At 39.9% G+C, this 72,089-nt stretch overlaps 1 protein-coding gene across 2 annotated transcripts; it reads right to left on the bottom strand.

The window, feature by feature from the left end:
• Nucleotides 1-14,988: 14,988 nt before the first annotated feature.
• SMAP2 (small ArfGAP2) lies at nt 14,989-71,297 on the bottom strand. 2 transcript variants are annotated; one of them, XM_064281788.1, is made up of 11 exons: nt 70,785-70,885; nt 45,874-45,975; nt 34,739-34,872; nt 33,107-33,192; nt 32,031-32,109; nt 25,201-25,287; nt 24,044-24,125; nt 22,864-22,973; nt 21,898-22,063; nt 21,139-21,458; nt 14,989-16,779 (listed from the first exon to the last, which is right to left on the bottom strand). In XM_064281788.1, the coding sequence occupies exons 4-11, from the start codon at nt 33,187-33,189 to the stop codon at nt 16,654-16,656; spliced, it is 1,053 nt and encodes a 350-aa protein (XP_064137858.1). In that variant the 5' UTR covers nt 33,190-33,192; nt 34,739-34,872; nt 45,874-45,975; nt 70,785-70,885; the 3' UTR covers nt 14,989-16,653. The 2 variants fall into 2 exon arrangements, with proteins under 2 accessions (XP_064137858.1, XP_003415575.1); XM_003415527.4 differs by lacking the exon at nt 45,874-45,975 and having other exon boundaries at nt 70,785-71,297.
• Nucleotides 71,298-72,089: the final 792 nt, after the last annotated feature.

Genomic DNA, 72,089 nt, shown 5'->3' with positions numbered 1-72,089 from the left:
CTTTTTTTTGCTGACCATCTATGGGGAAAATATTAAATGACACAGGAAGCATCAAAAGAAGATGGAAGGAATACACAGAGTCATTATACCAAAAAGAATTAGTCAATGTTCAACCATTTCAAGAGATGGCATATGATCAGGAACCAATGGTACCAAAGGAAGAAGTCCAAGCTGCTCTGAAGGCATTGAAGAAAAACAAGGCTCCAGGAATTGATGGAATATCAACTGAGATGTTTCAACAAACAGATGCAGCGCTGGTGGTGCTCACTTATCTATGCCAAGAAATATGGAATATAGCTTCCTGGCCAACTGACTGGAAGAGATCCATATTTATGCCTATTCCCAATAAAAATGATCCAACTGGATGTAGAAATTATAGAACAATATCATTAATATCGCACACAAGCAAAATTTTGCTGAAGATCTTTCAAAAACGGCTGCAGCAATATATCGACCGGGAACTGGCAGAAATTCAGGCTGGTTTCAGAAGAGGACGTGGAACCAGGGCTATCGTTGCTGATGTCAGATGGATCCTGGCTGAAAGCAGAAAATACCAGAAGGATGTTTACCTGTGTTTTATTGACTATTCAAAGGCATTCGACTGTGTGGATCATAACAAATTATGGATAACATTGCGAAGAATGGGAATTTCGGGACACTTAATTGTGCTCATGAGGAACCTTTACATAGATCAAGAGGCAGTTGTTTGTACAGAACAAGGGGATACTGATTGGTTTAAAGTCAGGAAAGGTGTGCGTCACGGTTGTATTCTTTCACCATACCTATTCAATCTGTATGCCGAGCAAATAATCCGAGAAGCTGGACTATATGAAGAAGAACGGGGCATCAGGATTGGAGGAAGACTCATTTACAACCTGCGTTATGCGGATGACACAATCTTGCTTGCTGAAAGTGAAAAGGACTTGAAATCCTCTTTAAAGTGTTGAAGAGCAAAGATGTCACCCTGAAGACTAAAGTGCACCTGACCCAAGCCATGGTATTTTCAATCGCATCATATGCATGTGAAAGCTGGACAATGAATGAGGAAGACCGAAGAAGAATTGATGCCTTTGAATTGTGATGTTGGCGAAGACTATTGAGTATACCATGGACTGCCAAAAGAACGAACAAATATGTCTTGGAAGAAGTACAATCAGAATGCTCCTTAGAAGCAAGGATGGCGAGACTGTGTCTTACATACTTTGGGCATGTTGTCAGGAGGGATCAGTCCCTGGAGAAAGACATCAAGCTTGGCAGAGTACAGGTTCAGCAGAAAAGAGGAAGACCCTCAATGAGGTGGATTGACACAGTGGCTCCAACAATGGGCTCAAGCATAACAACGATTGTAAGGATGGCTCAGGACCGGGCAGTGTTTCGTTCTGTTGCGCTAGGGTTGCTATGAGTCGGAACTGACTTGACGGCACCTAACAACAACAACATCTACTTTTATCAAGCACGATGTGAGACAAAGCCTTACCATCCTTGCTTTAAGGAGCATTGTGGCTGCACTTCTTCCGAGACAGATGTGCTCATTTTTCTGGCAGTCCGTGGTATATTTAATATTCTTTGCCAACACAACAATTCAGAGACATCAGTTCTTTTTCGGTCTTCCTTATTCATTGATATTTGCTATAGGCTACAGTTATTTGCAAATACTAGTAAACTTTATATTTCTTATTCATTAAACAATTTTTAGATCCTCATAGTAATGACTAAAGAGTATGAAAAATGTTGAAAGTATTTTAAGAATAACTTATGATCTCAGGAATTCCCAAGAATTGTATTTTAGTACATTGAATTTTCATCAAGCTTAATTGGATTGTTCAAATATCTTATTTACAAACAGAATTATACAATATGTATTCTTTTGTGTTGGGCTTCCTGCATTCAGCATTAAATTGGTGAGGTTTCTCTATGTGGTGATATATAATTGTAGTTTGATTATTTCCATTGCTGTGTAATATTCCATTATATAGATATACCACAATTTATCCATTTTTTTACTGTGAACATTTAGAGCGACTATGAATAATGCTTCCATGAACACTTTTGTGCATGTTTTTTAGTGTTCATGTGTATGCATTTCTATTTGGTGTATTCTTAAGAGTGGAACTGCTGGGTCCTAAGTATGTCTATCAGCAACCTTAATAGATAATACCAAACCATTCACCAAAGCAGTTGCATCAATTTACACTCCCACCAGCTGTGTATGGGAGTTTCAATAACTCCACATTCTTGGTAACACTTGGACTGTCTTTTTCCATTTTAGCTATTCTGGTAGATGTTTAGTGACATAACATTGTAGTTTAAATTTTTATTTCTAAATACAATTATTAAATTATGTAATTACTAGTGAGATTGGGCATCTCTTCATATATTTGTGAGTCATTTGTGTATCCTCTTGAAGAGCCTATTCAGGTCTCTGTTGCCTGTTTTTCTATTAGGTCATCTGAGCTTTTCTTATTGTTTTTCAGGAGTTCTTCATATAATGGGGATAACAAGTCCTTTTTTATATGTGTTTTGAATGCTTCTGTTACTTTGTGATAAGCCTTTCCACATTCTTAATGGACTGTTTTGATGAACCCCCCCCCAAAAAAAACCTTGCCATTGAGTTGATTTCAACTTATAGCTATCCTGTTGATGGACAGAAGTTCTTAATTTTAATCTAATCAACTTTATCAGTCTTTCTGTTTATGACTAGTGCTTTTTAACTCCTGTTGAAACCTTCCTCTATACCATGGTCATGAAGATACTCTCACTTTCTCTTTTAGGAGCTTTATCATTTTGTATTTCACATTTAGATCTGCAATCCACCTAGAATTTATTTTTGTTATGATGTGAGACAGGGGCCACCTTTCACATTTTTCTATATGTATATCTAATATTCCAGAATCATTTATTGAAAAGACTTTCCATAACCCACAGCTCTGCATTGCTACTATCATAAATCAGTATGTGCACGGGGCTCTTTCTGGGCTCTGTAGTCTATTCCTTTGGTCTATATATCTATTCTGCACCACTTCCACACTACCTTAATCATGGTTGTTTCATAATAAATCTTAAAATCTGCTAGTGCAGTCCCCCCCCCGCCCCCGCCGACTTTGTTCTTTTTCAAGACTGTCTTGGCTATTCTAGGTCCTTAGCATTTCTGTAATAATTTAAGGATTACCTTCTCAATTTCAACAGAAAAACCTGATGGTAGTTTTTTATGCACTGGTTTAGAATCTCCAGAGTAATGTTGAATGGAAATGGCAATTGCAGGAATCACTGGATGCTTTGTGAGCCCCCCCCAAAAAAAACTCTTAATATTATACCATTGAGTTTGATGCTTATACAATTTTTGCAGATACTCTTGATCAGATTAAAGAAATTGCCTTCTATAACTAGTTTACCAAGGCTTTTAATCATGTTTCTTCTCTTACAGTGGAATTCATGCTACTTAAATTATCAGTTAAAATTAATCAATATATTTGTGATTCTGTCAAACAGTACAAAGATTTAGAACACTTTAATTCCAATCATCCCTTCCCAAATTCTGTGCTTTTTTTTTTTTTTACTACATTTTAACTTTATCTCCCTCTCCCCAGTTTATTATTATTATGCTTTAAATAATTAAGTTTCATTTGCTTGATTTACCCACATTTGCCATTGTTGTATACTGGACCTTTCATCTGGATTCATGTTTCTTCCATCAGAAATATATCCTTTAGAATTTTTTATTTAGGTTTTTCTGGTAACAAATTTTCTCTACTTTTGGCCTGTCTAAAAGTACTTTTATTCCCACTTACTCATGAAAGATATGTTTTCAGTGAGCATAAAACTCTAGTTTGGCAGCACGCTGGCTTAGAAGCTGAGTCGTATAGTTTATGGTTAAGAAGTCACCTGTCAGACTAACTGCCACTCGTTTGAAGGTAATCTTTTTCTCTCCTGCCTTTTAGATTTCCTCTTTATCTATGGTGTTCCATGTCTAGGTGAGAATTTATTTTTATTCATCCTACTTGGAATTTGTAGGGTAAATATTTATTTACTATAAATATTTGTAGGATAAATGAAATTTCATCCTATTTTTGGATCTGATATTTGACAAATTCTCAGCTGTTATCTCTTCAAATATTGCCTTTTCCTCAACTCTTTTCCTTTCCTTCCGGACCTCCAATTAGATTATTACATCGCCTCACTCTTTCGTGCATGTCCTTAATCTCTTTTTCATATTTCCCATCTGTTTGTCTCTTTCAGCTACATCCAGGGAAAAATGGAGCTATAATCTAGTTCACAAGTTCTCTCTTCAACTGTGTCTAACATACTGTTAAACCTAACCAATGAGTTTTAATTTCAATTATTATCCTTTTCATTTTTAAGAGATGTTTCTTTTTTTTTAATCTTCCTGCTTTATGTTTATTTCTTGAAGCATGTTAAACTCATACTTATTTATGTTCTACATTTCATAATTCCAATATCTAATTTTTTTTTCAGATTCTGCTGTCTTTTATATTAGTTCACATGCATGACAACTTGCTTCTTGGATTAGTAACTTTTCAGTTATTTTTTAAATTTGATCATTTTCCTGGTGATTTTATCTGTGAAAATTCTTTGTAGCCTGGAATGAAGAAGAATTAAGATTTGCATTTGCTTCTATCAGGCACCTGGGAATACTCCTAGTTCAGGATTACTTAAAGCTAAATTCTTATCCGGAATTTTTTCAGATCTCATTCTGAAAAATATTTACATTTCTTTAGGACGTGTGATTTCAGGCTGCTAACCTACGTAAGGGCTATCTTAGATTTACGATTTTTTTTAGATTTACAGTATTGTTTTGTTTTGTTACCTCTCTATGATTCATTTGAACAGATTTAAAATTTTTAATCCAGAATTATTAGTTGTTGTGAGAGAGTTTTTCCAGGTATTTGACAGAAACAACACTCTTTCTTGATTAGTCTTTGTAGAGATTTGTCTATTTTATTAGATGAACATTTTAAAAACCAAATTTTGGATTTGTTGATCATATATATATATAATTTTGTATTTTATTATTTATGTTTTTTATTTATTTGATGCATACTTCTTTTTATAACTTCTTTCTTTTACTTTGGGTTAATTCTTTGGTGTTTGACAATTTACTCATTAATTTTCAGCCTTTCTTTTTTTCCAATACAAGCATTATACCTCTACACTTACACTGCATCCCACAAGTTTTGGTATGTAGCTTGTTATTATTATTTAGTCCTTTTTCCCACCAGTATGATTTCTTCTTGGACCTGGCATTACTTATCAGCAAGTTTTCAAATGCGTGGGGATTTTCTATTTTTTTTTTTATATGTATAATTGGTTTCTAACTTAATTGTATGTGGGCATGGAATTTGGCCTTTTGATAACAAATCTTAAATTTTGTTGATACTTATTTTGTAGCACAGGGAACAATTTTTATTAATGTCCCATGTGTACTTGAGGAGAATATGTACTCTCTAATTGTTGAGTGAGAATTCTATTCATAGCCAATAAAACAAGCTTGTTATTGTGTTGTTTTAAGTCTTCCATATCTCTGTTAACCCTTTTTGTTTTCTTGGTCTATCAATATTTGAAGGCAGTGTGTTGAAACCTCCTACTATCATGATAGATTGTCTCTTTGTCCCTGAAATTCTATCATTTTTTTCTTTACTTATTTGGGGCTTTAAAAAAAGTGCATACTAGTTTAGAATTGTTATATTTTCCTAGTGAATTAAACATTTTATTATTACATAGAGATCTTATTTCTAACAATGCTTTCTGTCTTAAAGTCTATTTTGTTAATATTTCTAATGTCTTTTTGTTAATATTTATCTGATCTTTCTTTTTCCATTCTTTTGTTTTAAACGTTTTTGTGGCCTTACACTTCAGGCAAGGCTGCAAGAGATCTTCACTAAAGGAACTTCCAAAGGATATACTTCAGGGTGAATGAATGTGATCCTAAAGGAAAGTTCTGAGATGCAAGAAGGAATGGGTTTTAAAAAGCCAACCTGAAAATCTCAATATTTTAACTGTGTATTTTTTATTTATATTTATTGTATTTTTAGACTTGTTTCACACATCTTTCTTTTAAATTCTGTATGCTCCACTTCTTTTAAGGTTGCACTGTACGCACCTGCCCCATACTTTATTTTTTAACTGCTGTTGTGAACGAATTCTCTTTTATTATGGCTAATTGATTTTTTAATTATTATACTTTAGATGAAGATTTACTGAGCAAACTAGCTTCTCATTAAACAACTAGTACACATATTCTTTTGCGACATTGGTTACCAACCCCATGATATGTCAACATTCTCCCTTCTTGACCTTGGGTTGCCTATTACCAGTTTTCCTGTCGCCTCCTGCCTTCTAGTCCTTGCCCTTGGGCTAATGTGCCCCTTTAGTCTTTATAAACTATGTTATCCCAATTAAGCTAGCTATTCCTTGAGACCATGGTCCCAACAGCCCTCAGCCCAGTGATTCAATCTCTCAGGGAGTTTGGGTGTGTCTATGGAGCTTCCATGACCTTGCCTTGGTTTGTGTTCTGTCTTATTGCTTCACTGAAGTTACCATTTATCTATTGCCTATTTAGTGTTTTTTCTATCCCCATCCCTGCCCTCCCTCATAACCATCAAAGATTATTTCTTTTTGTGTGTAAACATTTTCATGAGTTTTTATAGTAGTGGTCTCATACCATCTTTGTCCTTTGTGATTGACTTATTTCACTCAGCATAGTGCCCTCCAGGTTCATCCATGTTGTGAGATGCTTTACAGGTTCATCATTAGTCTTTATCGTTGCATAGTACTCCATTGTGTGTATGTGCCAGAGTTTGTTTATCCATCTGTTGATGGGCATCTAGGTTTTTCCGTCTTTTTGCTATTGTGAACAATGCTGCAATGAACATGGGTGTGCATGTGTTTATTCATGTGACAGCTCTTATTTCCCTAGGATATATTCATAGGAATGGGATTACTGGATCATATGGTATTTCTAGCTTTCTAAGGAAGCACTATATTGTTTTCCAAAATAGTTGTACCATTTTGCATTCCCCCCAGTAGGGCATGAGAGTTCCAATCTCCCCAAAGCCTCTCCAACGTTTGTTATTTTGTTTTTTTGATTCGTGCCAGTAATGCCAGGGTGCGATGTTATCTCGTTGTGATTTTATTTTGCATTTCTCATGTGTCTGTTAGCTGCTTGGATGTCTTCTTTGGTAAAGTGTCTGTTCATTTCCTTTGCCCATTTTTTAATAGGATTATTTGTCTTTTTGTTGTAGAGGTGTTGGATTTTCTTGTAGATTGTAGAGATTAGACCTTTGTCAGATTTGTCATAGCCAAAAATTTTTTCCCAGTCTGTAGGTTCTCTTTTTACTCCTTTGGTGAAGTCTTTTGATGAGCTTAAGTGTTTAATTTTTAGAAGATCCCAGTTATCTAGCTTATCTTCTGGAGTTTGTGTGTTGTTAGGTATGGTTTGTATCCTGTTAATGCTGTGTATTAGGGCCTCTAGTGTTGATCCTATTTTTTTCTTCTATGATCTTTACAGTTTTTGGTTTTATATTTAGGTTTTTGATCCATTTTGAATTAGTTTTTGTGTATGGCGTGAGGTATAGGTCCTGCTTCATTTTTTTGTAGACGGACATCCAGTTTTGCCAGCACGATTTGTTATAAAGACTGTCTTTTCCACATTTGATGGACTTTGGGCTCTTGTTGAAGGTCAGGTGATGGTAGGTGGATGGATTTACATCTAGTTTCTCAGTTCTGTTCCTTTGGTCAATGTGTCTGTCATTGTACCAGTACCAGGCTGTTTTGACTACCGTAGCTGTATAGTAGGTTCTGAGATCAGGTAGTGTGAGTCCTCCTACTTTACCCTTCTTCTTCAATAGTGCTTTGCTTATCCAGGGTGTTTCCCCTTTCCATATAAAGTTAATGATTTGTTTTTCCCTCTCTTTAAAGAATGCTGTTAGTATTTGGATTGGGATTGCATTGTATTTGTAGATTGCTTTGTGTAGAATTGACATTTTCACACTGTTGAGCCTACCTATCCATGAGCATGATACATTTTCATTTATGTAGATGTCTTTTGGTTTCTTGAAGTAGTGTTTTGGAGTTTTCTTTGTATAGGTCTTTTACATCCCTGGTTAGATTTATTCCTAACTGTTTTGCTTTTTTTTTTTAGGGGCTATTATAAATGGTATTGTTTTCCTGATTTCCTCTTCATCAGTTTCTTTATTGGTGTACAGGAATTCAACTGATTTTTGTATCCTGCTACTCTCCTGAATCTATTAGTTCCATTAGTTTTCTTGTGGAGTCTTTTGGGTTTTCTATGTATAGTATCATATCATCTGCAAAAAGGGCAGTTTTACTTCTTCATTACCAATTTGGATGCCCTCTGTTTCTTTTTCTTGCATTATTACTCTAGCTAGGACTTGCAGCACAATGTTAAATAGGAGTGGTGATAAAGGGCATCCTTGTGTTGTTCCTGTTCTCAAGGGGAATGTTTTCAGCCTCTCTCCATTAAGAATGATGTTGGCTGTTGGTTTTGTATAGATGCCCTTTATCATGTTGAGGAATTTCCCTTCTATACCTATTTTATAGAGAGTTTTTAACAAGATTGGGTGTTGGACTTTCTGGAATGTCTTTTCTGCATAGATTGAGATGATCATGTGATTCTTTTATTTTATTTATGTAGTGGATTACATTGATTGATCTTCTAATGTTGAACTATCCTTGCATACCTGGTATGAATCCCACTTGGTTGTAGTGTATTCTTTTTTTTTTTTTTGATATGATGCTGAATCCTATTGGTTAGAATTTTGTTGACAATTTTTGCATCTATATTCATGAGAGATATTGGTCTGTAATTTTCTTTTTTTTGTGGTGTCTTTGCCTGGTTTTGGTATCAGGGTTATGCTGGCTTCACAGAATGAATTCAGAAATATCCCTTCCTTTTCTATGCTCTGGAATAGTTTGAGTAGGACTGGTGTAAGCTCTTCTCTGAATGTTTGGTAGAATTCTCCAGTGATGCCATCTGGGCCAGGGCATTTTTTTTTGTTGGGACTTTTTTTTTTTTTTACCTTTTCAATCTCTTCTTTTGTTATGGGTCTGTTCAGATTTTCAGCATCATTTTGTGTTAGTTTGGGTAGTGTGTTTCTAGAAACTTGTCCATTTCCTCTAGGTTTTCAAATTTGTTGTAGTATAGTTTTTCATAGTACTCTGTTATGATCCTTTTTATTTCAGTTGGGTCTGTTGTAATGTCCCCTGTTTCATTTCTTATTTGGGTTATTTGCATCTTCTCCTGTTTTTCTTTTGTCAGTTTGGCTAGTGGTTTATCGATTTTGTTGACCCTTTCAAAGAACCAACCTTTGGTTTTCTTGATTCTCTCTATTGTTTTTCTCTTCTCTATTTCATTTATTTCTGCTCTGATGTTTATTGTTTCCTTTCTTCTGGTGGCTGTGTACTTGTTTTACTGTTCTCTTTCTGTTTGTTTGAGTTGTGTAGCTAATGTTTTGATTTTTTCTCTTCTTTTTAGATGTGTGCATCTATTGCTATAAATTGACCTCTGAACACTGCCTTTCCTGTGTCCCAAACATTTTGGTATGATGTGCTTTCATTCTTGTTTGATTCTAGGAATTCTTTTATTCCACCCTTGATTTCTTCTATTACCCAGTTATCTTTAAGCAGATTTTTATTCAGTTTCCATGTAACTGATTTTTTCCCCTTGCTCTTCCTGTTGTTAATTTCTAATTCAACGGCATTGTGATCAGAAAAGGTACTTTGTATTATCTCAGTGTTTTGGATTTTGTTGGGGGTTGCTTAGTGTTTTAAGATGTTGTCTATTTTGAAGAACATTCCATGTGTGTTGGATAAGAATGTACACTTTGCAGCTGTTGGCTGGAGTGTTCTATGTATGTCTACAGGTCAAGTTGGCTGATTATGGCCTTTAGATCTCCTGTATCTTTGTTAAGTTTCTTTCTAGATGTTCTGTCCTTTACTAAGTTTTGTGTTGAAGTCTCCCACTATTATCGTGGAACTGTCAATTTCTCTTTTCAGTGCTGTTAGAGTTTGTTTTATGTATTTTGGAGTGCTGTCATTGGGTGCATAGATATTTATTATGGTTATGTCTTCATGATGGATTATCCCTTTAATCATTATATAATGCCCTTCTTTGTCTCTTATGGTGGATTTTGTTTTAACATCTATTTTATCTGAGATTAGTATTGCTACTTGCTCTATTTTGGTAGCTGTTTGCTTGATATATTTTTTTTCCATGCTTTGATTTTTAATATATTTATGTCTTCGTTTCTAAGGTGTGTGTCTTTTAGACAGCATATTGATGGATCCTGCTTGCTTTTTTTTTTTTTTTTTTTTTTTTTTAATCCATTCTGTCACCTTCTGTCTCTTTATGGGTGCATTTAGGCCATTTATGTTTAGTGTAATTATTGATAGGTATGGGTTTATTTTTTTTATGAGTTTATTGCTGTTATTTTGTAGTGCTTTTTTTTTTTCTTTCTTTCTTTTTTTTTTTTTTGTGGTACGGTGCTTTCTTTGTTCCACTTACTCTCCTGTGCTGAATTCCTTGTTTGTGGATTTTTTTTTTCATTTCTTTTGTTTTTGTAGATTTTGTGTTTACTGAGACTTTATGTTTTTCTTCTTTATTTTGATTAGTGGGTTGGTAAACTTTCTTTGTGGCTGCCTTCAATTTTACCCTTATCTTCCTAAGTTTGAACCAGTCTTTTATTACTTGGTGGCGCTTTGCCTTCCTGTCCATTAGAAAGTTCTATATCTACACTGCTTGTTCCCTCTTTTATTGTTCTGATGTTGTCATTTACAGATTAACCTCTTTGGTTCCCTCTTGTAATCTTTTGGTTTTGATTAACCCTTGAGAGTTCATTACTTAGGTTGGTTTCTGGCTGATATGGCCTTGTGTCCTATATTCAGGCTGTTGTCTGATGTTGTTGGTTCTCAAACCAAAGGACTCCCTTTAATAATTCTTGTAGGTTTGGTTTTGTTTTTACATATTTCCTTAATTTTTTTTATCTGCAAATGTCCCAATTTCACCATCATATTTGATTGAGAGTTTTGTAGAATAGTTTTTTTCTTTCTCGGTTGGTAGTTTTTTCTTTCAAGGTTTTATATATGTCATCCCATTGCCTTATTGCCTGCATGGTTTCTGTCGAATAATCAGAGTTTAGTCTTATTGTTTCCCCCCGTATGGACTTTTTGTTTTTCTTGAAGTGTTGTCAGGATTCTTTCTTTGTCTTTGGTTTTAATGAGCGTTATATGCCTTGGTGATTTTCTTTTGGGGTCTACACTATATGGATTCATTGAGCTTCTTGAACAGTCAGCTGTTCATCTTTCATGATATTAGGGAAGTTTTCTGTAGTGATTCTTCAATGATCCTCTCTGTGTTTTCTGTTTTCTCCCCCTGGCTCTGGAACTCCAATCACTCACAAACTTTTGCTTTTAATTGTATCCCACACCATTCCCAGGGTTTCTTCGTTTTTCTTCATTCTTTTTTCTGATTTTTCCTTAAACAGAGTAGTATCCAAGTATGTGTTTTCAATTTCACTGATCCTATCTTCCATTGTTTCAAACTTGCTCCTCAGACCTTCTATGACACTGTCCATTTCTGAAATCTTGTTGTTGATCTTTTGAATTTCTAGTTGCTGTTTTTGTATGATTTTTAGTTGTGAATTTATTTTGACATTTTGTTCCTGTATTATTTTCCTGCGTTCTCCCTTGTTTTGCCTTTTTCATATTTTTGTCTGCTTTTTCCTTCAACTCTTGGATGGTTCTGTATATTAGAGATTTGAATTCCCTATCAGGTAGTTCCAGTGACTTTTCTTCTACTGGAAGGTCATCTGATGTTTTATTTTGGACGCATATTGGAACCACGCTGTTCTTTCTTTTTTTTTTTTTTTAATATGTCTTGATATTTTCTGTTGTCTTTGGGACATTTGGTAGTTATTTTCTTCATTTATTGATTGTAGATTTGTTTGTTTTATCCTGCTTTTTTGTTTTATTTGGTTATGTCTAAGCAGATGGGCCAGGTGTTGTTTGTGGGGATGACACTTCTCACCACCTTGTCCAATGGGCAGGGCCAGTTGCTCAGCTATCGTGCAGCAGGACAGGTCTAGCAGAAGGGGAGGGGCTGGGATGGGTTGTTTGTGGCATATACTAGGGCCAACAGGGTGGGGCTGAGGGTCAGTGCAGGGCAGGTTCTGGTAGATTGTGCCTGTGCTGCTTGGGGGTGTGATGCTCAGTGTACGGTGCAGATAGGCAGGAGGGAGGGGGTAGGTTTTGATGTGTGTAGCTAAGTGGGTGTGGGAATGAAGAGAAAGAGGAGAAACAGGACCCCCCCCCAAAAAAACACTGAGGGAACCTGCCATTGGAGTGGCACAGACCTGGGAAAGCTGTTTGTTGGTGGCTTTCTAACCAGGCAGTGAGGCACAGCCCATCAAGAAGGGGCAGATATGGCACATGCAGCTAGGTTGAAAGGAGAAAGGGGAGGAAGGGAGAGGGAGAATAATAAGCTAAATAAAAAAATCAAAAAAGAAGGGGAAAAGCACACGTGGCTAGGTGGTTAGGAGAAAGAAACAGAAGGAATGTAGAGATAAGAAACCTAGAAAATAAAGGAAAAAAAGATGCCAGGTGGTTGACAGGAAGGAAGGGAAGGGAGGTAGAGAGAGACAAGAAACTGTATTTGCTCCACTTTTCTATGCTCATTTTTTCTTCTTATCTTGGCTTTTTCTTGCGGAGGGAGGATTCATTGAAATTTTTGTTTACTTGCATTTTCTTATTCCAATTTTTTCTCTTTATTGGGTTGAAACTTATACATCCTGTTTCTATTCTTTAAAGTATAAAACCTTACTGTGTATATTTAATAGAGCCTGCTTCTGCACTTTTTCAACTCCCATTCATTCCTCAGCACAGTATAATCTGGCTTCTCATCCCACCACTTCACTGAAACGACTTTTGCAGAAATTTCCAAATGCCAAACTCAATAGTCATTTTTATCAGTCCTTATCTCACTCACTAGATTTCCCTGCTGTATTTGATACTTGTGATCACCCCCCTCCTTGATACTCTAGTCCTAGGTTACTTGACATTGCATTTTCCTGGGTTTTTTTTCCCCCATAACTATTTCTCCTCATCCCTACTCTACCTCCTCTCCTTCTTGGGCCTTTCCCCTTTAACTCCTGTTAAAAATTGTTTCCCCCAAGGTTCTGTCCAAAGCCCACTGTTCTTATTTTTCAAACCCACCCTATGTGATCCTATCTACTGCCATGGCATCAACTACCACCTCCATGGGGCTGACTCTCAAATTTATTTCTCCAGCTTGACCTCTTCCTTGAACTTCAGACTCTTAAATGCAATTTCCAGCTGATCAATCAATCAGACCTGGATATATCACAGGAACCACAAATTAAACATGCCTAAAATAGAACCCCTAATCATCCACTTCTTCCCTTCTAGAGAGAAAAGTCAATTTCTCCTCCTCCTAATTCTCTCTGACACAATAATTTTTTTCATTGTACTTTAGATGAAAGTTTATAGAACTAACTTCTCATTAAACAACTAGTACTTATACTGTATTCTGACATTGGTTACCAACCCCATGACGTGACAACACTCTCCCTTCTTGACCTTGGGTTCCCTACTACAAGTTTTCCTGTCCCCTCCTGTGTTCTAGTCCTTGCCTTTGGGCTGGTTTGCCCTTTTAGTCTCGTTTCGTTTTATGGGCCTGTCTAATCTTTGGCTGAAGGGTGGACCTTAGGAGTGACTTCATTACTGAGCAAAAAGTGTGTCTGGGGGCCATAATCTGGGGGTTTCTCCAGTCTCTGCCAGGCCAGTAAGTCTGGTGTTTTTCTGTTAGAATTTTGTTCTACATTTTTCTCCAGCTCTATCTGGGGCCCTCTATTGTGATCCCTGTTAGAGCAGTCAGTGGCAGTAGCTGGGCACCATCTAACTGTGCTGGACTCAGCCTGGTGGAGGCTGTGGTAGTTGTGGTCCATTAGTCCTTTGGACTAATCTCTCCCTTGTGTCTTTGGTTTTCTTCATTCTCCCTTGCTTCAGGTGGGGTGAGACCAGTGGAGTATCTTAGATGGCTGCTCACAAGCTTTTAAGATCCCAGACACTGCTCACCAAATGTAGAACATTTTCTTTATAAACTATGTTATCCCGATTAAGCTAGATGTTCCCTGAGACCATAGTCCCCACAGCCCTCGGCCCAGTAATTCAGTCCCTCAGGGAGTCTCGATGTTTCTATGGAGCTTCCATGACCTTGCCTTGGACAAGTGAAACATAGGAGAATTCAACTGCTTCCTTTCCATTCCCACATCTCATCCATTACTGAGCACTCCCAACTTACCCTTCTACAATATTTTTCTGGATATTTTTCCCAAATAGTATTCTGTGATTATTAGTTTGGAAAAAATGTTAAAATAAGTTAGCAAGCCATAAAAAAAGTCTTTCCTGCAGGTCTTTTCAGAGCCATTGTTGTTGTTGTTGTTGTGTGCTGTGGAGTAGATTCTGACTCACAGCAACCCTACCACAGTGGTTAAGTGCTTGGCTGCTAACTGAAAAGTCAGTGGTTCGAACCTACCAGCCGCTCCATGGGAGAAAGAGGTGGCAGTCTGCTTCCATAAAGATTACAGTCTAGCAAACCCTATAGGGCAATTCTACTCTGTCCTATAGAGTCACTATGAGTCTGGACTGTTACTGTGTGGATATTATGTTCTGTATATACAAGAGGTAATATAACATTCAATCTTTCCCAAACTTATTTAAGCATTTTTGTGGAACACCTATCGGCATCTCATGTGCCTCATAAACAGTTCATGAGTTGCTGCTCTTGGCCACTCTATTCTCTCCTAACTTTGCTACCATGGACCTAATTCAGCACTTGCCATCTCTCTGGTCCCCCAGCTCTAGGCTTCTTCCCTCAAGCACATTCTTCACAGTGATGCAAGAGTGAGCTACTTAAAACTCAGATCTGACTATGTCAGTTCACTGTTTACAACTCTTGAGGCTAAACTCCTTTTTAGGGCATAGGAAGCCCCCCATGACCTGGTCCTGGCCCCTTCCCAGTGTCACCTGTCACAACAAACACCCTGACTCACATCATACCTTAGAAACATTGAGGTGCTTTTGCTTCCCCAAATGTTCTGTGCTCTTGCAGCTCTCTATATCTTTGTTTATGCACTACTTACTATCTGTCTAGAATATTCAACCCACGACTCTAGACAACATTGGAGAGAGACCCCCTTTCTGACTACTTGAACCTGGACCTGGCCCTTGCATATGCACAATATAGGATTTTTTTAAAGGACAGGAAGTGAAGGAACTGCTCCTGAAAGGCAAAAAACCTGGGCACAGCTTACCCTCCTCCGAGGGTGACACACAGTAAGAGTCAAGCAAACAGTCCTTCCCTGCAATATTTATTAAGGGATTTACACATACACAGGAGAAAGGCAACCAGGAATTGTGGTTCCCACAGATGAAATCTTTTAAGCAAAGTTTTCTTGTTTTAATTTTCAAGTAGGGTGAAGAATGACTGATAGGAAAGCTGTCCAGGCTCTCTGCCTCATATACCTGGAAAAGGTGAGGAAATAGAATACCCCAGGATATAGGGGCATAAAAGTGTGATTGGCAGGTTGGGAGAGAGGAAAGGAAGAAGAGAGCTATAAATGACATTGCAATTTTTTTTTAACTATAAGAAAAACTGGCAACAGTTTTAAGCTGTTGATAAATTAACTCCTCTCTGTTGTAAAACTAAAACTAAACAAAAACACCCAGGGTAGATGCAGAGCAAGTGGGAGGCAGAATCCACACACACACAAGAAGTACACACTTTAAGTTCTGCATTCCCATTGAGGGGGTTGGTTCTCCAGCTATGGGCCCGTCTCCCACTGAAGGCAGAGAGGAGTTGGGTAGGCATGTGTGTTTGTGTGGGGCCCTCATAAAGTCTTTGGTGCTGATAAAGGCTGACTGAAGGAGCGGGCCTAGAAGCCTCAGATGCAGAAAGCTACTCAGGCCAAAGTAGAGCCGTATTTTTGCTCATCCTCATGGAAGGAGTCTTGCTTCACCCCAGGGGTAGTGACAACCTGATTCAGGATGCAAGGAGTATTTAATTTGGTTTCAGTATTTTGTTCATTCCCATAAATCACAGGAGCATAATGCCTCCCTCTTCAACCATAAATTTAAAAACTTAGAAATAGCTTACTGACATATAAAAGGACCTTTAATCCCTCCCCTTCTTCACCTAAAACACCTACAGACCTTTCTCAGAGTCTGACGGGAAGTTTATTTTCTTCCATCAACTTTTTAAGAAAATTCTTTAGGGAAGGTAATTCACATTTATCCTGCAGTTAAGTGCCCTCTGCCAATAATTTCTAAGGTGCTGGTGCCAGGAGATGGCCAGGGGCTGAGGCTGGGGAGGGAAGTCCGGATGGCTACAGGACATGTGCAACATAAAGCAACAGAGAGGTCTGTGTGTTTGGGAACTGGCAGGACTAGGCAGAATGCCAAGCCTCAAATGACTTATTGAGTGATTTCTAAACCAAACAGAGAGAGGTAGGAAAAGGGGATGAGGTGGGAGGAGTTGGGGAAAGAAGAGAAAGGGAGGGACAGAGGGCTGAGGGGAGTGGTAGCCATACAGGTGCTTAGTTTTTATTTCCACATCTGAGGACTGAGAGTCTGATTTGCTGCCTGTCCATTTCCGCCGTTCATTGACTGTCCATAGTTCATCATGCCATTGGCTCCATAGAAGTTCATGCCGGCCATCTGCTGGGTCATCTGAAAGGAAGAGAGGAGACTTTCAGACCAGGCTGTGGGCATTCAGCCAAGTAGTGCAAAAGGCAGGGTAGAGTCCTTCTGTCTGTAGGGAGGGGGAGAACAACACAAAGGGAAACTTTGTTATAGTAAGTACAAAAGTGCCCTGGGCCTTAACAGTCAGATCATTTCAAGGACATGAGATCATGTAAATGACGGACTCTTTAAGAGTAAGATGCAGACAGAGACTAATGCTCAGGGAGGGAAAGAAGGAATCCTGATCTAGCCAATGAAAAAACAGCGGAGACGTTATTCTCTTTTTCCTTTCCTAGTCCCTCACCCTAAACAGAAGGGACCTGTTGTTAACCTGCCACAGCCAGCCCTGACAGCATAAAGAAAAGCCCCTGTCCAGTGCTCTGTCTCACCTCCAGCAGCGACTTATTAACTGTCAGTGTCACTGAAGGTGCTCGTGCACACCTGTTTGCGGAGAGAAGGAAAAAAAAAAAGAAAGAAACTAGACTGTTCAGAATGAATAAAGGAAAGCAAAGTAAAACCAAAGTATCTTCACTGTAGGAGAAGGGAAGAGATGGGAGAAAAGTCAGTGGGCTAATGCCTGGATGGAGGGTGGGGTCCTCTTTATGAACTAGATTGAAAAACTAGCCCAACAACTAACAGAAGACACAACTTATCAAGGAAAAAAAATGCTTTAAATTTCTTGAGCCTAGTACATTTTTCTGCATAGGTTCTTTTTTTCTTTTTTGAGGAAGTCTAAGTATTTTCTCCCACCAACTTTTTTTTAAGAAAATTTCAAACTTATAGAAAAGTTGAAAGGATAGTACAAAGAAACCCACATATTCCTTCCTCAACCACTGTGCCACCAGGGGAAACCCTGGTGATATAGTGGTTAAGAGCTACGGCTGCTAACCAAAAGGTCGGCAGTTCAAACCCACCAGGCACTCCTTGGGAACCCTACGGGACAGCTCTTCTCTGTCCTATAGGGTCACTGTGAGTTGGAATTGACTCGACGGCAATGCGTTTATATATATATATATAAACACACACACACACTTTAAAGTTTTTTGATGAGCAATGACAGTAAAATGCAGATATTGATCATATTTTTTTCATTGTAATTAATATGTAATCTGGGGATATTTCTTTGAGAATGTGTGAATACCCTATTCTTCCTACACTCATTGGTTGGCATTCTTCTGTAAGGAGGGCTTTCCTACCACACACAATACAGGAGACGTCAGTACAGCTGGACTAAACCAAAAGCAAAGAGGTTTCTTGAATACAACTCAACACTTCGAAGGCCAGTGTAGCAGGGGAAGGGGTTTGGGGACCATGGTTTCAGGGGATATCTAGGTCAATCGGCATAATAAAATCTATTAAGAAAACATTCTGCATCTCACTTTGGAGAGTGGCATCTGGGCTCTTAAACACTAGCAAGCAGCCATCTAAGATGCATCAATTGGTCTCAACCCACCTGGAGCAAAGGAGGATGAAGAACACCAAAGACACAAGGTAATTATGAGCCCAAGAGACAGAAAGGGCCGCATAAACCAGAGACTACATCAGCCTGAGACCAGAAGAACTAGATGGTGCCTGGCTACCAGCGATGACTGCCCTGACAGGGAACACAACAGAGAACCCCTGAGGGAGCAGGAGAGAAGTGGGATGCACACCCCAAATTCACATAAAAAGACCAGACTTAATGGTCTGACTGAGAATGGAAGGACCCTGGAGGTCATGGCCCCCAGACCTTCTGTTAGCCCAAGACAGGAACCATTCCCAAAGCCAACTCTTCAGACAGGGATTAGACTGGTCAATGGGATAGAAAATGATACTGGTGAAGAATGAGCTTCTTGGATCAAGTAGACACAGGAGACTATGTTGGCATCTACTGTCTGGAGGGGAAATGAGAGGCAGAGGGGGTCAGAAGCTGGCCAAACGGACACGAAAAGAGAGAGTGGAGGGAAGGAGAATGCTGTCTCATTAGGGGGAGAGCAATTCGGAGTATATATAGCAAGGTGTATATAAATTTTTTTATGAGAGACTGACTTGATTTGTAAACTTTCACTTAAAGCACAATAAAAAAAATTCTTTTGTTATTTAGAAAGGTTCATATTTTAGTTCTAGTGATTACCTTTATACTAATACTTTTTTATAATGTCCTTGTTCTCCTTTTTCCTTACTAAAGTTCCTACTATTTGGTTTGTCGGCTTATTATATCTTTTGACGTCCACCTGTTTCCTATGCAATAATCAATTAACTTATCCTATTTTCACCTTTTCCTCCCTCTTTTTTTTAGTTGTATGATTTCTTTTTGTCAGAATATAACACATAATCTTCCACCATTGTTACCATCTTCGTTTTAGTCTTAGATTTTCAATTAAACATTGAATGCTGACCATCAGTCCTTTTGTCAAAATGTTTCCAGTCATCTCTTAGATGGATGAAGCTTATCTTCTGGTAGATTCCTCAGGAAGGGCTTGTAAGTATAATATTCCCTGAGTTCTTGCTTGTTTAAAATTGTTTTTTTATAGCCTAATACCCAAAGACTGGCTGACTATAAAATTCTTGTCTCACGTGTACTTGTCTCGGGAAAATACTACTCCCATTGTTTTGTATGTTGTTGTTGAGAAGCCTGATGTCTGTGTTCTTTTTTATTTGTAATACACGACTTAGGTTTTGGGTGGTGGGGTGGGAGGTTGGACAGGGCTCCAGCCCTGAGGATTTTTCATATACTTTAAAGCCTAAAAGTTTACTGGGATATGCGTTAGGGTTGACTGTTCTGGGTCCGTCTTTCCAGGTACACCATGGGTTCTTTCCATAGGTCTAGGTTTTTTATTTCTAGAATATTTTCTTGTATTATAGTTTTAAATATATTAGTTTGGTTCCACTATTTTGCTTTTCTTCTTTAGGATCTCCAAATATATGTATGTTAGACCTTCTTTGCCTACTTTCTATATCCCTTTCTCTTTGATCCTTTTTACTGCTTTCGGGAATTTGGTTTTCATACTTTAGTTTTTTTTTTATGCCTTTCCTCAGTGCCATATACTTTGTTGTTGTTAGGTGCCATCGAGTCAGTTCTGACTTACAGTGACCCCATATGCAACAGAACGAAACACTGCCTGGTCCAGCACTGTCCTCACAATTGTTGCTATGTTTGAGCCCATAAATCTATTCTCCCTTGGCTAACTTTTAATTCAGGCTTTATCTAAGATAATTTTGTCTTTTTCTTCAATTTCTTTCCTGAGTTCAATATACTTTCATTTTACAACTTTTAGTTTTTTGTCCATTTTGGGGTTCTGAATTTTTGAATTTCTGATTCAAGATATTATGTCTTGTCTGCAAATGCTTGTTTAAGGACATTTAATTCAGGCTGATGGACTGTGTAACAGTTTTCTGTTTTGAAGGGAGGATGTTCATTACTTGAATGTTTTGATTTTCCTATTTTTTCTTATAGTAATTTTGTATTAATGTCACCTGCCACTTTCTGTTCATTTTGTACTTCCTTATTCTTCTGAATCAGCAATAATACAGACAGATGTGAGCATTTGGAGAGGCTTACTAGATTTTTTAGTTTAAGAGCACCCTCTTCTGTTAGTACAGTGAAATGATTATTTGGGGGTAGAAGGATGGTGTATCTTTTGGTTTTGTGATTCTCTTTTCAACCTCTTGTTTGTTTCTTTCCCTTCACCATCAAGTCTCCAAGGAGCACCTGCTCCTTCTCCCTATCTCCCCAAGAAGTGATTCTTTTCCAAAACTACCACCTCTAATCCTATATATTTACAATCCCTTATTTTTGATCCCCCAAGGAACAAGAGTTCTAACCTATCAGATTTCAGGCCTGTTCTCAGTATGTCTCCACTAAGGGCAGCTCTTTCTATCTCTGGAGATTAAGTTATTCCGTGTTTTGTCACCTCTAGCTCCCTACTTCCTCTCCTCTTTTCACCAGTCTCCTCTGAACTCTCCACTCTGATGCTGGCTCTGTTGGATTTGGGTATTTACATGCCTACTGCCATGTAATTTGAAGTTTGTAGTATCTGTCTACTAGATGTGGTAGTCATGGGTTATAGGTGATTTATTTGCTTCCCTTGTTTACCTGTATAGCTTGTTTTGTTTTGTTTCTAAGAATGTGTAGAGGGATGCAGATTTAGGCAGCTATCAGTATTCTACAGGAAGCCAGAACTCCTCAGGAAGTGTCACTTTAGATAAACGTTTCAGGAAAACAAGCAAACCTAAGAATGTTTCTGGCATTATCTCATCTATACTGAAAGGACTCGAAGGATAAAGGAGAGCCACAAATGGTCTCAGAAGTGAGACAATCTTTAAAAAGGCTCAAAACTCTGTCCTGAGTAAAATGGGGTAGCTTACCTGAGTAAGGTTCCACTGCAGTTGCTGAGCTGGCTGAACTCCATACATAGTCTGGGGCATAGCTGCCAAGCCTGCCATGTAGCCAGCCTGCTGGGTGGTCATCATTCCATTTGGCACACCCATCATTGATGCCTGCATGCCACCCATATAGCCTGCAGGCATGGCCATGGGGGCAGCAACCATCCCAGAAGCTCCTGGTTGAGTTACCATGCCTACTGGTGGGGGCATCATGCTCCCCATTATGCTGTTAGGAGGTGTAACCCCAGGGAAGGTGGGGTAGGCTGTGGGATATGCCATCTGAGCTGGAGCCATGAACATTGCTGCCAAGAAAGCATACATACAGATTTGTTAAAGAGGAAAGAATACAAGGTCAACCCAAACCCTCACTGGCTATATTCCTTTCCAGCTAGAATTTCTCGGAACTCTTCTTTTATAAAGCAAAGCAACTAGGCTGATTTCCTACAATATTTGCTATGTAGGTCGTTGACCTGGCCACTTCCCTTTTAGGGTCCAGATCCAGACCTTGAGTCAGACTTCACAGAGGTGTGACACCAGACCCCACAGAAGTATGGCTCTGAGTTACGCTAATATCTATGTGCTGACACTTTGTAGCTTCATGAGAAATGTCATGCTTGTTTGGAATATGATGTCCTGGATCCCAAAGCAACAGCACTCTATTACAACATATAATTCCTGCATGTAAGTCCTCATGTTTCTACCTGGCACTTTGCCATAACTCTTTTCCCCCATGAAATCTACCTTGGGCAGGCATTTGAGGCGTCTGGGATCCATACAGCGAAAGGATGGAGTCTTTAGAGAGCTGTTTCTTGCCTGTTTCCTCTGATTTGCTCCCTGGCTCAGGAAACAGGTTCAGATTTTCAGGAACAGAGCCAGCACTCCCTGCAGTTGGCATGGATCCTACAACCTTAGGGCAAAGAGGACAGGGGGTGAATTGGAATAGTCCTCATGGGGGTCTCTTAAGGACCTCCCTCACATCTCTGCTGCTTCTAACACTTACAATAAGAATTCATGGCTCAAATTCATAGCTTCCTGACATTTTTACCATCCAAATATCTGAAAACACCTGATAGTTAAGCTCTGGTACAGTTCTTTGTTCTCCAGAAAGCAATGTGATTTGGTGCAAAAACAGAGCTAAACAAAATAAAACTCCACAAAGGATGCAACCAGAAAGAACTAAGTTTAAATTCTAGTACAACCATTTACTAGTTGTATGACCATAGGCTACTCACATAACTTTTCTGAACCAGCGTTTCCTCATCTACAGAATATCCATTTTGCAGGGTTATGGTGAGAATTTGAAATTATAAATGAAATATACAAAATGATACAAAAAAACACTTAGCACCGTGCCCGATACATAGCAGGCACTGTACAAGTGGTAGCCATAAAAACTTTCAAGTCTTTCATACCTACGAATTTTCTGGCCGTAGGTCAGGCTGAGGAGCTGACCTAAAAGTATCAGCCTTTACAATTTGACACACTTTTGCTAGAAGCTCATTAAAAGGGCCTACCCATTTAGGGCAGGAAAAAAAATAGAATGAACAGTAATACTAAACTGTGACTCAGATGACACAGTGTTAAGGGAAGAATCAAGAAAACCAAAGTCCAATTCCACCAAGGAAGCATGACTTGGTTCCATGGTTAAGTTATCAAAATCACCCTTTCCAGAATGTTCTTTAATCCTGGGAAGCCCCTAAGACTCACCTTTCTGGAAACTGAAGAAGAGGGGGATGGAACAGAGGCCAAAAGATCTAAATCCTTCTCTAAGGTATTGCTGGTCTTACTATTTGCAATGGAGCAGGCCACAGGAGCATCTGAAAAGAGAGATGAAAGTTAAAGTGTAGCACTGCTCATTAAGCCCACGCCTTCCTTCTATACTAGACAAAAGGCATACAGAGAAGGCCCATCATGCTCCATCACAGACCTAGAAACCTAAACTTCCGGAGCAGTCTAGCTTATATGAAGCTCCTCAAAATAGGCCTCACCTCACATTCCCCAGAGTACTCTGTAGGAAGTCTGCAGTCCAGCTCTGAGGCATAAAGCAGCAGAAACCCAGGCCTGAAGGGATAGATCAGCACTGCGCAGGGGGGCTGGCTATCTCCTTTCTGGCTATTTGAGGGGCAAAGCTGTGTAGGATTCATTTTCAGAGAGAAATGAAAGGTTCAGAAATTAGACACCTAATAGCCAATAACCTAAATCAGCAGAACTGGACTGAGACAAAGTCAATCGACTGGCATTGTGAAAGCTAAGGGGTAGGTTCTGTTTCTGAAAGGGGCAGAATCTCTAGTTTAGGGTTTCGAAGTTTGGAGAAAAATGTCCACAAGGTAATAGGCCATCTCAGAAAAAATTCACACATGAAAAATGAAAGGGGTAGGGAATGGGGTGAAGTACACGGAAGTGGCACAGGGCTCACAGGTGCTGGTTTAATGAAAACTGCTACCATTTATTGAGCGCTTAGTATGTACCAGGCACTGGGCTAAGAGTTTTACAGGTATTATTTCCTTTAATCCCTCCAATAACATCTTCAAAGTAGAGGCTATTACCATCTTCATTGTATAGATCAGGAAAGTGATGCTTAGAGGTTAAGTGAACTAAACCAAGGTCACACAGAGAGTCAGTGGCAGAGCCCATGCTCTTAACCACTATACTGTACTGTTGTTCTGAAAAACGTCACAGTAAACACTTCCTCAGAGCCACTGCTTAGATGTAAAACATACAGGAAGAATGTGAGAGAAAAATCTTAGTGAAGAAGCTACAAACTGGAGAATCCCATTTCTGTCTATCTTCCCAGGGTCACTGAGACTTCATGGTAATTTTTAAGAATACAGGAGCTGAAAAGTCTTTAACCCTTACCAAAAAAAAAAAAAAAAACAAAAACCCTTACCAAGGCCCAACAAATCCATGACAGGTGCTGTGGATTTCGGGGAGCTTTTCCGAGGTAGCTGTGGATCTTCTTTTTTCTGTGGCTAAGGTGAAAATATGTTACAGAGAGAAATGAACAGGTGTTTTTTAAACTTTTTCTCCCCTCACCACCCTATAGCCATGTGCTATGGTTGCTGTCATTTAAAGAGGGCTACCGAAGAAACAAAACTCAGGAAGTGTCAGGTGAAAGATGAAAGAATCAAGCCAGGAGGCACAAGTGTATAAACCAAACCTCAAGTGATAAGTGAGGATAACCTCTGTGCTTGTTTGGCTTTCTGAAGAGACAGAAGACATTTCTGAAACCAAGTCAACCACAGATCAGGGGGATCCAACAGAAGTAGCAACTTTTGGTCCCAGGAAAAGCCAAGAACAAAGATAGATATCTGATGGCACAAAAGCCAAGAGCCAACAAATCTCCCAATGGTTAGAAAACTTTTTACTTTCATACCAAAAGGGAGATTAGTTTAAAGACTACCTAATTCGCTCTGCCAGTATCACTAATGACTGTGTTCTGCATACAGTGGGATTCAGAATGATGGAAGACTCTTCCTTAAGAAATAGTAAAAAGTCCTCTCTCCCAAGACTCCAAGCTCTTAGATAAGAGTATCTACTACTACAGCCACAATATCTCCTGTGAAAAAAGAATGGTGTCCACTTCAATATGACAAAGCAAGAATACAAGAAGGGATCATTTTAAAATGGATTAGTGTGGCCTGGCTTCTAGACTGTTCTTAACTGCAAAAGGAAATGAAGTACAAAAGATCTAACACAGAGAAGGACTAATGTAGCAGTAGCATCTTCTCAGAAGTGTCACATAGCCTTAGCATTGTGGCATGGAACATGTCTGCTGCTTAGCTGGCACAGATGCAGTTCCAAAGCTCCCATCTGGCCCCAAAAAGAAGTGTTACAGAGTAGATTAGGCAGCAGCAAGGCAATGGGAAAGAAGCAGGAATGGCATCAGGCAATTTAATCTAACTGTGGAACCCTTTAGCGCCAGGTACAATGGTGAAATATGGTATAATTCCCAAACCACCTCCCCATAGAGACTCCCGCCTCTTCCCTGCACATATATAAACATACCTGAGGCCGTCCACACGGTATAAACACTTTATCACTTACCATTTTCACTTTCTCAAAAACAACAGGTTCCATTTTTTTCTCTGGAGCTGGTTCACTCCCTCTTTTCCACTTGTCATCTTTTTCTTTCTATTAATAATTTGACAAACAAAACAAAGAACTCAGGCCCCTTGGTAACTAACAGTTCGATAAATTATAATCCCAAGTGCCCAAAAAGGACACAAAACATCCCTATTGATTCTGATGCAAGAGTCTGACAAACTTGGGTAGGGGGGGAGCTCTTGGTTTGGGGGCACGAGAGTTGACCTCTTCCACATGAGCCTCAGTGCTGTCAGAGGCACGCATCAACATCTTAAGCAACCCATAATGGCCCTGCCTCTAGGTACTGTCTAACCCACTTGTGATTCTTGACATTTTCAGATTAGGCTATCTACAGAAGCTAAAAAATTTCACCAGTTTGCTGTCCATTTTTGCCCCAATTTAACTTGCTCATGCTTTGAGAGGTCTCCCCTCATCTTGGTATATCGGCAAAGAAGTTCCTATTCATCTTATTCAGCATGTAACCTTCACAATTTTATAAATTGAATCATAGGGTCTCTCAATTTTCATCTCCTTTTTTAAAATAAACCTCAATTTTGAGCCCCTTAAAATTAAAAAAAAAAACAAAAACCACAAGGAAATAAGGTAAAAAACAGCAAAAGGGTTAAAGTATCCTTTTAAGGGTGTCCTGCATGGGCCACCTAATAAAGCCAAAAAGCACATAAAAACAAAATATTAGAAAGTCTCTCTCAGTTTTTGCTACTTTCAGAGGAAGCTTCACAATACTTTTACAGATTATAACATTATTAGTCACATTTTTAATATCAAATAAACTTCTAAATGTAAAATAGAACCACAAACTAAACTTAAAAATACGGACACATAAAAAGTATAACATATGTATGAAAAAATGTTCAACCTTGCTAGTGATTAAAAAAATGTACTTTAAAATGTATTTTGGGGGCCCAGATGGATCTAACTAACAACGATAACATAATCTAATGTCCACAAAGTTAAAGTAAAACCAGTGCTCTTATACATGCTGGAAAAACAAACAAAGCAGTGTGAAATGGTGTAATTTCTGAAAAGTATATTGGCAAAGGTATGAAGACACAAATACTGAAACCCTTTGCCCTAAATAATATCATATCTGGGAATATATCTTAAGAAGTTAATCCAAAAGATAGAAAAAGTTGTATGTGTCTTGAAGTTCACCCCAGAATTATTCATGCTAAAGAAGAACTTAAAAAACAACCTATATACCACAGAACAGCCACTCACTGAAAAAAGATGTAACAATTAAAAATTATGAAAATCCTATAAGTAACATGGGAATGCATGACATGTTGAATGGAATAAAAGCAGAAGACATTCTATGTAACTGTTATAATTACGTCCCCCAAAAGTAACTATATAGAAAAAAAAAAAAAAAGGAACACACTAAGATGATAATCATTTAGTAAAGATGGTGAAATTGCATGGACTTTTCCCTTTATTTTGCATATTTTCTATAAAATAATTTTATAATCACAAAGAACACATGCAACTGTATCTGTTTCATACATAGAGTAGCACTTAATATTCATTATCTGTCTTTCGGAATAAACTCATTAAAAATTTCCCATGTTGAAGTCAAAAAGTTTTAACTGTCCATTAAAAAAAGATATTCTTTAATTAACAAAGCCAGTTTCTTTTCAGTTTGATATTAAATGTCTTCACTTAGCAAATATTAATTCTTAATATAAATATCTTCCCAAGAATATTTTTAAAAGTCTGAGCACATCAAATAAAAAATTTGAAATAACTTTTTGGTAAACAGGATGTATTTCCTTCCTAAATGAAAACATCCTGTTAGCAAAAGAGATTTGTCTTCATGGGTATGGTCCACCGGTAATACAATTATGAAAGAACACCTGGAGGACTCTATCTCCATTCACCAACTCTCCCCTCCTCCTCCATATTCTGGATTACCTCAGATACCCTCCTCTGGACCTCATCTGATTTCATATCTCAGGTAAAATGAACAGAGTTAGGTAGATTGACACCAGTTGTCTACAAATAGAGGGAAATGTGTGCGCTTTGTTTCCAAACTCTTTTTGATGATATCATGTGAGCGTTTTTTTTTTTTTTTTTTTAACACTGGATTAATTCCTTGTAGGAACAATTATGATAGGTTTCAGGTCCCTTTTCTGGATGACTGAGAGATAAGAGTTCTTTATACTAACAGAGGAGGAATTTTTTTAACCTAACTACATATATTCCCCACGTGTCTGTCAGTTTGTCATACTGTGGGGGCTTGTGTGTTGCTGTGACACTGGAAGTTATGCCACCGATATTCAGATACCAGCAGGGTCACCCATGGAGGACAGGTTTCAGCTGAGCCTCAAGACTAAGACAGACTAGGAAGAAAGACCCGGCAGTCTACTTCTGAGAAGCATTAGCCAGTGAAAACCTTATGAATAGCAGCAGAACATTGACTGATATAGTGCTGGAAGATAAGCCCCCTAGGTTGGAAGGCACTCAAAAGATGACTGGGGAAGAGCTGCCTCCTCAAAGTACAGTCAACCTTAATGACGTGGATGGAGTAAAGCTTTCGGGACCTTCATCTGCTGATGTGGCACGACTCAAGATGAGAAGAAACAGCTGCAAACATCCATTAATAATCGGAACCTGGAATGTACGAAGTATGAATCTAGGAAAATTGCAAATCGTCAAAAATGAAATGGAACACATAAACATTGATATCCTAGGCATTAGTGAGCTGAAGTGGACTAGTATTGGACATTTTGAATCGGACAATCATGTAGTCTACTATGCTGGGAATGACAACTCGAAGAAGAATGGTGTTGCATTCATCATCAAAAAGAACATTTCAAGATCTATCCTGAAATACAACGCTGTCCGTGATAATATCCATATGCCTACAAGGAAGACAAGTTCATATGACTATTATTCAAATTTACGCACCAACCACTAGGGCCAAGGATGAAGAAATAGAAGATTTTTATCAGCTCCTGCAGTCTGAAACTGATCAAACATGCAATCAAGATGCATTGATAAGTACTGGCGATTGGAATGCGAAAGTTGGAAACAAAGAAGAAGGATCAGTATTTGGAAAATATGGCCTTGGTGACAGAACAATGCCAGAGATAGAATGATAGAATTTTGCAAGACCAAAACGACTTCTTCATTGCAAATACTGTCTTTCACCAACATAAACGGCGACTATACACATGGACCTCGCCAGATGGAACACACAGAAATCGAATTGACTACATCTGTGGAAAGAGACGATGGAAAAGCTCAATATCATCAGTCAGAACAAGGCCAGGGACCGACTGCGGAACAGACCATCAATTGCTCCTATGCAAGTTCAAGCTGAAACTGAAGAAAATCAGAGCAAGCCCACGAAAGCCAAAATATGACCTTGAGTATATCCCACCTGAATTTAGAGACCATCTCAAGAATAGATCTGACGCATTGAACACTAGTGACCTAAGACCAGACGAGTTGTGGAATGACATCAAGGACATCATCCAAGAAGAAAGCAAGAGGTCACTGAAAAGACAGGAAAGAAAAGACCAAGATGGATGTCAGAGGAGACTCTGAAACTTGCTCTTGAGCGTTGAGCAGCTAAAGCAAAAGGAAGAATTCATGAAGTAAAAGAACTGAACAGAAGATTTCAAAGAGCCTCTCGAGAAGACAAAATAAAGTATTATAATGACATGTGCAAAGAGCTGGAGATGGAAAACCAAAAGGGAAGAACACACTCGGTGTTTCTCAAGCTGAAAGAACTGAAGAAAAAATTCAAGTCTTGAGTTGCAACAGTGAAGGATTCCATGGGGAAAATATTAAATGATGCAGGAAGCATCAAAAGAAGATGGAAGGAATACACAGAGTCATTATACCAAAAAGAATTAGTCGATATTCAACCATTTCAAGAGGTGGCATATGATCAGGAACCGATGGTACTGAAGGAAGAAGTCCAAGCTGCTCTGAAGGCATTGGCAAAAAACAAGGCTCCAGGAATTGACGGAATATCATTTGAGATGTTGCAACAAACAGATGCAGCACTGGAGGTGCTCACCCGTCTATGCCAGGAAATACGGAAGACAGCTTCCTGGCCAACTGACTGGAAGAGATCCATATTTATGCCTATTCCCAAGAAAGGTGGTGATCCAACCGAATGTGGACATTATAGAACAATATCATTAATATCACACGCAAGCAAAATTCTGCTGAAGAGCATTCAAAAACGGCTGCAGCAGTATATCTACAGGGAACCACCAGAAATTCAGGCTGGTTTCAGAAGAGGATGTGGAACCAGGGATATCATTGCTGATGTCAGAGGGATCCTGGCTGAAAGCAGAGAATACCAGAAGGATGTTTACCTGTGTTTTACTGATTATGCAAAGGCATTTGACTGTGTGGATCATAACAAACTATGGATAACACTGTGAAAAATGGGAGTTCCAGAACACTTAATTGTGCTCATGAAGAACCTTTACACAGATTAAGAGGCAGTTGTTTGTAGAGAACGAGGGGATACTGATTGGTTTAAAGTCAGGAAAGGGGTGCGTTAGGGTTGTATTCTTTCACCATACCTATTTAATCTGTATGCTGAACAAATAATATGAGAAGCTGGACTATATGAAGAAGAACAGGGCATCAAGATTGGAGGAAGACTCATTAAGAACCTGCGTTATGCAGATGACACAACCTTGCCTGCTGAAAGTAAAGAGGACTTGAAGCACTTACTGATGAAGATCAAAGACCACAGCCTTCAGTATGGATTACACCTCAACGTAAACAAAACAAACTGGACCAATGAGCAACATCATGATAAACGGAGAGGAGATTGAAGTTGTCAAGGATGTCATTTTACTTGGATCCATGATCAACACCCATGGAAGCAGTCGTCAAGAAATCAAAAGACGCATTGCAATGGGCAAATCTGCTGCAAAGGACCTCTTCAAAGTGTTGAAGAGCAAAGATGTCACCCTGAAGACTAAAGTGTGCCTGACCCAAGCCATGGTATTTTCAATTGCATCATATGCATGTGAAAGCTGGACAATGAATAAGCAAGACCGAAGAAGAGTTGAACGCCTTTGAATTGTGGTGTTGGTGAAGAATATTGAATATACCATGGACTGCCAAAAGAACAAACAAATCTGTCTTAGAAGAAGTACAAACAGAATGCTCCTTAGAAGCAAGGATGGTGAGACTGTGTCTTTCATACTTTGGACATGTTGTCAGGAGGGATCAGTCCCTGGGGAAGGACATCATGCTTGGCAGAGTACAGGGTCAGCGGAAAAGAGGAAGACCCTCAACGAGGTGGAATTGACACAGTGGCTGCAACAATGAGCTCAAGCATAACAATGACTGTAAGGATGGCGCAGGACTGGGCAGTGTTTCATTCTGTTGTGCACAGGGTCGCTACGAGTCGGAACTGACTCGACGGCACCTAACAACAACGCATGTATTATTTTACACGTACTTGTCTATAATGAAACTCACCTGTTTAATACCTCTTTTCACACAACCTGAAAAAGATCACTGTGGAGCTGATTCTAATTAGCTTGACTTTTAATTACCCGAAAGGGCTTAGAGCCCCTGCAAACTCAGTGTTTTCACTGGCTAGTATATCCTCCACTAAAAAAAAAAACAATAAATACACAGACAGACAGATAGGACCTGTGCTAGAACTAAAGAATCCCATATTCTCTATACTTACATGGCTGAAGAAGTAGTCAACCATTTCTAAGAGAAATAGTTAACACTTTTTCCTATGTATGTTATACTTCCTTTTTTTCTGTATTTTTAAGTTTACTTTGTGGTTCTGTTTTGCATTTAGACATTTATTTACTGTAGACTCTTGTCAAAGACTTTTTGATAGTCTAAACCAGTTGCCCTTGAGTGAATTCTGACTCATGGCAACCCCATGTGTGTCAGAGTAGAACTCTGCTCCATTTGGTTTTCAGTGGCTGATTTTTCAGAAGTAGATTGCCAGGCCTTCCTTCTGAGGCACCTCTGGGTGGACCTGAACCTCCAATCTTTCAGTTAGTAGCCAACCATGTTAACCATTTGCACCAGCTAGGGATTCCTTTGATCTAAAAGCCATTGCTGTTGAGTTGATCCTGACCAGTCTAGTCATTATTTAGTGGTTCTCTTTTAGCTGTCATTAGTCAGGCATATTCTCTTCTTCCAGAAACCGTGTTATATTTTCTCCTGTGCATTATACTTGTTCAGGTTATCATACATTGTATTTCAGATTCTAACCATATGCCTAAGATGGAAAGTGTACTTCACAACTGGAACCCTCTGAAACCCTTCTCTGATCTGAACAAGGGTCCTATTGGCAATCGATCCATCAGTACAATGGGTATTGCCAGGTAATACTGGAAATATACTTTGGCCATACTCAAGGAACTTTGGTGACTTGGCTACATCTAATTTTATTGACTTCATTTACAGAAAAAAAAAAAGTATACATGCATGTGTACATACATACCTTCTACACATATATTATTCTGTTTGATCTAGTATACCCAACATGTCCATGTCAAGAAATAATTTGGAACTGGGAATCACTAACAACATCTAAATAGAGATCAAGGCAAAGAATTTCACTATTGGTTTGCCCTGCCTATCGTGTAGGCAAAACTTTATTCCATGATATCTCATGGTCTTGATTCAATAACTGGCTCTTTTCCACTTCTGCAATTTTTAAATGGCTTTATGGTATTTTGGTAGCTGTTCTTCAATTTTTTTTCTAGCTTGATTTATAAGTAAGCTACTTATTATGAACAAAACTTGAAAGATTTACAACCAACCCTAAAGGCATTTATGTCCAGACTTCGGTCCATGTATTTCTTCTTCTCATATTTATCTCGGATAAATCCTTCAACAGCTCTGCAAAAAGCTTATTAAGGAGGAATCAAACAAGTCTTACCAACACTATGAATAAAAAAAGGTCAGTTGGTATCCCATGGAGCTTTGTTCTCCCTCCCTCCCTGGCTTTCCCATATGGCTCATGTCTCTTCATATGCAGTTTCCCTGACCAAAACCTTAGAATGCCTCCTTCATGGTTCCTGCAGGGAATCATTATTTCCCATGATTTTCCTTAGAGCGATGAGAGCAGCAGAGGGATTAACCTTCACATTGACATCAGAGGTGGCTGTGGCTGTTCTAGAACACAACTAAAGCAGTAGATTATCTATTTTAAAGCCTTTAGGTCAAAGGGCCTCAAAAAAAGCCACCTAAATGCCCCTTAAAAACATAAACTTTTGTGCCCCATTGTCAGATTCTGACCTGGGGTCTTCTAGAGGGTGCTCAAATCTGATTTTAGCAGGTTCTACCTGCACTCACCAGAAAGAAAACTCTGACAAAATTATCTGCAAATCACATTTTGGGAAACATGGCCTTAGGGATGTTGGTTTTGTTTGCTGGGTACCATCTCTTGTTGAAGGGCAGGGGGAGAAAGTTATTGATAAATCAGTCAACAACTGTTCATTCTTTCACACAGGACATAAAAAGGCAATGAAAATGAATGGCAGCTTTGCTGACTGCCAGGGCTCAACAGAGCACAGTGAGCTATTCTTTTCATCAAACAATAGTTTCAGAGATCCAAAAACTATTGGAGATATCACTTTATAGAAGAATTCACAGTGAAACCACTGCATTCTTAATTCCTAAATGATTGTTCCATGTGACACAACATGACACCGGTGACATTAGGAAGTATATATGTGCTTTTTGTGTGTCTAGGTTATAGGAGAAGAAAATAGGCAATGACTTTGACTAATCTACACAGAGATGGCTTAGTCAGATCACAGGCCTCAAGTCATATGTGACTCTCCTAAAACATCAAAATACCATTCAGCTTTCTAGATTGCTCCAGAAAAGATACAGGTCTATCTGAGGTCGACGAAAGGTCTCAGGAAGGTAGGCTTCATAAAGGCGGTTTGCTTTTCCATTCCCCATCTCTTGCATGCACTGCAGTTAAAGAGAATATGGAAATATGGAATGTCAGAGCAGGAAAGAACAGAAAAAATTCTCACCTAATTCCACCATTTTACAGATGAAGAACCAGTCTATAGAGTGGCAGAACCAAGATTTAAACCTGTGTTTAAATTCATGATTCTCTCTACTCTACTAGGAGTCTCCAACCATTTGCCTCCACAGCTGTCTCCCTCCCCCTTGTACTGAAAGATTTGCCTCTAGAAATCATTTAATTCAATAATAATTCAAGATCTCATTTGGAAATCCAAGACACATAGCTACCCATCAAACTAACTGGCAGGCAATAATCATTATTACAATTCTGAGTTTATACTATTAATAAACCTACTCAGCTTTATTGCCAATAAACGTATGTTTCTTAATTTAAAAAAAAAAAAAACAACCCTTGCCATAGAGTCAATTCTGACTCATGACAACCTCAGCATGTTACAGAGTATATTTGCTCCATAGGGTTTTCTTGGCTATAATCTTTATGGAAGCAGTTCATCAGGCCTTTCTTTGGCAAAGTTGCTGAATGGGTTCAAATCTTCAACTTTTAGGTTAGCATACAGTAGAGCCCTCAACACCTGTGAGGGATAACATCAAAGATGTTTTTAAATCTTCAAATCCTCGAATAACCCCATAGCATGTGATTTCTTTATAAGACAGAGTAAAGTATAACTGAAAAATATAACTCACCTTTTTAGATCTTTACTGAATCTATAAACACAGTCTAAAGTAATTTTTAAGCCATTTTGTGGCTAAGAATAACCTCTTCTTTCCATCACCAACATTAGCAACTGGTTTTCTTTCGGACCTCTTTTCCTGCCCCCAAAAGAAAGTTTTTTTGTTTTGTTTTGTTTTTTATCACTTTAAAAAGTTTCAATGCAGGAATAGAATAGAGAATAATGAAGCTACAAGATGTAGCAGAACTCAGTGTGCAACCAACACCACTATCTAAGCCGAGCTCTTAACTACTTATGCCACCAGGGCTCCATACGCATTTTAGCAATAAGATATTGTTATAAGTCTACGATTTGGGTGTTCTGTGTATGTGTAAATATCTAAAACTAAAATGTTAAATCTGTAAATGCTATGAGTCTTAGAAAATAATCCAAAGATTCTCCTTAATACCTTCATTGGCCCATGGTGTAAAAGCCTATACACTGTGTTTTGAAGGAGGTAAAATATAAGTAGAATAACTCACATCTTAAATAAAAAAGATCTAAAAGTTCTCTATTAAGGGGTGATAATTTAAGTATTTATTAATTTTAAGTATTTAACAATTAGAAGTTTCTTTATCTTCAACTTTGTCCCCCTGCAAAATACACCAAACCCGTTGCCGGTAAGTCAACTCCGACTCATAGTGACCCTATAGGACAGTGTAGAACTGCCCCATACAGTTTCCAAGGAGCGGCTGGTGGATCTGAACTGCTGACATTTTGGTTAGCAGCCTGAGCTCTTAACCAGTATGCCACCATCATGGAAGTACTTTTACATGGAAATATGGGAGCAGCTGACTCTTGGGCTATGCAAGTACCTGAATCTGTTCTTGAGTCCATTGGTCAAGGTTAACTGATTTTACCCTGGATATGTGCACCCCCAAATTCCTGTGGATTCCAGCACATCGAATGCAGATGAAGACACCAATGTTCCAGGAGGCCCATCGCGGTCCTGTGAAGATCAGGAACAGGGTAATAAGGTACGTATTATAACAATACTCCAGGCACTCCAGGCCCAAGCTGTACTATTATCTGCTCACCATGCATAGCAGGAAGCACCAAGTGAGATTACCAGACAACATTTCCACTAGAACATAAGAGACAGGATTTTTACCACTTTTTATTGTTCATTCCTCCATGAGCAGCTTTTGTTTTTATTTATTTTTAATTTCTAAGTGTACAATTCATAGTTTTCATTATATTCACACAGTGTGTAACCAACACTACTATCTAATTCCAGAACATTTTCATCATTCCAAAAGGAAACTCTGTACCCATCAGCGGACACTTTCCTTTTCCTCCCATCCCTCCCAGCTCCTGATAACCACAAATTCTGTCTCCATAGATTTGCCTATTCTGGACATTTCATATAAATGGAATCATACACTATGTGGCCTTTTGTATATGGAGCAGTGTTTGCAATGCCTGATAATATGAGTATTGAAACCTAGATGTTATAATACTCCATTACTTATATAAAGAGAAATCTCAGGAGAACAGTGCAAAGCTGTGTCACATTCTATTCTGCCCAGCACTTTTACCATGAATACCCCTCCCCCAAGAAACCTTTCAAGAGTGGTGGCCTGGATTCAATTTTCCTCCTAGGAAAAAGGATATAGCCCTGCCGTGCCAGCCCAAGGCTCAACCTGAAACTTAAAACGTTGTTTATCCTCCGTTCCCCCCAGGCCTATAAAACATGCATCCAGATTAGCTTAATAGGATCCTTTCCCCTTGGGCTGATGTCCCTACTTTACCCAACTACAGAATTACTTAGATTCAAGGTGGCTAAATAATGAAGATGCCCATTACAAAAAAAAAAAAAAAAAATCTCAGGTATGTTAATAAAAAACTGTTACAGAATCTCCCGTCCCCGTCACCTTTGCTCATCCTGCTAATCACCCTGGAATATTATCAAACTCTTCTTCATAATTCCTGTAACAGAAAAAAGTGACTTACTTTTATATGACACCTGCTAAAGACTTGCTGAAAACCAAAACCATTTCCTTCTCCAGCATTCTACTAGGCAGAAATTTACCACATAAAATAAGCATGATGTCACAGGTGAAGGTTGCAATAAAGAGGTGAAAAGACACAGTTGGGTTTCTACAGACATAAGCAATACTTGTGCTTGGATCATCAAAGAGCAGGAGGCTTCACTTCTGCAGGGCACAGGCAAGGATCTGCTTAGCCAGAGGTTTTGACGGCAGTTTTAAAACAGGAATGCTAGAGTCATATGGCAGGAAATCATTCTGAGAAATTTGAATTCACAGTTATTATAAGTGAAAAGGTAATTTTTTGTGGATAAAGATATCACTCATGTTCTGTGACAAAGACTGCAGATACCGAATGTTTAAATCCTCCTTATAACCACCAGGTGGTGTTCTCTGCCTGAAATGTTATCCCAAAACCTTCTTATGGCTACTCTCCACACAGGCTCAGATCTGTTAAAAAGACCTTCGGTACCTCCAAATCTGTAGACAGGTTGCACAGTAGTTCAGCCATATAGCCGATATACCTGCATGCAACTCACACACTTTCTTCGGATGGTAGGGAGTTATATAAACACAAAATGAAAAACCTAAACAGGTATGAATGAGGTTTCCTAAAGTGCTGTACATTATTAAGTTACAGTTTTCAGAAAGGAATTCTGAAAAGACCTATATGAGACTAAAAATAGGGCCAAAAGTTAATGTTTCATATTTCTTTACCATTTTTCCTTTGCTCTAGATTCTAGAGTCTAGAACTCATGATAAGATTGTTAAAATGTATTTGTTTGCTAACAAAGTCCAGAAGCCAAAACACTAAAAGTTAGCTATGGAATGTTAGCCTGTTTGCTTCTTGGCCCTAAATCCAGAGTAGGGAATCCCCAATTATCTAAAACATTGTCACACTGGAAATTCTCCAGACCGCATTCCAGAGTATTTAAGGTCCTTTTGTCCTGGTAGAAACCCTGGTGGTGTAGTGGTTAAGTGTTACAGCTGTTAACCAAGAGGTCAGCAGTTTCAATCTGCCAGGTGCTTCTTGGAAACTCTATGGGGCAGTTCTACTCTGTCCTATAGGGTTGCTATGAGTCAGAATCCACTCGAAGGCAGTGGGTTTGGGTTTTTTTGGTTTTTGCCCTGGAGGCATAGTGGTTAAGTTGTTGGCTGCTAACCGAAAGGTCAGCAATTTGAACTCAACAGCCTCTCCACAGGAGAAAGACGTGAAAGTCAGCTTCCGTAAAAATTTACAGCTTTGGAAACCCTATGGGGCAGTTCTACTCTGTCCTATAAAGTCACTATGAGTCAGAATTGACTTGACAGCAACAGGTTTTGCCTCTGAGGAATATTAAATTAAGACTTGATCTGGAGCCACTGACGAGGTCTTGGTACAGAAATACAGGCAACGACACTCTCCTGGAAAGCCCGGGGGGGATCCTCCTTTGCCCCCATATCTGTCATCCCTCCCCCAACCTTCTTCCAGTGAAACAGTGACAGTACTATCTCAGACACTCGGTCTCCTTTAGTTTTGAGCCGCTGGGTTTTTTAGTCAATAACTGCACGCTCCATAAAACATTCTGAAATTGGAGAAGAGAAAAATACAAGAGACCAAAGTTACTTTATGGCTGGAAATGTGGGGAAATACGTAGTTATTAAAAGTAGAGGCTTTGGAGTCAGAAAAGACTTAGGCTTGGTTGGAGCTCCATCAGTGATCAGCTCTGTGACCTTTGGAGAGCTACTTCAACTTCCTAAGCTTCAGTTTCCTCAGCTACAAAATGTGTACAATAATATCCACCTCGCAGTGCCTAGAATGTAGAGGGACAATAAAAAACAACAGCAACATATAAGAACATGGTATAGAATGAGATTTCTAGAACCTATCTCCCATTCATCTTCTCCACCGATAAAACCAAAAAACCAACCAAACTCGCTGCTGTCAAGAGGATTCCGAATCATAGCGACCCTATAGGACAGAGCAGAAGTGCTGCATAGAGTTTCCAAGGAGTGCCTGTTGGATTTGAACTGCCGACCTCTTAGTTAGCAGCTGTAGCACTTAACCACTACACCATCAGTGTTAGCACAATGCAAATACAAGGTAATGGCTAACTGAACATATTCAACAGTAGCCTGAGGCAGCATTAAGCAATATTAAAATTAATATGTATGTAATCACCCTGCAATAAGGAATCAGTGAAAATGAAGAAAGTATATGGATTTGGTTGATTAGTCAAGAAATCAACTACTCTAAGTACCAGCCCAGCATCAGGAAAACCTGAGCTCACTGCATGGGTTTGACAAGTCCCTCTGGGGCTCACTTCTCCATTAATAAAATGGAAAGCACGTAGGTAATTTCCAATTTACTCAGCTTCTGGAAAGCTTTTAGATACTGAATGACTACTACTGGTCTCCTACAAATTTGCCTTGCTGTTAAAACTTCCCTGCACAATTAAAAAAAAAAAAAAAAAAAACTTCTCCTACCGCTGGAGCTGCCAGACTTAGAAGGGTTGTGGGCCTAAAAACTCAGCAGAGAGGAGGAAACCTGGAGTATCAGATGGTTTAAAGCTACTATTATAATAATTACTGCTCCTTTAATAATCAACCATTTTGTGAGTTGACCCTAACCTCTCATGGAGTTCCAAGCAAATAAATGTTGCAGAAAAAAGAATTTGATAAATGATGGCTACCCATGTTACCATATTTAGACTTTCCAACATAGTGGAGCTGTTGAAAATCTCTCAATTGAAACGGTAAAGGAAAAAAAAAAGGGTAAAGGAAGGGGGAGAAAATATATTCCATCTTAGATCCAAGTCCTATTGACTCTACCTTGAAAAATTTTCCAGAATCTCTCCATCTCTACCCAAGACCTTCTCATCTCTCGCCTACAAGCGTTCATTCTTTCAGCATTATTCACTGAATACCTACTATATGCCAACATTCGCCTGCTAGGTACTATATGCCAACATTCGCCTGCTAGGTACTGGGGATACAAAAGCTGAGATAATAAAGATGAGAGTCCCTTTTTTTAAAGAACTCACAGATTAATAACAAACTGGTCTCCAAACTCTCATCAGAATGATCTTTTTAAAACACAAATCTGTACAGATCACATCCCTAAATGTAAATCTTACATGTACTCTCAAATTGGCACAAATTTTCTGAAGGGCATATTCCATATTGAGCTCTTGATCTCTTGCCACAAAATCTACTCTTTCTCCATTATTCTCCACCTTAGTAATTTACACTGCCATACATCAGAAATTTATGCATCATCTTTGATACCTCTTCCTCCTTCAAACCCCACACCAGTATCACCACCAAGACTAAAACCTCTCTCAAATCAGTATCTCTTTTTTCTCTATATCACTATCTCTCTAAACCAAAGTCACCAGAATCTCTCTTAGACTAGTGCAATAAGCTCCTAATGTCTCTCTACTTTTACATTCACTTCTTCCCTGGCCCCCAACCAAAACCATTCTCCACAAAACAGTAAGCTTGATCTCTTAAAGAAACAAAAGCAGCCTTGTCACTCTGCTGCTTAATATCCTTCTATGGAAGGTCTCCTTCTATTACTGTTGGAATAAAGAACAAAACCCTTAACCCATGGTCTCCAAAGCCTCCTATGATCTGGTTCATGCCTACTTCTCCAGCCTCAACTCCTGTGACACTGGTCTTTTCATTTCCTCAAAGCATCAACATGTTCCTTCCTTATGGCCTTGTACATGCTGTTCCTACTGCCTAAAAAGCTCTTACGCAACCATCATTCACCACTAGCCAACTCCTATATATCACCAGGGTCTAAGCTGAAATGTTTCTTTCTCAAAGATGTCTTCCTTTGGCCCACCACAAACTAAACCAGACTATAATTTCTCTTCTACTCTTTCTTTTGGTTTTTACCACCTTGGTATGGAAAATTTCAAACATATAAAACTAAAGTATAATGGACCACAAGCTTCAGGAATTATCAACTCCTGGCCAATTTGTTTTAGCTAGACTTCCAGCAATTTTTCCTCATCCTCAGCCTTGGCTTATTTTGAAGCAAATCCCAAACACCATACCATTTCACCTGTAAAGACTTCAGTATATATCTCTAAAAGATAAGGGCTTTTTTTAAGGTTATAAACTTGCACTGTACCCTTTACTTTTTCTTCCTAATCCTTACCACATTCGGTAATAACATATTTACTTGTGTCATTGTTCAATATCTGTCTTTCCCCCTAAACTATACGTGTCATAGGAGCAGAAACCAGATCTGTGTCATTCACTGTCATATTCCCAGGGCATAGCACAGTTTTTTGCACATAGCAGGGAAGAAAAATTTGCTAAAAATTTAATTAAAAGTAAGTGAATTCTTCAACTCAGTTGTAAGAATCCATCGAGGGAAGCAGCAGGTCAAGAACATAAAGAAATGTATTAGGTAACTTAATTACTACATGTTTATAAAAATTGGAAACATCAGTAGGAGATTATGTCAAGAAATTGCATCTCCCTACAATGGAGAAAAATTATGTAGCTCTCTATTATACAGAGAGATATCTCCATGAAATAGTAATTTTTAATTGTTTTAAAATAGTATATATGGAACAATTTAATTTTGTTTAGAAATGTTAATAACTGTATGTGTGTATGCACAGAAAAAATGTCTAGAATATACATAAAATATTGAAAGCTATTATTTCTGGGGAGTGGGGTTTGAAATATGTATTTCCTTCTCTATATCTTTATACACTCTGAATTGTTTGCATGAGCTTGTATTACTTTTGTAATGAGAAAAAACAATACGGGCATTTTCAAAACAAAACAACACAACCTTCTATGGTTCCTTATTGACTGCAGAATAAGTTGAAACTCCGTCTATGACCTCTAAAGCCCTTTAGGAGTCTGTGCTGTATACACAGTGAGCAAGTCATCATTCTGAAATAAGCCATGCCTTCACACCTCCACGTCTTTACTTACACCATTCATCCTACCTGACGTGGCCTTCTTCCCTATTCTCTGCTTGACAAACTTTTTAAAACCCAGTCCAAAGTCCTCCGATGGGATAAAGCTTAATCTTCTCTATGGCTCATTATCCACTGTACGCTTTCCTCTTCATTATTTGTTGTTGTTAGCTGCTGTTGAGTCAGTTCTGACTCCTAGCACCACTATGTACAACAGAACAAAAAACTGCCCGGTCCTGAACCATCCTCACAGTTGTTGCTATGTTTGGGCCTATTATTGCAGCCACTGTGTCAATCCATCTCACTGAGAGTCTTCCTCTTTTTCGCTGACCCTCCACTTGACCAAGCATGATGTCCTTCCCCAGGGACCCGTCCCTCCTGATAACATGTCCAAAGTACATGGCAAAGTCTCGCCATCTTCCTTTCTGAGGAGCAATCCGGCTGTACTTCTTCCAAGACAAACGTGTTTGTCCTTTTGGCAGTCCATGGTATATTTAACATTCTTTGCCAACACAATAACTCAAAGACTTTGATTCGTCTTTGGTCTTCCTTATTCATTCGTCCAGCTTTTGCATGCATATGAGGTGACTGAATATACTATTGCTTGAGGCAGGTGCATCTTAGTCCTCAAGGTGACATCTTTGCTTTTTAACACTTTAAAGAGGTCTTTTGCACCAGGTTTGCCAAATGAAATATGTCATTTGATTTCTTGACTGCTGCTTCTATGAGCCTTGATCGTGGATCCAAGTAAAATGAAATCCTTGACAACTTCAGTATTTCCTCTGTTAATCACGATGTTGCTTATTGGTCCAGTTTTTGAGTGTTTTTCTTTTTTTATGTTAAGGTGTAGTCCATACTGAAGGCTGTGGTCTTTGATCTTCATCAGTAAGTGCTTCAAATCTTCTGCATTTTCAGCAAGCAAAGTTGTGTCATCTGCATATTGCAGGTTGTTAATGAATCTTCTTTCAATCCTGATGCTACGTTCTTCTTCATATAGTCCAGCTTCTCAGATTATTTCCTCAGCATACAGATTGAATAAGTATGGTGAAAGGATACAATACTGATGCACACCTTTTCTGATTTTAAACCATGCAATATCCCCTTGCTCTGTTCAAATGACTGCCTCTTGGTCTGTGTACACGTTCCATATGAGCACAATTAAGTGTTCTGGAATTCCCATTCTTCACAATGATATCCATAATTTGTTATAATCCACACTGTTGAATGCCTTTGTGTAATCAATAAAACACGGGTAAACATCTTTCTGGTATTCTCTGCTTTCAGCCAAGATCCATCTGACACTAGCAATGATATCCCTCATTCCTCGTCCTCTTCTGAATCCGGCTTGAATTTCTGGCAGTTCCTTGTCGATGTACTGCTGCAATTGTTTTTGAGTTGTCTTTAGCATAATTTTACTTGGTGTGTTACCAATGACATTGTTCAGTAATTTCTGCATTCTGTTGGATAACCTTTCTTCAGAATGGGTACAAATATGGATCTCTTCTAGTCAATTGGCCAAGTAGCTGTCTTCCAAATTTCTTGGCATAGACAAGTGAACGCTTCTAACACTGCATCCATTTGTTGAAACATCTTAATTGGTATTCTGTCAGTTCATGGAGCCTTGTTTTTTGCCAATGCCTTCAGTGCACAGCTTGGACTTCTTCCTTCAGTACCGTAGGTTCTTGATCGTTTGTTACCTCCTGAAATGGTTGAACATCGACCATTTCTTTTTGATATAGTGGCTCTGTAATCCTTTCACCTTCTTTTGATGCTTTTTGTGTTGTTCAATTTTTTGCCCATAGAATCCTTCAATATTGCAACTCAAGGCTTGCATTTTTTCTTTAGTTCTTTCAGCTTGAGAAATGCCAAGTGTGTTCTTCCCTTTTGGTGTTCTAACTCGAGGTCTTTAGTGCGTTTCATTATAATACTTTACTTTGTCTTCTCGAGCCGCCCTTTGAACTCTTCTGTTCAACTCTTTCATCTCATCATTTCTTCCATTTGCTTTAGCTACTGTACATTTAAGAGCAAGTTTCAGAGTCTCTTCTGACATCCATTTTGGTCTTTTCTTTTTTTTTTTCCTTTTCAGTCTTTTTAATGACCTTTTGCTTCTTCATGTATGATGCCCTTGTTGTCATCCCATAACCTGTCTGGTCTTTGGTCATTTGTGTTCAATATGTCAAATCTATTCTTGAGATGGTCTCTAAATTCAGGTGGAATATACTCAAGGTCATACTTTGGCTGTCATGGATTCATTTTAATTTTCTTCAGCTTCAACTTGAACTTGCATAGGAGCAATTGATGGTCTGTTTTGCAATTGGTCCTTGGCCTTGTTCTGACTGGTAATATCGAGCTTCTCCATCATCTCTTTCCACAGATGTAGTTGATCTGATTCCTGTGTATTCTGTTCAGTGACGTCCACATGTATAGCCACCATTTATGTTGTTGCAAACCATACTTCTAATGAATAAGTTGCTGATTTTTTAAAAGTCTATCATGGCATCTCCCATGTCATTTCTATCACAAGGCTGTATTTTCCCGTTACTGATCCTTCTTCTTTGTTTCCAACTTTCACATTCTAATCACCAGAAATTATCAATGCATCTTGACTGCTTGTTTGATCAATTTCAGATGACAGGAGTTGGTAAAAATCTTCAATTTCTTCAACTTTGGCATTAGTGGTTGGTGTGTAAGTTTGACGAACAGTCATATTAAATGGTCTTCCCTGTACGTGTACGGATATTATCCCATCACTGACAGCGTTGTACTTCAGGCTAGATCTTGAAATGTTCTTTTTGACAATGAATGCAATGCTGTTCCTCTTCAGTTTATTGTTCCTGGCAGAGCAGACCATATGCTTGTCTGATTCAAAACAGCCAATACCAGTCCACTTCAGCTCACTAATGCCTAGGATATTGATCTTCAAGCATTCCATTTCATTTTTGACAATGTCCAATTTTCCTTGCTTCATACTTTGTACATTGCACATTCTGATTATTAATGGATGTCTGCAGCTGTTTCTTCTCATTTTGAGTTGTGCCACATCAGAAGATGAAGGTCCTGAAAGCTTGACTCCATCCGTGTCATTAAGGTTGATTCTACTTTGGAGAAGGCAGCTCTTCCCCAGTCGTGTTTTGAGTGCCTTCCAACCTGAGAGGCTCATTTTCTGGCACTATATCAGACAATGTTCTGCTGCTATCCATAAGGTTTCCACTAGCCAATTTTTTCAGAAGTAGATTGCCAGGTCCTTCTTCCCAGTCTGTCTTAGCAGAAGCTCTGCTGAAACCTGTCCATCATGGTTGACCCTGCTGGTATTTGAAATACTGGTGGCATAGCTTCCAGCATCACAGCAACATGCAAGCCACCACAGTATGACAAACTGACAGACGAGTGGTGGCTTCATTATTTAATATCTTATTTCAATTAGTTGCTCACAGGTCTCTCTTGCCCTAAATATATCAGGTCCCATCATCATTTATTTCAGACATTTAACATAATGCTAGCAAGCAGAAGATAGTTATACAATAAATATTTGTTAAATGAGTTCATCAACAAGCAACATTAAAAAAATTACACAATTTTCCTTGTTTTGCTAAATGAAGGGAGAAGTTTTCAAACACTTTACAGGCTAAGCTATCACACAGAAAAGGGGTTAGGTTAGTTTGGCAAAGCTCCAAAGGCAGAATTAGCACCAATAAGTAGAAGTTCATTTTAGCACACTCTAGGGAAGAATTTTCTAACAATTGAGGTTGTGTGAAAACAAATGCAGCATATCCAGAAATAGTAAAATTCTAGTAAGTGCAGATGTTCAAAGGGAGCTCTGGTAGCACAGTGGCTTAAGCACTCGGCTGCTAAGTGAAAGGTCAGCAGTTTGAACCCATCAGCTGCTCCATGGGAGAAGGATATGGCAGTCTGCCTCCATAAAGATCACAGCCTTGGAAACCCTATGGGGCGGTTCTACTGCGTCCTGTAGGGTTGCTATGAGTTGGAACCAACTCGACAGCAATGGGTTCTCTTTTTTTGGTTGGCAGATATTCAAGTAGTAGCTGGATAATCAACTCTCAGGGATGGTAAAGAAATGATCCATGCATAATAGGTGGGTGCATGATGAGTTTTAAGGGCCCTTCTACTACTCCAGCTCTATAAGATGATTAAATAAAAAACCCCATTGCCAAAGTGACTCTATAAGACAGAGCAGAACGGCCCCATAGGGTTTTCAAGGAGCGGCTGGTGGATCCGAACTGTGGATATTTTGGTTAGTGGCTGAGCTCTTAGCTACTGTGCCACCAGGGCTCCCATCTATAACATGATAGTAGGTAATTTTTAGGTCCCTTCCTGCTTAACCTTCAATAAAACCCCTTGCTGCCAAGTTGTTTCCAACTCATAGCGACTCTACAGGACAGAGGAGAACTGCCCTAGAGGGTTTCCAAGGAGCGGCTGGTGAGTTTGAACTGTCGACCTTTGGGTTAGTAGCTGAGCACTTTAGCCACTGTGCCATCAGGGCATCTTAGCAGTCAATGGTTCTGAAAATTCGAAATATCATAAACACTTTATGAAGATGCTAGATCTTGATGAATCTAACAAACGAGATCACATTCAGTTTATGGAGCCTGTGACTGGCACTGAAAACTGGTTTAAAATGAGATAGCCACATAAGGAAAAATTTACCAACTCTGATTTTAAAGTAGAAGTTGACTCTCTTTGACTTATAACATGACTTATGACACTTAATAACTCATTTGGGAGTCAAAGTGAGAAAGAAGCAGTATTTGTTTGAAAAACAATTCTAATTTGTAACCTCAGTTCCCTTCATTATTCCCCTCTATTCCTTGATTCATTACAAAGGGGAATACACAGAAACACTAGTGCCGTCTTGGAGAAATCAAGTAGGACTGCTGAGAGGTATGTTTACCAGTCTATTTCCATCTACCCAAAAGAGAATTCACTCAGTTCCCTATTTCAAAATAACAATAAAAAATACTTTAAACTTCTGAAAGTACAAACATTTTAAGGAACCATAAGACCAAACTAAGTGCTTACTCAATCAACCTCTGCTGTTAGAGTGCTCTGCAAGAGAAGTCCATTCCCATCCGGTCCATCTTGCAAGAATGTTGTTTCCGTTTGTCATAAAAGCGACACTGTCTACAGTCATACATTTGAAAAAACAGCAAACGTTAAACTTTTTAAATGTTTGAGATGAAGCAAATTCAAACATTTCTGAGATTAATTCAAGCATAAAGGTAAATACTATACCAAAGAATTTAAAATTAGAAAATCAGAGGTAGAAAGAACCTTAGAAGTCATTGAATCCAACCTCCCACTGAATGAAGGAGCCCCTTCTCTAGGTGAGCACCCAGACCGTCCTCGAACACCTCTAGTGCTAAGTCAGTTATGTCATATTTCAAAAGGTAGCCAGTTGTGCTGTTAGGTGGCACTGTTAGAGATGCCTTCCTTACATAGGTTTCTCCCGCTATTTGAAAGTTCATTTCTGCCACTTCACTTTTAGGAAAGATCTACATTAGTACCTGTTTTCCATAACCGAAAGATTCATTAACTAAAAGAAAACAGAAGAGGATTTTCGCCTTTACGAAAAAAGGCGAAAAGAGAAAACAGCTTTCCTCTAGGTAAACAGCTGGTTTGGCGGCATGTGTCCCCGCTGACAGTGGGATCAGTAGTTGAAAACCAGGTCAGCGGTGCTAGAGGTGCGCCAGTCCCCCTTGATCGTCTTGGCAACCTCGGGGGGTGTGGTAGTCTGGGAACTCAAAGTGCGACATGCCTGAGGGGGCGGCATGCAGTCCAGGCCAGCGAGGCTGGGGGGCACCCTGGTCAGAAAGCCCAGAAGCTCCTCCCCCAGGCCTCCCTCAGCTGCCTCCTCCTCCCCTTCCCCCTTCCCCTCCTCTCCCCCTCGTCCTCTCCCTCCCCCTTCTCCTCGTCCTCCTGCTGCCCATCCTCTGAAGGTGTTCAGTGCCCAGGACGCTGCAGTGACGGCCGCCCCCTTGCCCGATGGCCCCTGGGTGCACTCCACCAGTCCCTGGTGGTCCACCCTTCCGGGATCATCACCCACAGCTCCTGCCCAGGCTTTATGTGTTATCTGGTATGATTGGTAGGTTAGTTTTTGGGTCTGGGAACGTTCAAAATTTTTCCTCGTATAAATTAATGGTAATTACTTCTTGGCTTTATGGCACTTTGGCTTACAAAAAGTTTCATAGGAATGCTGTACTTTCGGATAGCGAGGCAAACTTGTATTGACTGAGTCCCTGCCTTCTTACCACTTCTACTTCCTGGTGCTGGTTTTATACTCCTCCCATATTTATATAAAATATCAAAGTATGCACGATAAAGATGGAGGCTTCGAGATTCTAGCAAAAGAGAGCAAAACCAGTTGAGCCAACTTAATCCAGGAGATCGATAATATAACAGGTATGGCAATCGGATTGCTACTGAGTATAGATGAAGTAAAGCAATATTATCCTCCTACCAGGTAACCAGAAAAAAGAGGTTAGTAAAGTAGAACGCTGCTATGTATTCACTGATTAAAGGATTAATCGATCAACATCTAAACCCATCTTAGCAGTTAACTTAAAATGGCTTTTTTCTAAAGACATTATGCCTGTACACTCAGAAGGCAACAGGGAAGCCAACTGGGGTCTAGTGGAAGAAAAGAAAGACATTCTTCATCTTTCTCTAGTTGTTAGCAATGCTTACACAGACAGTGGACTGGCCTTGACTTTGCTCAGCACTGAGTAAGGGAGGACCACAAAATTAAATACAACTTAAAAAGGGCCAAGAGAAAGGAATAAAAATCCAAAGCAATAAAACAACCAAAGAGCCAGGGCTAAGACAGGGCACATGTCCACAGTTGGGTGCAGCAGCTTTCCTCAGGTCCTTTATACGTTGGCTACTCATTTCCTTTAAATTTTGGCAAAACCAATACTTGCCCTGAACTAGACCAGTCCCTGGAGAAGGACATCATGCTTGGTAAGGTAGAGGGTCAGCAAAAAAGAGGAAGACTCTCAACGGTGGCATAGCAACAATTGTGAGGATGGCACAGGGCTGGGCAGTGTTTCATTTTGTTGTACATGGGGTGACTATGAGTCGGAACTGACTCAACAGCACCTAACGGCACCTAACAACAACACATCAGGTAGGATGCTTTTACATATCTCATGTCATTTTCCTGGCCCCTGTTATCTACAGTTAAAGATAGAGGTTGTCTAAGCTCTGCCACTGTGTGACTTCAGGCAAGTCATTCACTTCTCTGAGAGTCAATTTCCTTACCTGGTTAGATTATCTCTAAAATCTAATCCACTTCTAAAAGACAGTAACTCTACCTCCAAAATTCATTAAGCTACTCTGGAAAGACTGAAGGAAGGGCAATTAACTTTCAGTAAATTTTGGCTCAACACCAGTCTTATTTTCCCGGTTTATTACTAGTAGGTAGGGATTTACTGTATGTTAGGGTGTAACTCTTCCTTTCTGTCTATCCCAGCAGTTAATGGTAACTAGTGTGTACTTAGGTGATATTTTTGGTAACAAAAAACTATCAAATCAAATAACCTGCAGCATTATTATTCATCTCTACTCCCCAGAAGACTCTAGGAGGGAAAGGACCAGGTCCTCGTCTGGACTTGTTACAGGCTTTGAAAAGGACTTTCGGCCAAAGAAATGTGATGATGATGTCATTACCCCATTCAAGGACATCTAATTAGCCCCTCACCATCAATTGAACTCCAGACTTCTAAGTGTTGCTTAAATTCTTCCATGATTTGGGCCTTTCTAAAATCAATTCTTATTACTCTTCTCACTTCTATATGCCAGCAATGACATCATTTTCCCTTAAAATTTTGTGTACATAGACCAGCTGTTATGGTCCTGCCACAGGGAGACACATGAAAGGGTGAACTCTACCTACCCACAGACACCTAGACAGGGACAGAGGGTCTCCTGGGCACAGTGAATCCGTGATTCTGACCCAAAGTTTCAAGGGCTGCCATGGGTCCTGCAGATCTGCTGTTCTGTGAGCTACCTCCATAAAAAAAAAAAAAAAAATTAAATCCCTATTTTGGCTTAAGCTACTTCCAGTTGTGTGTCTGTCACTTGCAACGTCAAGAGTTCCAACTAAAATACTCCCCAGCCTCTTTTTTTGTTTTCACCCCCTATAATGTTGGAATTCTTTACTTCTAGGAACAGGTTATAAACTTTTAAATTGCATGGCCATTTCCTTTTAAAATAAATAAGTGAATTATAAACAAAACACCAATTCTCACTTCTTCAGGCACGTGGCCACCTCCTCCCCTCACCACCAAGCTTGGCCAGAGCCTCTATTCTCCACCTTCAAAGGGGGACCTGCAACCCAAAATCTGGCCACCTCCAGGCCTGCCTGTGCGGTAAAGGTACCTCTCAGGTAAAGCTGCTGGGGATAGGTTGCTCACAGTAGAGTCCCAGGGGTGGACAAGAAGGCTCTGGGTCAGAGTCTACCAGAGAGATACTAGAAGGAGGTGTTGTTTAAAGAAATAAAAGGTGGCAAATACAGCCAAAGAAAGGACTCATTCCCTCCTCAGAGGCAACCATACTTGTGAAGATAACTGGGTGGATTGAAGATAATACTCAGGGTAACCTTGGGAGTCACGTGCTGAATGGTAGGGCCATGTGACGGAAGGAGCCTGGGTCACTGAGTCCTCACTAGAGGATAGTCTCCCCTGCCCAAAAATGCTTGAGTTGAATGGGGACAAACTGGCTGCACTGAAAACCCATGAAATGTTAAGGCATTGCCAGTTCCAACTGATTTCTCCTGAATTATGATTGAAATCCAGGTATCTTACTTAATACTTTTGGTGAAGCCCTCCAGTCCTCTGCTCCTGTCTGCCTGCACTGACCAGCACAAAGGAGAGAGGGAGAGTTCAGGAGAGGGATACCCTTGTAACCTTGGTAGGCAGGATCAGGTTTCCATGCTACAGAAAGAGACTTCAAGTCAGGAGAATGAACCTCACTCAGGGATACAGGCACACGAGCCCTCTAGTGCAGCGTGTCCCACCACTATGTCCTGACACACTCATGTGCAGAAAGTTATGGCACGGGACTGCTTTTGATCTCCAGTTTCCTGTACGGCCAAATGGGGCCTAAAGTGGCCTGAGCTCCAAGCTGGACCCTGGCTGCAATTAGCCCTCTTCTCTTCTCCAAATGTACAAATAATATCACTTTCTACTTGTGTAGTACGCAGAGCAAAGTTAGAGAGCATGTTTTATAGAACCCGGCTGGCCTCCCTCAGCCTCACTGATGGTCTGTCCGGGTTGCCAGGCACTTGTTTACGTTAGAGGTGGAACGCTCCACAGGGTTCCTTGTGGTCAGTTGTGGCCCACAGGACGCTGACAATCACAGGCAGAGCTATGGTGCCCTTTGGAGCCACAGAGAACCTCATGAATGCCATAAAAATGTCTTTCCAGCTGATCCTGGAGCAGCTGTGCAGTACTCTAGTGGTGGTATCTGAAAGCTTGAGAAAAGGCCCAAGTCTCTTGGAGTTTCCTGGGAGATTCTGGTACATGCTGCTATGATTATTTTTATAGTAAAGAGCAAATATACTTTAAAGAAAGGAAAAGAGCTAGCCAAAAGATTTTCTGCCTAGTTAAAGAATACTGTGAAGCCAGTAAGAAGATTAGACTGACAATGAAGCCCTCAAGTTACCGCCAGTGGAGGCCAATCCTCTAGTGTTACAGACACTATTATTATTGCTGTGAGGTGTTGTCAAGTCGATTCTGACTTATAACGACCCTATGTACAACAGAATGGAACACTTCCTGGCCCTGTGCCATCCTCATGATCGTTGTTATAGTTGAGCCCATTGTTGCAGCCACTGTGTCAATCCATCTCATTGAGGGTCTTCCTCTTTTTTGCTGACCCTCTACTTTACCAAGTATCATGTCCTTCTCCAGGGACTGGGTCCTCCTGATAAACTGTCCAAGATATGTGAGATGAAGTCTAGCTGTCCTTGCTTCTAAGGAGCACTCTGGCTGTACTTCTTCTAAGACAGATTTGTTCATTCTTCTGGCAGTCCTTGGTATATTCAATATTCTTTGCCAACACCATAATTCAAAGTTATCAATTTTTCTTCAGTCTTCCTTATTCATTGTTCAATTTTCACATGCATATGAGGCAATTGAAAATACCATGGCTTGGGTCAGGTGCACTTTAGTCCTCAAAGTGACATCTTTGCTTTTTAACACTTTAAAGAGGTCTTTTGCAGCACATTTGCCCAATGCAATACTTCGTTTGATTTCTTGACTTCCATGGGTGTTGATTGTGGATTCAAGTAAAATGAGATCTTTGACAATTTCAGTATTTTCTCCATTTATCTTGATGTTGCTTATTGGTCCAGTTGTGAGGATTCTTTTTCTGTATGTTGAGCTGCAATTCATACCAAAGTCTGTAGTCTCTGATCTTCATTTGGGGTCCATGCAGGAGACTGGATTTTTGGCAGGACTGTGGAGAGTGACACACATTCAAAGCAGCATGGTCGGCTGCCATCTTTGAGTGGAGCATCACTGTTTGTTTCCTACTCAGGTCAAAATCCGAAGGGCAACGGATTTTGTTGCTATGCAATGTGTAAACTGTCCTCCTTTAAGTCAGCAATTACTGAGCCATTCCAAACAGGTTGGAAGCCCTGATTTAGGAGAGCTGACATTTTGTAACCATTTGTTTCTTGGTTTTTAATTTCTTTTAACTTCTGTTCTTTTGTTTAGAATAAGCTTTGCTGTTTAAATGCTTCTAGATTTTATGCAGTCAAAAAAAAGTTTTCCCTTAAAAGTAAAAGTACACAATTTGTGTTAAATAAATGCTTCTACGAGGAGACTCTGAGAATGAGGGCCCTCATTATGCCAATAATCCTGGGAAGAGGCCTGTATTCCTATCTACTGAGAAATGTGTGAAGGAGACCTAAGTGGGCAGCAGGATAAGAAGGTTGGCTTGGCTTTTACTTCTATAGGTCAAGTTCTATAGGGAGTAAATTCTTAGGTCATTAGATAGAACCATTCATATAGAGGATGGCCTGAGGTGAGAAAAAAAGAAATCAACCAAGATGACTAAGAGTTACACTGCTGCTGAAAAGCTAATGCACAGAGACTTCAGGATTATGAAATGGAACACGGACTGGAACAAGCTAAGGTAGGATCAGGAACCTAAACCTTGAAAAGGTGACTACATTTTAGTTTCTTATATTTTGTGATAAACTTTTTTTGTTGTTGTTGTTCCCTGTTTGTAATCAAATTTCTGAGTGGTCTCAACAGGGCTAAGGGAAAAATGAATCAAAGGCAGTCATTTGTGTCCACATATGAGCCAGAGTTTTACAGCACAGGCAGTAATGTGAGGAAAGCATCAATAATCCAGATGGAACAACTCAAAATGGGACGGAGAAGCAGGATGGAATTGGGGCCATACAGTCAACTGATCATCTCTACTTGTAGATTTTCCTTGCTAAATTCATACTTTTGGAGGTTCTAAGTTTTGACAAATAAGGAAAACTGAACTACTTAAACTTTCCTGATCTACCTACAATCTCTCAGAAATAGCTTTCCATGGGTTATTCTATTTGCAAACTACTTTTCTGTGAAAATCTTGCCCCACTCACTTTCTCTATGAAGTCTTCCCTCCTTCCTATTCTGGCTCCCACAGCACTTTGTTGCCTCTCTGTGGCACTCATCTATGGTTGTTTTGTTGTTACTGTTTATTGGGGTTTTTTTGTTTTTGTTTTTGTGAGCCCTTTTAAGTAATAACTGTCTCCTTTAGTATACTTTTTTAAAAGCCTAGTTTGAGTATTTTCCTTATGTGGATTTGAGGTTTAAATCACTTCTAGAAAATTTACACAAAGGTAATTTAAACATTGTCCATAGAAAGCCAAGGGGAAGGGTGTTTTTAATGCTCCTTGTCCCCTTGTTAGCCCACGATACTTTGACTCTAACCAATTTCCGCTACACAAAGACTCTGCTTAAAGCATTTATGAATAAGCTAGAAGAGTGGTGGCTGAGACATGGCTTTTCTGAAAAGGGGAGGGAGGAAACAAAAAATAGTTGCTTTCATTTGGGTTAGGAGGGAAATTATTTCACTAGTTGCTAAACGGTGAGGCTATCTCAGTACAAACAATTGTTTGGCTTGACGTCTCCATGTGGGCAATTACTCCAGTAAAGGCTCAGTTGGAATGAGACACGGGATAGGGACTATTCAAGCTTACATGTCTAACTCATGGCTTTGGGGTCCCAGAACATCCCAGCAAGGATGCTCACAGAACATACTCTAGTCAGCAAACAGCACCATTCTGCACTAGATCCAGTGAAGATGACTATCTCAGTGACTATCTCAATGGCTAAAAGCAGGTTTGGGGGGAAGGAGGTACGTAGGGAGGGATTTCTTGGCTAACAACTAGGAAATCATTTCATAGTTTGTCAGGTGGGCCCCATATTTCAAAACTTGACTTTATAATTAATTTCCTATCAGAGTCCCTAGGTGGTGCAAATGGTTAACATGCTCCGCTGCTAATAAAAAGGTTGGAGGTTGGAGTCCACCCAGACGTGCCTTGGAAGAAAGGGCTGGTGATCTACTTCAGAAAAATCAGCCATTGAAAACTCTATACAGCACAGTTCTATTCTGACATACATGGAGTCGCCATGAGTTGGAACTGATTCAAAGGCCTCTGTTTTTGTTTTAAATTTCCTATCCATCATGACCTCACTTTAGGTAACAGATTTTAACTTTGTCCGATAAAAGTTATTTCCTCCACCCCCTGGGGACATTTAGTTCTTTACATTTTTTAGGTTACTTCAGGTTAAAGCCTTAACTTCCTCTTTGCAACAACCAACATCTACTCATAATGTGAAAAAGGTACTGAAGATGCAAAGTGAGCCAGCCTACTTTAGGGGTGCATATTTTTAGAAGAGAGGCACTCTGGTGGCACAGTGGTTAAAGCGCTTGGCTGCTAACTGACAGGTCAGAGGTTTAAATCCCTCAGCAGCTCCATGGGAGAAAGATGTGGCAGTCTGCTTCCATAAAGATTTATAGCCTTGGAAACCCTATGGGGCAGTTCTACTCTGTCCTATAGGGTCATCATGAGTTGGAATTGACTCGATGGCAGTGGGTTTGGTTTTGGTATCTTTAGAAGAACCTATTAACAAAGGGTGATTGCTCTTCATCCTCCATCCTGGGCACAGATTCCCACCCCCCACCTCCACCCCCATCACACTGACTACAGGATTAATTTTTTCTCCTAGGTAGTTGAAGGGATAAATGCCATGATACTGAATTCTGGATATACAAGGCCCAGTCCTGATCTATAACTCACAAAGCCAGGGGCTGACCTGATAACCTTTGCAAGTAAATGCTTTCATATATTTTAATCACTACCTCAACAGCTAACAGCAGGTTGCAGTTGGTGCGTAGGGAGGGAGTGCTCAGCCAACAGCTAAGCAATCATTTCAAAGCTTGCCAGGTGGACCTGGTATTTCAAAACTTAACATTGTAATTAAACTCTCTCATAATCAAGTGTTGACACATTTACATATGGTAAACATTTAATATATGTTTGCTGATAAAATAGGTAGTAAGCAGTAGAGCAACAATATCAATATGGATATTAAAGATAGCCCACATTCAAACAGTATCACTCTTTTTCCTCTGGAGCAGTGGTACTAAACCAGGGCAATTTTGCTCTCCAGGGCAATAGCAACGTCTGGAGACATTTTTGGTTGTCACAACCAGCTGGGGAGGGAGGCTACTCCTGGCATCTAGTACACAGAGGCCAGGGATGCTGCTAAACATTCTGCAAAGCACAGGACAGCCCTCAACAACAAAGAATTATCCAAAATATCAATAGTGTGAGATTGAGAAACCCTGCTCTAGAGGAACCATTTTTAAGCCATTTAGTTTAGACCATGTGAGATAATAAGAATATTTCAATTCTATGGAAAAGCTTCTTCTCTTATTCTGTAACAAACAGACAAACATTTAGAGTACAGAATTCTAAAATTGGAAAGAACCTTAGAGATCATCTAGTCCAAGCATGGTTGGAGAAACTAAGGCCCTGAGAGGTCAAGTCATCTGCCCAAATTCATAGCCAAAATCATCAGCCAGTTGGAACTGGCATCATCTTTATACCTCCCACCCCAAAGGTGTGTTACACTTAGTAGATGCTCATTGAATGGTCACTGAACTAAGATCCTGTACTTTAGGTGTACTCTCTTATTACAATGTACAATTCACTCTCTGCTCCAGGGAAGCCCAACATCTGAGACTGTGTGTAAAGCTTATTCACACCCTTTCCCCACCCACACTCCCCTTCCTCAAAGGAAGCCCACAAAGGGAGAAAAGTAAAGCATATTAGAGCTCAAGAACTAGTGACCAGGCAAAAAATTGTTTCTCAATTGTGTCAAGGAAAGCTTGTGTCTTTCACCCAGGCAGAAGCTTTATACAAAACCTTCTGAGTCAGCAAAGGGACCTTTGTGCAAGACCATGTACACGTGAACTTCTCCCCAGGATTGCAACAGCTTTCCTGACACGACAGAGGAACCCATGGCAAACAAAGTCTGAAAATCAGTGCCAGTTCAATTGGATCACAACCATATCCAAACAAGCTTGATCTTTCATTTCTAAACAAACAACAGAACAGAAATGACTTCTGAGACCAAAGTACAGGATGGCTAGCACAGTGGCATGCTAAATGTTAGTCCATCAGAACAGCCCCAGCTGAGGGAGGAGAGCCAAAGTTGGCGACTTGCCCTTTCAAAAAAGAAAACAGCCACCACAATGTTTCAAAACCTAGGTGTTTCCCGATATAGGAGGAATCCATTTCAGAATTAGGTATAATGAGGGGCAGGTCAAGGGATGTGCACTAGGCAGTGGGGCAGAGATGCCAGCCTTGTGGAAAGAAAGATCCTGCAAAGAGAACATTATGCAGAAGAACCCAGGGCAGGCCTCGAGGAAAAAATATCACAGCTTCCAAAAGAGCCAAAGTAAGGTTCCTCAAATTAAACAAACCTGTTCCAGTGGGTACAGAGAAAACTTCTGAAACTGCTGCAAGGTTATTATTAATTTCTATGGCACACGAGAACTGTGTCAAAATACTTACCCACCCTACAAAGGGTTAAAGGACTGCTATTTCAGCCTTTGGTTTCACACCCCACGCTAGATTTTTCCCAAGATGATGCATCACGTCAAATCTCCCACTGAGAGGGCACAGCACTAGCTTCATGACTGGCTCCAGCTTTTAATGTGGCACAGATGTCGGAAGCACACAAATGAACTGGCACCAAGAGGCAATTACCACAAAGTAACTATGAGATTCACTTGCCCAGCTTCCTGGATTATCACAGATCTTCAAACATCTGAATTAATAGTATGCAGTGATTGTCAAAAATTAAAACAAAAGAATATGATCTGAACACACATTAGCATAATAATGTTGTCCATGATGGGGACATGGACAATGTGTACCAGACACTCTGCATTAGGTATAGAGTTACACATGAGACATGGTTCCTGTCCTCATGGAATTTACAGGCTAAGAAAATCCTCTTTTTTAAAAAAAAAAAATGCAATAATTATCCCGTTTTGACAAATACAGGGTCTCTTAATCTGCTTTCCCAGCAGTCTGAATTTAAGTCAAGGAGGCCTGAAGGAACAACATAAGATGCTAATCAACAATATATCACACCAATATTTGTTGCACAACAATATTTCCACACATCAGGTATATAATGTGGGAGCACTGGCCCATCTTGCTGCGATCATGCCCTGAAAGCTGTTCTTTATGGCCAAGCTTGGAGTCCACAACTCTCCACTTCTTGCCCCGGTAGCTGTCCACCACAATAAAGCAGTTCAGAACGACAACCCCCATAGCAAAGCAATCTCTGTTGTTGTTGGGCACCTTCAAATTGGTTCTGACTCATAGCGACCCTATGTACCACAAAACAAAACACTGCCCAGTCCTGCACCTTCCTCAAGATCATTGTTATGGTTGAGCCCATTGTTGCAGCCAATGTGTCAATCCATCTCATTGAGGGTCTTCCTCTTTTTTGCTGACCCTCTACTTTACCAAGTATCATGTCCTTCTCCAGGGACTGGGCTCTCTTAGTAACATGTCCAAAGTACCTGAGATGAAGTCTTGCCATTCTCGCTTCCAAGGAGCATTCTGGCTGTACTTCTTCTAAGACAGATTTGTTCATTCTTCTGGAGGCACATGGTATATTCAATATTTTTTGCCAACACCATAATTCAACGGCACCAGTTCTTCTTCAGTTGTCCTTATTCATTGTCCAGCTTTTGCATGCATATGAGGTGACTGAAAACACCAGGGCTTGGGTCAGGTGCATCTCAGTCCACAAGGTGAAATCTTTGCCTTTTAACACTCCAAAGAGGTCTTTTGCAGCAGATTTTCCTGATGTAATATGCCATTTGATTTCCTGACTGCTGCTTCCATGGACGCTCACTGTGGATCCATGCAAAATGAGATCCTTGACAACTTCAGTATTTTTTCCATTTATCATGATGTTACTTTTTGGTCCATTTGTGAGGATTTTTGTTTTCTTTATGTTGAGGTGTAATCCATACTGAAGACTGTGGTCTTCGATCTTCATCAGTAAGTGCTTCAAGTCCTCTTCACTTTCAACAAATAAGATTGTGTCATCCACGTAACGCAGGTTGTTAATGAGTCTTTCTCAAATCCTGATGACCCGTTCTTCTTCATATAGTCCAGCTTCTCGAATTATTTGCTTAGGATACAGATTGAATAAGTATGGTAAAAGGATACAACCCTGACGCACATCTTTCCTGACTTTAAACCAAGCAGTATGCTCTTGCTCTGTTCAAATGACTTGGTCTAAGTACAGATTCATTGTGAGCACAATTAAGTGTTTCGGAATTCTCATTTTTCTCAATGTTATCCATGATTTGTTATGATCCACACAGTTGAATGTCTTTGCATAGTCAATAAAACACAGGCACACCTTTCTGGTATTCTCTGCTTTCAGCCAAGATCCATCTGACACCAGAAATGATTTCCCTTGTTCCATGTCCTCTTCTGAATCTGGCCTAAATTTCTGGCAGTGCCCTGTTGATGTACTGCTGCAGCCATTTCTGAATTACCTTTAGCATAATTTTACTTGCAAGTGATATTAATGATATTGTTCAATATCTGCATTCCATTGCATCACCTTTCTTGGGAATAGGCACATATATTGATCTCTTCCGGTTTGTTGGCTGGTAGCTGTCTTCCAAATTCCTTGGCGTAGACGAATGAGCACTTCCAGAGCTGTACCTGTTTGTTGAAACATCTCAAATTTGTCAACTTCCGGAGCCTCGTTTCTCGCCAGTGCCTTCAGTGCAGACTGGACTTCTGCCTTCAGTATCATCAGTTCTTCATCATATGCTACCTCCTGAGATGGTTGAACATGGACCAGTTCCTTTTGGTACAGTGACTTTGTGTATTCCTTTCATCTTCTGATGCCTCTCGTGCCATTCAATATTTTGCCCATGGAATCCTTCAATATTGCAGCTTGAGGCTTGAATTTTTTTCTTTAGTTCTTTCAGCTTGAGAAATGCTGAGTGTGTTCTTCCCTTTTGGTTTTCTAACTGCAGTTCTTTACACATTTCATTATAATACTTTACTTTGTCTTCTTGAGCCACCGTTTGAAATCTTCTGTTCAGCTCTAAGAGCTCCACATCCTTCTTTCCAGTCTGTCTTAGTCTGGAAGCTCCACTGAAACCTGTCCACCATGGATGACCCTGCTGGTATTTGCAATACCAGTGTCATAGCTTCCGGTATCACAGCAACATGCAAGGCACCACAGTACAACAAACCGACAGATGAGTAAGGCAATCTCTACAGGGGCTCAGCCCAGAGGACCCCCGTGACGACTCTTTAAAATTAAGAGGCCCACATGAGTACTCAAGTCTGAACACATAAATAACCCATCAATCTAACAGCAACATAAAATTTGCACTGCGGCATTATTTATGATACTGAATAATTGGAAACCAAAAGGTCCAAGAGTTGGGCAAGATTTAAGTAAATAATGATATATTCAAATGATGAAATACAACAAAGGTATTAAAATGTTTCTAATGGCATGGGAAATGCTTATAGTAAATGTTAAGCAAAACAATAATAATGTAAAATTATTATATGGTATAAGCTCAACTAAAAAAATAGATGATAAGGATTATGGTAAAATATCTTCTGTATTATTATACTTCTTCATACTTTCCAATGCTTTTATCATGAATATGAACAACTTTCATAGTCAGTAAAAATAAAGTTTTTCTTTTTTAAAGACACAGCATCTAATGATAATAAATACAAGGACTTCTCCATTTCCTCACTCCCCAAAACTCCATAAGACAAAAAAGAACTAGTCTGGGAGTCTGTTCCTATGGCAATAAATCTCTCTCTCTCTCTTCCAAGCCCTATTTTCACATTGCCCATAATTTCGGACTTTTGATTAGAGTCACTTGTGTCAGGCTGCTTCTGTTCACAGACTAGGCTCAGAACCAAGTCAGAGTGCTCAGAAGAGGAGCTGGGTTGGAATCCTTTTATCCCAACACTGCATTTAGTGGAGCTTCCTTTCTATCATGTACGAGCTGAGAACGTTAATACAGTAGCCACACTGTAGGAAAGATATTTTCTTGAATTTTGCCTTAGTCTGACACAGTTACTCTAACCAAACTCCTTATGCCTACCTACAGAGAGACAAAGCCCAACCCCAGTTCCAAACAGCTATTCTTTTAGTAAAAATGTTTTTCAGCACAGCAGAATGGCTTGAATCTTTTAGTTCTCTTCTTTCTCAAATCAGCTGCCATACTTAAATTTGTTTCCACTAGCTCTGTTGTTTATAGCTATTTGGCGGGGGGGGGGGGGGGGAAGCACCATGGTGAGAACAGGGAGTTTCCTTCCTATTTCTCATTTGAGGGCTGTGTCAAAAAAAAAAAAAAAAAAGACACCATGACAGCCACCACCACTCCGAGCTTTATACTATAGCATAAGATGTTATCAGTTCACAGAGAACATTCTTGAAGAAATTATTTTTCAAAGGCATAAGAACAAAAACCACCACCTAAACAATACATTAAGAAACATTTTTTAACTCAAAGCTAGAAACACTGGAGGACTCATTTCTAAATCCACACATCAGGGACTTCCCGCGAGGCAAGAAAAGAGGAAGTTAAACAGAAAACTTCCTGATGGCACTTCAGGCAAATAAGGTGAAGTAATATTGTAGGCTTAACATGTAAACCCACATCTAAAGATGTAATGTTCTGGGTTAGAAGCTTGGGGACTTATGGTCTTTCCATCACTAGCAACTGCTGCAGAAGACAGTGTGGCTAAATGAGAAAAAGAGAAGAAAAGGTGCTCTATTTGCTCAAAAACACTGAGCTAGGATGGGCTTATCAGCTACAGTTGAAGGCAGGTCTCTCTCCCTCTGCTTTACTATTTTCAATACATCATAAAATGAGAATGTTTACACATTTGGTTTTTGGGTGAGGAAAAAGGATATGAAGCCTGAGGGGGCTTGGTTCTCATATTTCAGATAAAGAAATTTCTTTTTGAAATCTTAGACTTGAAGTAAAAAAGTGTTAACAAAGCATTCTCCAAGTGGGCTTATGAAAGCCAGTACTTTCTAAATAAACTGTATCCTATGTGTAATGAAAAGCAAACCAGAATACCTATACGAAATACACAAATTTGGGGGAAAGAAGGTTATGGCCAATAAAAAACAGTCAGACAATTACTTAACATTAACTGAAATTGAAAAGAAACAACAATAAATAAAATCCTATTACTACATACTGAAATGTTACAAGGGTGGGATGTCAGAACAAGTTTCAGTCACACATGAGGGAGATGAGCGTGGAGGAAAGAGTTGGACGAACTGAAGACAACCACCAGGGAGACCTTACGCTGATGGATGGCCACAGCTGAAGGTGGATTTGGCTCATCTCTGGGGTTTTCCACTGAGGGGAGACCTGCTATTCAGCCATCAATGGACCGGCATCCACAAAGCCTGTGAGGAAATACAGGATCCAGAAGAGTAGGGTAGGGAAGAAGAAAGTTTGGGAAAGGGAAGCGTCAAATATAGTAGTGGAATATTACCATTAAATATGAGGCTTCAAAAATGCATAGATGTACCTCTTAAGTTGAAATACACTGGCTAAAAAGAACTGGTACTCTGGGAAGCAGTCTGATATACTTTTTGAAATACCAAATGACATTTTAATTACATCTGTGAAATGTAGCTTCACAGATACATAAATATAACTTGCCAAGAAGTTAATTTGGGGGGAAAAGAGAAAAACAATGAAAACTCAGCTATTTTTACAGTTTATAACTTTGCTCAATGAGAGTTCTTTATCTGTGGCCTTCACAGAAAATAGCCTGAAAACAAACATAGTCACACTCCACTAAAACCTCTGCTGGCCTAGTTCCGTTCCATTAATGTAGCAAGGGCCCAAATGCAGATGACCTGATTGACAAAAAAAGCAATTCCAGAAGTGCTGAACTTATACCATATAACTCATTAAACATTTTTATAGTCAAGAAAACTACTTGAAACAACCTGGGAAGCTCTGTCTTTAAGCTGAGCGGCAGCAACATCCCTTAAAACACGTAATATTTCTCAGGTCCAGTGTAGAAAAAAATAGATCCAGTGATCTCACCTCGCTTGCCTAGTGACAGCCTATGTGAAGTTGTGGGGGGTGAAGAGTGTTAAATGCATTAAAATGGTGTGTGGCACAAGGAATATTAGCTCTACCACAGTTACTCTAACGATTAAGCAAAGACTAATCTGTATCATGTCTTAAGGCTGCAATTGTCAAAATTCTCTTGGTACATCTTATGTGTCACTGACTCGAGTTGTCCAGACGTAGGAGGGACAGGGTAGATATATCATGCCTCAGGCTTCCCAGAATTGACAGGGTGGGAACTTATTTTCTGAGTAACCAAATGATAAATCACTCCTGGCAGCAGCCAACAGTCAAGCGTAGGTTCAACAGAAGGCAATTTGCCTAGTCACACACCCTAATTATATAGGCTACAACTGAATTGTTATATTACTTCCTAGGACTAATTATTGTTTCAGCAACAGTTAAGATCTTTTAGAAGCACGTGAGGTTGTATCTGCCAGAAAAACCCTCTTATCTCTTGTCCAAAACAACTATTATAAGGGGAAAGAATTATATCCTGGAGATTTTGTAAGTACTTCTGTGCCTTTGCCTGTTTGTGCTCAGATCTAGCCTTGCTTTTCTCTGTATCACAGGGAACTACATTTCCCAGGCTCCCTTGCGAACTGACTTCTGCATAAGTCAATGGGAGGCACTGGCGGGGACAAAGCGGGGGCGGAGGGGCGGAGGGAAGCCAGGGTAACGCTCCCTCTCTTACTCTGCCTAGGATCCAGCTGTTACCCAGACGGCTTGTCTTTCCATTATTCTGGCTCACATCAGATGGCTCAGGCTTCTGGCCTCTGATGACGCCAGCACGTTCTACGGTCCTTGGGGGCATAGCAGCTCCCAGGTGTTGCTAATCTCTGGGTTGCCTCACCAGTCCCCAGTTAGCTTCTCAGTTCTTACATCACCTATGTAAGCTATTCCCTATATTAAATTCTATCTGCTTGTAAGACCTACAGTGGTTTCTATTTCCCTGACTAGTCCCTGACTGGTATAGCCTTCAAAACATATTTTAAAACTTATTTTTCAGAAAACTAATAGCTTTCCTAAGAATTAAACAATTATTCAGGTACTCTGTAAAAGATTTCTTCTAATAAGAAGCCAAAGATTTACAGATGACAAAATTCATTCATTCAAACAAATACAGACTGAGAGTCTGCCCTGTGCCAAACACTGTTCTAGGTGCTGAGAATACTGTAGTGAACAAAAACAAGCACCAACCCCTGCCCTCATGGAACTTGTACTCTAGCGGACATGTCAATTGTGGCAAAGTACGATCCAAAAAATTAACTGATACAGGAAGACTGCTTTAACAATAGAGGAATTAGGGAAGAGTGAATCCTAAGGCGTTCCACTCTACACACACTTGGTTCCTACCTTTTCAATGTGGTATGCTGAACTATCACATTCCAGGGATCAATACAAACCTTCTTCAAAGTTATTATCTACTTAAACTGGTCACTTGCTCAAAAAGAAGTACAACTGTGATGAGGATTTAAGCAGCCAAAATAACAAAAGTTAGGCATTATACCCTTAAAATGTAGAACATATGTGTGTTTTATGCAAATTCTTGGTTGGTATCTTCTTCATGGGGGATATTATTTGGAGGCATTGAGTCTGGCTCAATGTAATTTTATCCCTTCTCTATGGCACAGGAAGAATCCATCAACATAACATACAAAGCAGCTGCGATATTTATAATGAGTGAAGGGTTGCAGTCACCAACTGCATGACATTATTTCCAAGATGGAATTTTCAGGTAGAAGAACAAAACCAAACAATGACTCATGTGGCAAATAGTGATATAGATAACTGTGCCCAAGAAAGCTGCCACCTACATACCATAATGACATCAGATGAAAAATGCAGAAAGAAAGTTGTTTTCTGCTTTACACGGAAACAATATGTTTGCTGAAAAGTGTATCGAAAGATGTGGCTCCAACTACCTGTGTGTGATCCTAAGCACTGAGCAACTAAGAACATGCATCAAATGTTCAAAATGATGGCCTGCTTGAGCATAAGAGCATGATCAGCCTCAGAAATTAATGCCATTAACTCCAGAAATGACATAAATCTATTGCTGGCATTTCACTAGGCTTTTCTAAGATAATTTAGTTTACCCACGAACGTTTTTTAATATATTTCCCTGACGGTCTTGTGGGCACAGTACTCAGGCCTTTCTTACTGTTCAACAATTAGGAAGCATTTCATGTCTGCAATAATTATAATTCCACTTGAGTAGCTGGTGGGCCTCCAATGCTATGAGCTTCTTACACAACAGGACTCTAAAGCATAATGCATATTTCTAATCTCCATGCTGCAGAGCAAGTCAACTGCACAGCTAGGACTTTGACCTCATTGGCTCCTGTCTACCTGTCAAACCTTACCTCTCACCGCTCTCCAATACGTCATCAAAATATACTAAAGAATCCCCTGCCCTCCCCTTCATACACACACACACACACACACACACACACACACAATACAGCTCGCCTTGGAGCCTCGGCTCCTTCTATTTCCTCTGCCTAGAATGCAAAGTGCCCTAAATTTATTTGGCAAACTTACACTCACCCTTTAAGACACAGCCTAATTGTCTCTTTAAAGCCATGACTTCCAAAGCCAGATTTTTGGCCTTCTTCAATGCTTTCCTTTCTCCCTGTATACAATGCCATAATGATAATTATTACACTGCACCATTTATCTGTTTACACATCTGCTTCCCCACTAGACTGTAAAATCCTTGAGGCCAAGGACTCTATCTTTTAATCTGTATATCCTGGTACAGGTCCATGGGAGCAACAATTAAGAAATCAAAAAACGTATTACATTGGGCAGATCTTCTGCAAAAGACCTCTTTAAAGTGTTCAAAAGCAAATATGTCACCTTGAGGACTAAGGTGCACAGAACCCAAGCCCTGATATTTTCAATCACTTCATATGCATGTGAAAGCTGGACAATGAAAAAGGAAGATGGAAGAAGAATTGAAGCATCTGAAATATGGTGTTTGGCAAAGAATACTGAATATACCATGGACTTCCAGAAGAATGAACAAATCTATCTTGGAAGAAGTACAGCCAGAATGCTATTTAGAAGAAAGGATGGCAAGGCTTCATCTTACGTACTTTGGGCATGTTATCAGGAGAGACAAGATCCTGGAGAAGGACATCATGCTTCGTAGAGGGTCAGTAAAAAAGAAGAGGAGCCTCAGTGAGATGGACTGACACGGTGGCTGCAAGAACGGGCTCAAGCATAACAACAATTATAAGGATGGTGCAGGACCGGGCAGTGTTTTGTTCTATTGTACACAGGGTTGCTATGAGTTGGAACCAACTTGATGGCACCTAACAACAACAATACCCTGGTATAGTATCTGACACAAAGTAGGTGCTCAAGAAACATTTTCTCAATATAAGTACCATGGGATCTCAGACTTGTAAAGAGTTCTCCCTAAGGGATATGGCCTTTTATATTCTCTCTCCAGCTGCTACAAGATTATATTTAAACACAAGGAGAATGAATAGGAAAGTATCGCCCAGGTAGCAGGCTTAACACACTGATATTAAAAAGCATCCTAATGGGGACTTTGATAAATTAGCTTCGGTAAAACTGTGTCAAACTCACCACAACTGTCAGAGTTAAGGTGCATTAGCCGTAAAACCTCAGAAAGTTATTTGATCTTGGTTCGAAAAGGCCTTTAACAACTAGAAATAGAAGGAGAACTCCTTATGTTCTGACGGCATTTTTTTTTTTTACCTCTCAAAAGGTGCCAAAAATACAGCTAAAATAATTAAAAATTGATAGGAAGGTTCCTGTTCCAAGGAATGATATTTAACAAGCAATGATCTAGCTATTGACAGAAAACAAATGTAAAGCAAAGCTAGATATCAATTTACAGGGGTTAAAATTCAGTACTACGATTAGAAAATTTCTATACAAAGAAATTCCCTGATCTAACATTTCACACAAGTTTGGGAAGTCAGCAAACATCCAGAGACCATCCTCAAGGGTACTATGAAGAACACCTGCAAAAATGCCAGAACCCCCTTATAAAGGAAATGGTTTTGGCTTAAAGACTAGGGAATTACTGAGTGAGTCATTCCAAGTGTGCCTTTCAGTAATCAGAGGATTCAAGGGAATAAAGTGGGTTTTTTTTAACTTAAGTTGACTTGGAATTCATTTGGAAAGCAAGGCTCTGAACTGTTGAGTCAATTTATTTTATCAATTTTCTATAAAACAACAAACTAGTTTTACCAACTTTCTATATAAGAAAAACAGCGACGATGCCAGTCTCCCATCCCCCTCAACTAGGCATCTTAACCATCCAGGTCTCCATCCATTACATAAGCAAGTTATGGTAATACCAAAAGGAAATATGAAAACCTTACAGCATTAAAGATTTTGTTACCTTCAGAGAGTCACTCTGAATTAAATTAGAACCCAAGTCAGAAAGTGAAACTAATAAAACCAAGATAAAATAAATGAAATCAGGAATGGTAATTATAATGCTTACATTTGTATAATACTTTTAGTTTACAAGGATCCCTGGTGACACAGTGGTTAAGAGCCTGGCTGCTAACCAAAGAGGTCAGCATTTCGAATCCGCCAGCTGCTCCTCAGAAACCCTATGGGGTAGTTCCACTCTGTCCTATAGGGTCACTATGAGTCGGAATCAACTCCACAGCAATGGATTAGTGTACAAGGCACTTTGATTTTTCAAACCAGGAAGATTAAGCTGGGAAAGTTAAGTCGTGTACTGAAGGTCACACAGCTACAATAAGTAGAGTAAAAGAGTTTAATTGGATATTCCAACATCGAGTCTACAGACCCTCCCACTACTCTGTTTCCTTGCCACCTGAAAGATGGGCTTATGTGTGCTATGTACGGGCCTAGGATACTTTCCCAGATGCCCTAAAGAGAACAGATATATTCCAAATCACTTAACTTCATCTTAATATTCATCTTTGAACTTAATTAAGATAGCCTGGGTATATATAGCCTTAGAAAACATCTTGAAAGAATGAAAAAGCTCTTCAACGCACATGGAGAGGGAATCTTCATGCTGTCCATGTTATACTGTTGACTGAAAACACCATGTATCAAGAACTATGGTTAGTATGCTACTATTTGCATAAAAGCACTGTAAAGGAATATATTTAAATGTAGTTGTTTGTCTACGCATAGATTATCTCCTAAAAGTAAAAAATACTACTATTAGTTACTTCCAGGGAAGGGAAATGGTGGCTGACAACTTTTCACTGTGCATATTCCCTTTTGGACCTGTTATGGATTGAATTATGTCCGCCCAAAGTATGTGTTGTAAATCCTAATCCCTATGCCTGTGGTTAGAATCCCATTTGGAAATGGGTTGTCTTTGTCATGTTAATGAGGTAGGATTAGTGTAGGATGTATTTGAAATCAATCTCTTTTGAGATATAAAAGAGATTAAACATGTGAGCAGAAGAGAGATGGGGTAAAATGGATTCCAAGACACACTGAGATCTCCAAGGAACTGAGGAACAGAAGCTGAAAAAAGACAAGGACCTTCCTACAGAGCTGACAGAAAAAGCCTTCCCCTAGAGCCAGCACCCTGAATTTGGACTTCTAGCCTCCTAAACTGTGAGAAAATTACTTTCTGTTTGTTAAAGCCACGCACCTGTGGTATTTCTGTTGTAGCAGCACTAGATAACCAAGACAGGACCTTTTAAATTTTGAAACACATGAAAGTACTATCTTATCAAAAAGTAAGTTTAAATTAAAAATATATATATATAATGGGGGTTGGAACAAAGGCAGAGGTTAGGTAATTTGACGTGAAACATGTCAGAGACAGGATGTAGTAGAATAGGTGACAGGTAAACAATTATTACAAAGTTCCTGTCAGACTCAAGAATTCCACGTGGTGGTTTACAGTTCAAGACCATCAAATTTCTTCTATTCTAATTGTTTGCTTGTTAAACTGCTCTCAATTTCTAACAAACATTGATAGCGAGAAAGGAGTATCCCAATAGTGGACACAAGTATTCAGGTCATTAGAAAAGTAGATCCCTTCATGGTAAATAAGATAATGTCTAGTTTAAGCTACAGTCTCTGAAGAGGTTGTTTATGAGTTATTTTAGGTACACTGATAAAATCTGGAACTGCAGAGCTAAATACCAAATCTTGGACCAGTATGACCCCACTAAGGGTCTACCCAAAAATGGAATTTGATGTTAACTAGCCAGAGTCAGGCTGACATTTCTAGAATTTTTAATATATTTATCCTCTATTCTATCACTAGTTAAATCAGTCCAAAAGTTTACCTCAAAGGCCACATTAACTTGAGGGCTTCGGGTGATGAAGAAATACCATCTGTGGGCCTAGCGCAAGTGACAGCATTTTTAAAAGGGCAGTATCAAAGCAGCTTTCGTTCCTACACTAGAATCACTCTAATGGCTCAGATGTCCCAGAAACTGGTGACTGTGCTCCAAAAAAAAAAAAAAAAAGAGAATTAAAAACCCCAGAATCAACAAAACTTCTAACCATAAAGAGAATACATGTTTGTTCTCTATTCTGATATTCAAACTAAAAACCAAAACCAAACCCGTTTCCACTGAGTCTATTCAGACTCATAGCGAGAGACCCTTTAGAACAGAGTAGAACTGCCCCATAAGGTTTTCAAGATGCTGCTGGTGGATTTGAACTGCCAACCTGTTTGGTTAGCAGCCATAACTCTTAACCACTGCACTGATTAATAAAGAAAAAATCACTCTTAAATATAAGATTTTTAAAGAAGAGTCACTGTCGAAAAGTTATTTTAGAACTTTATAAAAATACCTGCCCACAGGTCTGTAGTCCAGGGGTACACCATCTGAGTTAATACTAATGGATTAACAATCACTCAGCAGGTTCTATACAGTTAGATCTCAATTATCTAAGTAATAAAGGGCATGACATATACAGATAAAAAACTCAAACCTAAACCTCATTTTAGCCAACAGTTTTTACTTCCATGATCTGATAGCTGTTCACATGATCACTGCAACAACAAAAATTAGAAAAAAGGTGGGGAGCCGGGATGAATGAGAGGGTTTGAAAGAGTGGATGAAGGGGCTAGATAACTCATAACTAGACAAATGGAGACTTCACCAACTGTCTTATTTAACTGAATTGAGAGATCACTCACACACTGTCGTCTCATTTGTAATACAATGGCCAAGTAACTGAAGCCAGCAAGCTAAAATTTAAAACTAACTTTTGAAAAGGAATTGTTTCAGGAACCAGGACAGCAGTTAATGATAAATGAACTGAGTAAAGTTTACAGTCAGCAGCTACTAGTTCTCACTAAGAATTAACTGAGGTCTCATTACCTGGGTAATGCTATTGATAAAGAGGAATGGAAAATCTGGAGGAAGTGGTGAATCAACCTCTCTCTCCCACATGCTAGATTTTATTAGAATATGAGTAAGCATGAGAGTGGTATGAGAAATGGGGGGGGGGTGTCATTAATCATCAGAATGGCCTCTGACTTCCCAAATGCACCAATGTTCACTCCAATAGGTTGCTTCACTATAACTGTCAACTTGAGGACATAGGGACTATGAGTAAAGCATGTGCACTCCTAATCTTTAAAACGGGTCTTCCAATAGATCTACAAGATCTAACAAGAATCAACTCTAGGAAATTAATCTGCTCAAAATAAACTGACTCTAAAGTACTTTTTAAAATGAATTCTCGCTAATGCAAAAATTCCGGAAAGAACTCATAGAGACTTGCTTTCCCAATGGACCACATGCCATTTACCTATTGGTACCTATTGGTAAAAAAATATATATATATTGGTAGAGGTCACTAAAACACAGTACTCGGTGCCTGCATTGATGTATCATTCCCCTGTTCTCCTCACATAACATTATTTTTCTAAAATAAAAGGTATTTATATGAAAGCATCAAGTATATATCTCCTTTCTCAATACAGATAAATAGAAATACATTTGAATCTTTGTTTTATACTATATGCCCAATATGATGTATGGCAAACAACACTGGCAAAGCCACTGCATTATGAACAAAAGTAAAATAACAAAAACCCATGGCCATCAAGTTGATTCCGACTCATAGTGACCCTACAGGACAGAGTAGAACGGCCCCTTACGGTTTCCAAGGAGCGCCTGGTGGATTCGAACTGCTGACTTCTTGCTTAGCAGCCGCAGCACTTAACCACTATGCCACCAGGGTTTCCAAAATAATAATAGTCCCCAAAACATAACTCTTTCTCCTCAGCCAAAGGGAAAAGAATTTTTCCAACTCTCCAATTTTATACCAAAGAATTCAGAGAGAAAATAGGCAACGAAATATTTATCAAAGCTTGTATCTCTAAATTTTGAGTGCAAACATTTCATCAATAATCAAGTTTCCCTATCGTATTTATTTTTCATTGTATCAAACCATGAATCTTCCAGGGTACAGAAAACAAAGGCTAAATGGTTCTTCCAATTTCCAGTGAACACATTTCACCTTTAGAAGTGTAACCATCACGAAGCAACAAATTCAGTGCATCTCTTGCTTCCTTCTCTTCACTGATAGAAGGGATCCTGCACTACAGTCCAAATCTACTAGTTTCCACCACCACACACGCATTAGGCCTCTCCAACGCACTCCACAGCCAGGGCTAGGCTGTCTAAGAAATCCGCACTGTGTCACTGCACGAGGCAGTTTCCCACCGACACATCCAGGGAGAAAGGCATCTGAGCCCTCTGTCAATGACAGAAGTAGCTGCTAACCAAAGAGCAAGGCAGCAACAATCGCCACCTTTAAAGATCATTTAAGCAGTTTTTGTCCTCGTCATCTCACTTCCCTCCACCCCCCCCACACATACACACACACACACACTCACACACACGCGCGCGCGGCACACACACACACACACATTGCAGTTCATCACCAGGTTTGCAAGTGAGCGGCCGAGAGCTCTGAGCTACCTTTGAACTGACAGAACTCATTCAGAGCCCTGAAATACTGACATTCTCGCCGGCACACACCACGCCGCCACCACCGCCACCACCGCCACCACCACCCCGCCCCCTCTCTCGCCCTCGCAGCCTCTTCCCACGCCAGTCGCCGAGCTGCAGACAGCCGAGCAGCTCATCAGCAAGAGGAGCACGCTACTATTTAAAGAGGATTTGGGCGGCCTAAGCTCCAGAAGCCCCCTCCCTACACAGGCCGCCCCCACGGCGCGGCCCGGAAGCTGGACCCCTCGCCCGCCGGGAGAGATGCGCTACCTTTAGACTGGCAGTCTGCACAAAACTTGTTATCCTCTTCCAGCAGCAGGTTGGCCAGGACCGCCTGGTACCGATCCACGTCCTTCACCGACTTGCCTGTCATGGCCAGGGTGCCGGTGGAGGAGGCAGAGGGCTATGCGCCCTCCTCGCCCCCAAATGCCCCTGCCTCAGTCCGGGTGTAAGAACTCTCTGTCCCCCGCCCAGGGGCACCTCCTGAGCGGGGGAGAGCTCTCTCCTCAGACCCGGTCCGGAGTCCCTTCTTTGGTCAGCTCCTCCGGACCCCCACTCTACAGCCCCTCAGCGCGGCGCCCCCTGGCGGCTTAAGGAAAGGCCAGGGTCCAGAGGCGGCTGCTGGACCAGGGCCCCTCAGCCCAGGCAAAGGGCGCTCTAGGTGCTCCTGAGTGCAGGGCACAGAGATGGCCCCCCGACCTGCCTATCCGCGGGCTGTGGGTCCCGCGCCTCGGTTTCCCTGGCAGCTGTCGCCTGCTCTGCCACCACCTCCGCCGCCTACTTCCGGCAGCTCTTCCCCTCCACCTCCACCCAGCCCAGCCCGCGCATGCGCCCCGCCCCCACCGCTTCGCACTGGGCTCTTCCCTGGACTCCGCCTCTCAGGAACCAATCCCGGGAGGAGTGAGGGGCGGGGACTGACGGGGGGCGGAGGGAAGAGTGGACACGCCCCCTGAATGTCCTTGGAAAAGAATGAATGGAGCCTGGTAGAAAGGGAGCGCAGGGAGTAGAAGAAAGTGAGGGAGAACAACTAACATTTTTTGAGCTCCTACTTTGTGCCAGGCACTCTGCTAAGCGCTTTACACGATTTTCCCCAATTAATCCTTACAACTTTATGAGTTAAATACTTATCATCCTTATGTAACCTGATGTATCATCCTTATGTACCCTAAAACCCTCCAGCTTATTCTTCCATTTAGAAGGGACTAAGCCTCTAACTCAGAATAAGGGGAACGTCACACCCTTCCCCAAATTTCAGAGGATTCTGGTCACCTCTCACTTAAAATGCCTGCTCCCACTGAATTTTGAGTCCCCCTATTCATCAGCTTTCCTCTTGGGCTACTGCCATTTTTGGACATTGTTTTGCCTGGTTCTAGATTCTTTCTTTCCTTAAATTCCCTCCGTAAAAGTGCAGTTTTGTGTAAAAGGCCTTTACTAAAGGTTAGGGGGCGGGAGGAGATTACAGCATAGCACAGAATAGGCAACTATTTAAAAATGAATATCAAACATAATTGTCCAAATCCACCCCTCCTATAGAGAATTTCTCAGTGGCTGTCCTTTTCCTTAGTGATCTATCTC

This window comes from Loxodonta africana, chromosome 3 (genome assembly GCF_030014295.1).
Source record: "Loxodonta africana isolate mLoxAfr1 chromosome 3, mLoxAfr1.hap2, whole genome shotgun sequence".
In the NCBI taxonomy this organism is placed as follows: Eukaryota; Metazoa; Chordata; class Mammalia; order Proboscidea; family Elephantidae; genus Loxodonta; species Loxodonta africana.
The sequence above is the reverse complement of the archived record's forward strand: the minus strand, read 5'-3'. Positions and strand labels throughout refer to the sequence as shown.

Coding starts and splice junctions, on each gene's coding strand:
- SMAP2 (XM_003415527.4), bottom strand. CDS start 70,887: ATGACAGGCAAGTCGGTGAAGGACGTGGATCGGTACCAGGCGGTCCTG. Junction 24,126..25,200: donor TTTTTGAGAAAGTGAAAATG/GTAAGTGATAAA, acceptor TTTTCACCTTAG/CCACAGAAAAAAGAAGATCC. Junction 22,974..24,043: donor CATGGATTTGTTGGGCCTTG/GTAAGGGTTTTT, acceptor CTCTCTTTTCAG/ATGCTCCTGTGGCCTGCTCC.